This window comes from Moschus berezovskii, chromosome X (genome assembly GCF_049115385.1).
Source record: "Moschus berezovskii isolate FMDL1 chromosome X, NW_MosBer_1.0, whole genome shotgun sequence".
NCBI classification, from domain to species: Eukaryota; Metazoa; Chordata; class Mammalia; order Artiodactyla; family Moschidae; genus Moschus; species Moschus berezovskii.
In genome coordinates, this window is record NC_142488.1 from 2,464,480 (window position 1) to 2,536,568 (window position 72,089).

Here is a 72,089-nt window from a genome sequence, read left to right on the forward strand (position 1 = left end):
TGGTGGGCTGCAGTCCTTGGGGTCGCTAAGGGTCGGATACGACTGAGCGACTTCACTTTCACTTTTCACTTTCATGCATTGGAGAGGGAAATGGCGGCCCACTCCAGTGTTCTTGCCTGGAGAATCCCAGGGACGGGGGAGCCTGGTGGGCTGCCGTCTGTGGGGCCGCACAGAGTCGGACACGACTGAAGCAACTTAGCAGCAGCAGCAGGAAACTAGTAAACACAAGGAAACTGTTAAACACAAAGGCAGAGACTGCTCTTGCCCACCTGATACTCCTTTTCTCTTAATGATTGAACCTCGGTGCTGTGCTGTGCTTAGTAGCTCAGTCGTGTCAGACTCTTTGGGACCCTGTGGACTGTAGCCTGTTAGGCTCCTCTGTCCATGGGGATTCTCCAGGCAAGAATAGTGGAGTGGGTTGCCATGCTCTGCTCCCAACCCAAAGATCGAACCCAGGCCTCTTGCATTGCACATGGATTCTTTACCATCTGAGTCACCAGGGAAGCCAGACTGAACTTTTCCATTGTTGAAATAACAATGTACTCAGCTATAAACAGCATTTAAAAATCTCCCTGTCACAGAAATACCTAATGTGAGTGGAAGTCCTTATATGGGGAACTATGTAAATTCTGTAACCTATTTTCTTAAACTTCTATCTTAAGAGAGTCTAAATTTTAAACCAGGTAGAGCGAAAAGGGTTTCATCTCTCATGCCAAATTTCATCTTGCTGTAAAAAAAAAAATATATATATAATATTAATAATAATCACATTATTATATATAAATATAATAAAATAATAATATAATATTATATTATAATATAATACGATATGTAAAATATATTAATGCAATTCTATATAATGCATTATGCATTCAGTATATGTATAAATATGCACACACATGTATCTACACTGCATGTATATGTATATACACATATTACACATATATGCACTGAGCATGTGTGCATATATTGTATATATACAATATGGTATCTTTGTGATTTCTCAAAATATTAACAGATAGGCTAATAACAGATGGTCCCTCCCTGTTGTGTATGAAGGCTTACACACATTTCACATTTTTTGCACTCCAACTCTGATCGTGACCTCGTTTTAAGAGCAATGCATTTTCCTGTCACCAGTCACAAACAATTTTCCCTTTCCCCCGGTTCATGTCGGTTGCCTGGCTAATCTTCTGTGACTCCCACCCGAGTGACTGCTGCCTGTTTTAAATATGAAGGGAACATAGCCTCTGCACTTTGCAGAAGACACTGGCTGATTTTCTCATTGCGTGCAATCCTTGCTGATAAGACATCGCTGGCTCCCGGGGGCAGTGACTCTTGAAAGAGAAGTGCGTGGGTCTTCCCCGGTAGCTCAGGGGTAAAGAATCTGCCTGCCAACACAGGAGACGCAGCAGACACAGGTTTGATCTCTGATCTGGGAAGATCCCACGTGCCACAGAGCAACTAAGCCCGTGCACCACAATTATTGAGCGTGCGCTCTAGAGACAGGGAGCCATGACTGTAGAGCCCACGTGCCAAACTACTGAAGCCTGTGTGGCTTGAGCTCAGTGCTCTGCGACCAGAGAGTAGAGGCTGCTCGCTGTTACTACAGAAAACCCTGCACAGCAGCAAAGACCCAGCTCAGCCAAAAGTAAATAGATGAGTAAAATTATAAAAAAAAAGAAGTGTGTGGACAAGTAAACATGTATTTTTAATAGGGTACAACTGTTGGACTATTTGTACCTTGAAAATGAGTTTGCTGTGTTGGTTTGCTAGCTAAGACGTATCCTTGTTTATCATTTTCTTTTTCTTAAATAATTATTGGCATTCTAAAATCATTCTCTACATTATGGCCATCATTTTCTAAGGATTCAAGGATCCCTAGTTTACCCTGTCCATCTCATACTCCATGAATATAACAGTGAAGTTTACTTTAGCATAAAGGATACCATTCTTTCGAAAAGAAGTTTGCTTTTGCACAATAATACCGTCAATGTAATATTAATTATAATATTGATGTGAATTATGTTGCATGCTTAGTTGATCAGTTATGTCTGAGTCTTTGCAACCAGATGGACTGCAGCCTGCCAGGCTCCTCTGTCCATGGTATTTTTCAGGCAAGAATACTGGAGTGGGTTGCCAGGCCCTCTTCCAGGGGATCTTCCCGGCCCAGGGATTGAACCCACATCTCCTCTGTCTCTTGTATTGTAGGTGGATTCTTTACCAGCGAAGCCTTCAGGGAAGCCCTACAAATGTTAACATTGCCTATAACTGTCAAAATAAAGAAAAAGATATTCCAGAAGTTTGATAGATGGACTTTCTGAATTTATAAATACACTCGTTCATAGCAAACACTAACTCACATACATAACATTTAAAATGTAAACACTTTAGTGCATGGAGAATTAGCATCTGTGGACCAACAATTCCAGTTTCATGTCTGGGCCTGACAGTAGCTGTTTCAGCCTTAATAAGCCATTTGCTTTTCATGGATTTTAATTATGCAGCTATAAAAAAATAGAATGATAGGAAATTTATTCCCCATACTTAAGGTTATGTGATGAACATATATATTTGTGTTTTTCACATAACGTAACACCTATGGCAATTTTTCCTAATTTAACTTGGCGGTCTGCTGTAAAAACAACTCTATTCCGTTTTATTGATCTCTTCATTTTGGAAGAAGCAGAATATACAATAGGCAACATCATTCAAAAAATGATGAGCTGTTTCGACTGGCTTAAAATTGTGCTGTGTGTGTGGTTATTTTGTGATGACTCTCAGGAGAGAGAGGAGAGGCATATACTTTATGAAGCGGAGATTATGCTGTAGGTAAATTGCAGGAACGCGTCTGCAAAGCAAATTTAATGGTATAATTTTATTGTGACATTCACAATGTCACTTAGGCATCACTTCGATGAAAGTCATTTTGTTCAGAGAGGTTTCCTAAATAGAAAAGCAAACTCACAAACAAAAGAAACCAGAACAGCTTTCCTAAAAACACCTAATCTTTGTGTGTATTCAGTAATTGGGCATTTCAGGGTAGCGTTCACATTTTTTCTTTTCTTTTTTTCTCTCTCCTAGCAGGCAATTAATCTCTAGCTGCTTCATTTCAATCTCTGAGCTCATCTGTTTTCATCATGTAGCCTCTATGACTTAAATCTTTTACTACCAATCGCTTCTTGAAGTGGAGATCTTAACAAGCAAAGCGTGTCTACAGTCGGGACTCACGGAACACCAGTCAGCCACAGACAGGAGTGAAACGGAGTCAAGTGGAGTGAAGTGGATGAACCTAGAGTCTGTTATAGAGAGTGAAGTAAGTCAGAAAGAGAAGAAACAAATATCACAGATTAGTATTCTTGCCTGGAGAATCCCATGGACGGAGAAGCCTGGTAGGCTGCAGTCCACGGGGTCGCAAAGAGTCGGACACGACTGAGGAACTGAACGGAACGGATATGCGTTTGGACCCCTACATGTAGGACACGACTGAGCGACTGAACGGAACGGATATGCGTTTGGACCCCTACATGTAGGTAAAGTGGATGTGTGCTGTTGTGTGCAGATTTAGGACTTTATTGCAAGAGCACCACATTCTATTTTTCCGTGAGGAATATATATATGTATTTTTTAACCAGTACACTTGCTCCCTTATGTGCTTTCACACTCGCAAGCAGGCAAGCAGTTACTATAATTTATGTTCAATGCTCTATAAAATTCCATGGTGTGAGTATAATATAACCTTTGTATTGACTCTTCTTTCAGTGTGTCCTGAGGTTCCTGTGGGTTCTGCACCATTTTTCAAGGCTGCTAAAATCAGTTCTCTGTTACTTTTCTGATACATGTGCCCAGAAGTTTCTCACGCATGTATGGTTGGGTCCTGAGTATGGCATCTTTTCTTGACTGGGAAGGCTACTCCATTGCTTCTAAGGGATTCCTGCCCACAGTAGTAGATAGAACGGTCATCTGAGGTAAATTCGCCCATTCCAGGCCATTTTAGTTCACTGATTCCTAGAATGTCAATGTTCACTCTAGCCATCTCCTGTTTGACCACTTCCAATTTGCCTTGATTCATGGACCTAACATTCCAGGTTGTTATGCAGTCTTGCTCTTTACACCATTGAACCTTGCTTCTATCACCAGTCCCATTCACAACTGGGCATTGTTTTTGCTTTGGCTCCATCTCTTCATTCTTTCTGGAGTTATTTCTCCACTGATCTCCAGTAGCGTATTGGACACTTACCAACCTGGGGAGTTCATCTCTCAGTGTCATATCTTTGTGCCTTTTCATACTGTTCAACTATGACAAACCATGACAAACCTAGACAGCATATTGAATAGCGTTACTTTGCCGACAAAGGTCCATCTAGTCAAAGCTATGCTTTTTCCAGTGGTCATGTATGGATGTGAGAGTTGGACCATAAAGAAAGCTGAGCGCTGAAGAATTGATGCTTTTGAACTGTGGTGTTGGAGAAGGCTCTTGAGAGTCCCTTGGACTGCAAGGAGATCCAACCTGTCCATCCTAAAGGAGATCAGTCTTGAATGTTGATTGGAAGGACTTATGTTGAAGCTGAAATTCCAATACTTTGACCACCTGATGTGAAGAACTGACACATTGAAAAAGACCCTGCTGCTGGGAAAGATTGAAGTCAGGAGGAGAAGGGGATGACAGAGGATGAGATGGTTGGATGGCATCACTGACTCAATGGACATGAGTTTGAGCAAGCTCTGGAAGTTGGTGATGGACAGGGAAGCCTGGCGTGCTGCAGTCCATGGGGTCGCAAAAAGTCTGACATGACTGAGCGACTGAACTGCACTGAAATCCTCTCTCTCTCTGTCTCAAAATGAACTCAAAATATAGGGACATCCTGGTGGTCCAGTGGCTAAGACTCTGCACTCCCAAGGCAGGGCGTCCAGGTTTGACTCCTGGTTGGGGAACTGGATCCCACTTGCTGCAACTAAGAGTTCATGTGTTACAATAAAGATCTCACATACTGCAACTAAGGCCTGGGGCAGCCAAAAAGCAAAATTTTTTTGCAAAGAAATGACTCAAAGTATTTAAGCTGGGTTGATCCCATCTAATGTCTTCCCTGGTGGCTCAGAGGTTAAAGTGTCTGCCTGCAATGCGGGAGACCTGGGTTCGTTCCCTGGGTCCGGAAGATCCCCTGGAGAAGGAAATGGCAACACACTCCAGTATTCTTGCCTGGAGAATGCCATGGATGGAGGAGCCTGGTGGGCTACAGTCCACGGGGTTGCAAAGAGTCAGATGTGACTGAGCGACTTCAGTTTCACACTCTAATGTCTTCCCAGGTCGTACTAGTGGTAAAGAATCTGCCTGCCAACGCAGGAGACGTAAGGATGCATGTTCGATCTCTGGGTCTGGAAGATCCGCAGGAGAAGGGAATGGCATCCGACTCCAGTAACCTTGCCTGGAGAATCCCATGGGCAGAGGAGCCTTGCAGACTACAGTCCATGGCATCGCAAAGAGTTGGACAGGACTGAAGTGACTTAATATGCATGCATGACCCCATTTAAAGGTAATTATTTTCTAGGGCAAACATACGGACACCTTCTAAGATGGCTCACCTTGCCAGATCTCTCTGCTACTACCATTTTATTTTCAAAGACTGGATTCTTTTTAGAGCCATTTCAGGTTCGCACCAAATTTGAGAAAAAGGTACAGAGGCTTTGCAAACATCCACTGTGCCCTACAGATGCAAAGCGTCCCTCATTAACAACAACCCCCATCAGACGGTACATTGTTTATAACTGATGAACCTCCATAGACATGTCATCATCATCCAGGCTCCATGATCTACACCAGTGTTCTGTCTTGGTGTGGTCCATTCTATGGGTTTGGACAAAAGCATGGTGACCTGGACCCATGATTATACTGTTCTGCAGAGTAGTTTCACCGCCCCCCAGAATAACTGCTTCATCCATTCCTCCCATGTCCCAAGATGATGAATGGTTAGTGGGGAAGAGAGGGGCGTGGGATAAATGGATGAAGCCGTTATTTTTGGGGGCGGTAAACATTCATCATCTTACTGTCTCTACAGCTTTGCTTTTTCCAGAATGTCATGTAATCGGATTCATGATTCTTGTTATTAAGTCACTCAGTCGTGTCCAAATCTTTGCGACCCCAAGGACTGCAGCACCCCAGGCTTCCCTGTCCCTCACCATCTCTTAGAGTTTGCTCAAACTCATGTCCATCGAGTCGGTGATGCCGTTCAACCATCTCATCCTCTGTCGTCCCCTTTTCCTCCTGCCTTCAGTCTTTCCCAGCAGCAGGGTCTTTTCCAATGAGTCAGTTCTTTGCATCACGTGGCCAAAGTATTGGCGTTTCAGCTTCAGCATCAATCAGTGCTTCCAATGAACATGCAGGACTGATTTCCTTCAGGATAGACTGATTTGGATCTCCTTGCAGTCCAGGGGACTCTGAAGAGTCTTCTCCAGTACCCTTATTTGAAAGCATCAATTCATATATTCCCTAGTTTTTTCAGGACCTTCCCCCATAACCATTACTTTTTCTACATGAAAAAAAAAAAAAAAGATGTGGCAAACTTTACTTTACTAAGTAGTCTGATAATTTATATATCCTCACCTGATTCAAAATTACTTAATGTCTCATCACCTGGATGTCTGGAATTTGAGATAGCAGGGAATTTACATAACGGAGCTAAATAAATATTCGTCCTTCATTATCAAGCATTAGAGTTTAATGAAATTGAGTTACAGTTTGAGAGAGAGAGAGAAGGCCACTGAGTGTGAAAAATGTGTCCCAACTTTTGCAATGAATACATGAATGAGGTAAAGAAGAATTTTAAAAAATCATGCTTAAGTAACTGTAGGTAATCTTATTTGGTGATTTTATTTAGTCTTGTTTATGATACTCTGATATTTCAAGTAGGGCTCTCTATGATACCTACTTAAGTAATAGTAGGTAATTCCATTTGGTGAATGTATTTAGTTTGCTTTATGATACTTCTATATGACACTGCAATGGTGGTTCTTTATTGCATAGGAGCTTGTTGGAACTCAGAAAATGTTCCCACAGAGTTTAAACCCCATTTTGTCTGGTTTTATGAGAGACGTCCACATGGGGCTTTGTCAGTTAGTCCCTTTAAATTATGTGGAAGATGTCCATATGTTCAAGAGTGTTTTTCTGTAAAGAGATAATCCGGAGTTTTTTTTTTTTTTTTGGTCTCAAAGAGACCCTTTGTCCTCCACCCTAAATATGAATATTTAGTTGTCTTATCAGATAGCTCAGTCGGTAAAGAATCTGCCTGCAGTGCAGGAGACATGGGTTCCATCCCTGGGTCGGGAAGATTCCCTGGAGAAGGAAATGCAAAACCACTCCAGTAACCTTGCCTGAAGAAAATCCCATGGACAGAGGAGCCTGGTGGGCTACAGTCTATGGGGGTCGTCAAGAGTCGGGTCCAACTGAGCGACCCACGCTGGCACTTTTTCACAAATTACAAATTTTCCTTTATGGAAGGCCCTGTCCTGTAGCAAGGAATATTGAATCAGCTTGATTTTAAAGCTGTTTTTATCAGTGAAACATACAGAATAGGACTCTTGAAAACACACATGCACCCAATGTTCATAGCAGCGCTGTTCACAATAGCCAAAGACACGGCGGGAAACTCAATGTCCATTGACAGAGCAATGGATAAAGAAGACGTAGTTCCATATATATATATACACAATGGAATAGCACTCAGCTATAAAAATGAAGGAAACGATGCCATTGACAGCAACATGGATGGACCTAGAGATGATCATTCCCAGTGAAGTAAGCCATACAGAGACAAATATTACGAGATATCACTCACATGTGGAATGTCAAAAAATGATGCAAATGATCTTGTTTACAAAACAAGCAGACTCACAGAGGTATAAACTAAACGCATGGTTAGCAAAGGGGCAGGGGGGTTGAGGGATAAATTAGAACGCTGGAATTAAAATACATACGCTACCCGATAAGACAGCAGACTCTGTATGATTTCCATACCATCAGACTGTGGAATTTCTGCACCTTGTTTTACGTCCCTGGATCTGTTCCAACGTCTCCTAGTTTATAGTCTATGGGGATTTGAATAGCATTTGAATCTTTCTGTTGTGTGAAAATGGTGTAAATCTTAATTATGTTGAATTGGTTCACTGTGCTTTTCAGGTCGCTTATATCCTTTTACCTTTTAGAGTATGCATCCTATTAATTTTTGAGAGTTTGGTGTTGAAGTTCCAACTAAAAGTCTTAATTTACCTACCTAAAAAATGATTGTAACATACAGTGGAACTACATGGAATCTTCTTCTGTGTTTTGCAAGTCTCCTGTAAAGGTTATCATAGTTTCATGATTTAACAAAAAAATTTAAAAAGGCCTTTAATAGGGTGACATAGCCAAAAGTAAGACAAATCTGACAGGAAATGATCACATTGATCTATTTTTATTTAAAAAATAGACACACTGCTGCTGCTACTGCTGCTAAGTCACTTCAGTCGTGTCCGAGTCTGTGTGACCCCATAGACGGAAGCCCACCAGGCTCCCCCTTCCCTGGGATTCTCCAGGCAAGAACACTGGAGTCGGTTGCCATTTCCTTCTCCAATGTGTGAAAGTGAAAAGTGAAAGTAAAGTCGCTCAGTCGTGTCCGACCCTTAGCGACCCCACGGACTGCAGCCTACCAGGCTCCTCCATCCATGGGATTTTCTAGGCAAGCTACTAGATATAAAATTGATAGGCAACATGGACTTAATATGCAGCACAAGGAACTACATATCTTGCAATAACCTACAACAGAAGAGAATAAAAAAAGAAATACATCTTTATGTAATTGAATCACTTTACTGGACACCTCAAATTAACTCAACAGTGCAAATCAACTATATTTCAGTAAAAGAAAGAAATGAAAAGCATAACAGGATGTTGATGCAAGGCCCTCATATTTTTCAGGAAATCTATAGTCTGGCTCATGGAGTCTAAATCAGTCATCTGATGAGTCTTCTCCAAGAGCATGTCAGGATTAGAATGTGCCCCTGTGAAACGCGGTTCTAGTTCACTCTACGTTTATGCTGTAAAGAAGGCACAGGGCAATTCACCCCACTGCACAGCTCCGTGTGGCGTGGAATATCTCCCGGGCCTTCAGTCTGTCCCCGAATCTCATACCCGCTTTCTAGCGCGGTGTTGGAAGTCTGCATCGAACGCACACCAAACCACACTCCTACCCTTCCCTGTGACATGCCACTCCACATGTGAACACACACAGACACACACCCCGTCATCACAGCCAAATCCGTGTGACACAGACAGACTCAGAAGGGCCCGAGAAGCCCGCCTTCCACTCTGCTGCCCACTGCCGGCTTCGCAGCATCGGCCAGAGATGATAAACGGAGATCCAGACACTGCCGCTTGGCCTTCAAAGGCTTCAATGTTGATGCAGAAGTCTACGGCAGAGTGAAGCAAGTCAGAAAGAGAAAAGCAAACCGTGTCTAGCACAGACATACGTGTACGAATCTAGAGAAATGGCACCAATGAACCTATTTGCAGGGCAGGAATAGAGATGCAGGTAGAATAGACTTGTGGACACCGGGGAGGGGATGGGAAGGTGGGATGAATTGAGAGTGTAGCCCTGACGTATACACACCACCATGTGTAAAACAGCTAGCCAGTGGGAAGCTGCCGGAGAGCACAGGGAGCTCAGATCGGTGCTCTGTGATGAACCAGAGGGGTGGGTGGGCGGGTGGGGTGGGTAGAAGGGAGGCTTAAGAGGGAGGGGGTATATGTGTGCCTATAGCTAATTCACTTTGTTGTATAGCAGTATACACGTGTAACTAAGAATACTGGAAAGCATTTATATTCCAATTCAGAACAAGTAAAACAAAGAAAAATAGCAGGCAGTTCTGCTGCTGCTGCTGCTGCTAAGTCGCTTCAGTCGTGTCCGACTCTGTGCGACCCCATAGACGGCCGCTCACCAGGTTCCCCCATCCCTGGGATTCTCCAGGCAAGAACACCGGAGTGGGTTGCCATTTCCTTCTCCAATGCATGAAAGTGAAATTGAAAGTGAAGTTGCTCAGTCGTGTCCAACTTGTAGTGACCCCATGGACTACAGCCCACCAGGCTCTTCCGTCCATGGGATTTTCCAGGCAAGAGTACTGGAGTGGGGTGCCATTGCCTTGTCTGCAGTTATACTACTATCACATACAAATATATAAACACTTTTACAGTATTATTTTTATTATCGTGAACGCAAAGCTTTGATAGTAGGCAGCAGAGACAAGAAGATAGCAATGACCAAACATATAAGAGGAGTAGCTTGCTTAGATGACGAGTTCATTACGAGCTCCATTTTGACATGATTTCAGAATTTTAGGTTCGCCTTACCTACAGTGTGGGGCGTCCCCAGAGGCTCAGAGGGTGAAGAATCTGCTTGCAAGGCAGGAGACCGAGGTTTGATTTCTGGGTCGGGAAGATCCCCTGGAGAAGGGAATGACAACCCACTCCAGTATTCTTGCCTGGAGGATCCCACGGACAGAGGAACCTGGCGCGATACAGTCCATGGGGTTGCAAAGAGTCAGACACGACTGACCGACTAACACTTGCCTACGGTGTGAATGGATAAAAGTAAGTGCTCAACAAAAAAAAAGGTGGATAACAAGATGCATATTTTAGCAGAGAAGAAGACAGTGAAAAACACTGGGGTTCACTCAACCCCTGATTCATCGTTTTCCTTACACGCAATTGTTGCAATTAACAGACGCTTCAAAGACAAAGCTGTATTTGAGCTAGTCCGTCAAGATTTAGAAAGATGATACGTGATTACTAGGTAATAGCTAGCTTGGTACATAGATCGATAGATGGATACATGGACGCGTAATAGATTTTCAGGCAGATAAATAGCCTGATGGATGTACAGATGGATGGATGTATGGATAGATGGAATGGATGGATTGACCAACGGATGGATAGACGTATAGATGGATGGATGTACAGATAGGTAGTTGGAGAGACAGAAAGATAATAATAATAATCAGCTAGCCAGATACATAGATGAGATAGGTAATAGATAAACAGATTGATGACATAGGCAACCTATGCTGCTGCTAAATCACTTCAGTTGTGTCCGACTCTGTGTGACCCCATAGACGGAAGTACACCAGGCTCCCCCGTCCCTGGGATTCTCCAGGCAAGAACACTGGAGTGGGTTGCCATTTCCTTCTCCAATGTGTGAAAGTGAAAAGTGAAAGTGAAGTCACTCAGTCGTGTCCGACCCTTAGCGAACCCACGGACTGCAGCCTACCAGGCTCCTCCATCCATGGGATTTTCTAGGCAAGAGGACTGGAGTGGCTTGCCATTGCCTTCTCCGAGGCAACCTATAAGCGGATAAAATAGAGGACGCTTCGTTTGCAATGTTATCAGTAATTGTGTTTGTCCGTGGACCTATTCATAGAAAAGTAGGAAAGAAAATTCAAACTAATATTTTCTCAAGGTAAATTTTCTCACCGTTCCTTGACACCTGGGATTTCGTTCTGTGAATCTCAAAGGGCTATAGAAGAGTTACTAAAGAATATGAATAAAATCAAATGAGGCAAGATCTACTTTGCATTCTTTTCACATTTTTTTCTCAATATATATTTTGTTCCTTTATATAAAACATAGTTTATATATTTTTATACAGGTTGTATAACTTGCACAGATATATATATATATATACAATTTGTATAGAAAGCATAATTCATATATTCTCATAAAATTTTTTATAATTTCTATGTGTGCTTTCCCCCTCCAGGGGATCTTCCCACCCCAGGGGATCGAACCCAGGTCTCCCACACTGCAGGCATATTCTTTACCGTCTGAGCCACCAGGAAATTTATGCTTAAACAGATTTGGACTTTCCTGGTAGCTCAGTGGTAAAGAATGTGCCTGCAATGTGGGAGACTTGGGTTTGATCCCTGGGTCAGGAACATCCTCTGGAGGAGGAAATGGCAACCCACTCCAGTATTCTTGTTTGGAGACTCCCATGGACAGAGGAGCCTGGTGGGCTACAGTCCATGGTGTCTGCAAAGAGTCTGACATGACTGAGTGACTAAACAGCAATGTACAATTTGTATATGTATACAATGCATACATTTGTACAACTTATATGTATATATACAAATTATATACATTTGTGTTCTGTACTAAGTCACTTCAGTCATATATACGTGTATGTTGTAAAACTGCATAAAAACATATATATATAATTTACATGAACATAAAAAGTATATACTATATATAGTACTTATACAAGTTGCATAGATACATAAATTAAACCTATTTAATGTAAACTATAAATTGGGTATCAAGCACATATCCAGTTATTCATTATTAACAGTTCAAAATATTTTTAATAGGTATTAATCTATAACACCCTTGAGCAGCAAGAATTGCTGCTATCCCCCAAATGTCTCTTTGCTGATGCTGGGAAAGATTCAGAGCAGGAGGAGAAGGGGACGGCAGAGGATGAGATGGTTGGATAGCACCACGGACTCAATGGACGTGAGTTTGAGTAAACTCTGGGACATGGTGATGGACAGGGAGGCCTGGTGTGCTGCAGTCCACAGGGATCAAAAGAGTCAGACACGACTGAGCGCCTGAACTGAACTGATAAGCAAACAAGGGCTTGAGTCAAAGGATATGACTTGAACTTCATCGAAAAAGCCTGCATTTAAACCTATTTGAGATAGGATATATCCTCTGAATTAAATTCTACAGAATTGATACAGTCTGTATAATATATACAGTCTGTATATGTATATTATACTGTTTCTTCTCAGCTCTGTGGCAAGGAGGTGGTGGATGTTGAAACCCAAGAGGCAAACGTAATGCCTGTGTGAGAGAAAATTTTAACAAAACCTGAAGAGCTAAAGATAGCTTGGTGAGTAAGTAATCCAGTAAGTGGGTTCAAGGAAGAAAGTAATAAAGAGGCATGTTGCAATAAAGCATAGCGCTGTACACACATAATTAGGAGGAAAAGACCGTGCCGGTCATTTGTTAAAATAGATGTCACGCCCCAGCGTTCAGTCTGATGCTATAACATTTTAACAATTAACCCACCAGCGAGGGTAAGAAATTGCCGAGCTATTTTCACTTGTATTTGTAAAACGTGCCCATAGAGGGCTTCCCTGGGGGCTCGGTGGTAAAGAATCTGCCTGCCAATGCAGGAGACTCGGGTTCGATCCCTGGTCCGGGAAGATCCCACGTGTCACGAACCAGCTAAGCCTGGGTGTCACAACTACTGAACCTGTGGTCTAGAACCGGGGAGCCTCAACAACTCAAACCCACACACCCTAGAGCCCACGCTATGTAACCAGAGAAGCCTCTCTGATCAGAAGTCCACACACTACAAGGAGAAAAAAAAAAAAAAAAAAGCCCATGGGCAGCATTGAAGACTCAGCACAGTCAAAAATTTAAAAAAAAAAAAAAAATTTTTTTTAAAGACGTGTCCATGGAAGAATGACTTATTCTGAGCTTTCAATCATTCCTATACATTCTTATGATCTTGCGTGTGTGCTAAGTCGCTTCAGTCGGGTTCGACTCTGTGCGACCCCGTGGACTGCAGCCCCACCAGGCTCCTCTGTCCACGGGCTTCTCCAGGCAAGGACACTGGAGTGGGTTGCCATGCCCTCCTCCGGGGGATCTTCCCAACTCAGGGACTGAATTGTATCTTTTATCGTCTCCTGCATTGGCAGCTGGGTTGCTTACCACTAGCACCATCTGGGAATCCCTTTTATGTTCCTATTTATTTAGTAATGTACTTACTGTGTGTCTGTGGAAAAAAAAAACCACAACACCTGAAAGTGTTACTCAGTCTTGTCTCTTTGTGACCGTACGGAACTTAGTCCACCAGGCTCCTCTGTCCACGGGTTTCTCCAGTCAATAATACTTGGGTGGGTTGCCATTTCCTCCTCCAGGGGATCTTCCCAACACACTGAACCTATATCTCCTGCATTGCATGCAAATTCTTTATATAGGGAAGCCCCTGTATCTATAGTACCACTGAAATAAAAATGCATACCCCACCAATGATCTAAAATTACATTGGATACCTTCACACTGATGACAGTCCGATTAAAGCCAACTTCTTCCTCCTTGGGATAAGCTCTAGTTGTCTAACTTTCCCAGAAATACTTCCTAGGAATAAGCTGTCTCTTCTTCTAAATCAGTGCAGGAATTCTTCATTGAGTTTTTTAAAAAATGTATTCCTCACTGCTGTGTTTAACACGGATAACCAACAAGGACCTGCTGGACAGCACAGGGAACTCTGCTCAATCCTCTGTAATAACCTGATGGTTCCCAGGGGGAAGGATGGGGGAAGGGATAGTCAGGGAGTCTGGGATGGACATGGACACACTGCTGTATTTAACATGGAGAACCAGCAAGGACCTGCTGTCCAGCACAGGGAACTCTGCTCAATACTCTGTGATGACCTTATGGTCACCTGGGGAAGGATGGGGGAAGGGATGGTCAGGGAGTCTGGGATGGACATGGACACACTGCTGTATTTAACATGGAGAACCAGCAAGGACCTGCTGGACAGCACAGGGAACTCTGCTCAATGTCATGTTGGACATGACATTGGATGGGAGGGGAGTCTGGGGGAGAATGGATCCATGTCTATGTATGAGTCCCTTTGCTGTCCACCTGAAACTGTCACAACAGTGTTTATTGGCTATGCCTCCAACAGAAACCAAAAAGCTTTTTTTTTAAAGAAAGTATTCATTCATTTCTTTTCGCTTGTTAGGCAAAAAAAGGATTCTATATCATTATAAAGATGAAAGGTTCAATTCTCAAAGCCAATGCAGAAAATAAACCTGAGTTAATCATTCTAAATTAGAGGACTCTTTTTCTTTTCTTTTCAAGATGAAGTCAAAAAAATTGTGTCAACAGAAAAAGAGAGACATGTCACTATGGCAGCCTCTGGCTAAAGTTTTAACAACTGAACATTATAATATCTTTAATCTGGGTAAGACAGTAAAAAGGGAATAATCTAAATATCAAAGGATTCGGACTGACAATAATGAGTTTGAATATTTCTATACTAATCAGCAGACACCAGAAGGCATAATTGGTGCTTACACTGTTGAGTGTTATCAACACTATATATTTTGACAGCAATTAAGAGCCTGCCCTACGCTGTGTGATGAGAAAGTTAGATATTACGCAGATTCACACATACAGTTATCTGTGTGTCTTTGGTTCTTATCTAAAACCACTACTTTAACGCTTGTCCTTCTTCCCTGGAAAACTGATAGCCTTGGAACTGGCAATTTCCTTGTTGATTTGCTGTTATGCATGGTATATTGTTTTTTAAATTGATTTTTAAAAGCGGGATAATTGCTTTACAATATTTTGTTGGCTTCTGCCACACACCAACGTGAATCAGCCATAGGTATGTGTATGTCCCCTCCCGCTTGAACGTCCCTCACACCCCGGCCCACCCCTGAAAGCTGTCACAGAGGAGTGGGTTTGAATTCCCTGCATCATAAAGCTCTGGAAGATCCTGTGGAGAGGGAACAGCAACCCATTCCAGGATTCTTGCCTGGAGAATCCCATAGACAGAGGAGCCTGCCAGGCGACGGTCTATGGGTCGCAAAGGGTTGGACACGACTGAGCGACTAACACACACACACACAGACACACTTGCCTACGGGGAACAATCCTAATAAAAACCAGTATTTGACTTCTGACTCCAAAAAGCAACCAGCGTTATTTACAGATCCTGGGTAATAACAGCATCACTAACGTTTCATAATGCGTTCAATGTGATCCATTTGACTTTGATGGGAAATTAATACAGGCTTTTAAACACAGGCTCAGCTATGATGGTCTCATCTAATTTTTTTTCTGTTTCCATTTAAGGATCGTTTTTAAAATGCGGTAACCATCGTTAGAAATATGTGCAGTCAACAGCGTAAGGTAATGTTGGATTTTCAATTAAGATAATGCCATCACACTTTATCAAAAGTGTGATAAAGCCAGAACACAGAACTGTAAGGTGTTTGTTCTATGAAAAATATGTGAGTAAATTAAAGGGATGTGAACCAGACTGCAGGAGGTTACCAAGTCTTTCATATGCCAGATAATACAACTTTTAAAATCAAACATTTTCCTTAACATATTTACCTGTTGGCGTGTTTTCTGCCTTCTCCCTGTAGCATTCAACCTCCAGGAATGAAGGAAACTCATCCATTAACTTCTCTGATCCCCGTTTGTTCCCAAGACAGTGGGTGGCTTACTCAAGGCTCCATGAGCAATTTTAACCTGAATGACTCGTTAAAATTGCGATCCAATTTACAAAATAGAAATTCAGTCAGGAGTTAACCACCTAGTAAAGGAGGGAGATTATTGTTAAGGCCTGGTACAGGATGCAGGGTTATATATTCAAAAGAAAATAGCCCTAATCTGGGGCTTCCCGGGGGAGTCCAGCGGTTAAGACTTTGCCTTCCAAAGCAGGAGTGCAAGTTCCATCCCTGAAGCTAAGATCCCATGTGCCTCACTGCCAAAAAAAAAAAAAAATCAAAACGTGAAACAAAAGCAATATTGTAACAAATTCAGCAAAGACTTTTAAAATGGTCCACATCAGAAAAAAAAAAAAAAAAACCTTTAAGACTTTCCTGGTGGCACAGTGGATAAAGAATTCACCTTTCCATCGAGTATATGTACCGTGTCTTATTTATCCATTCATCTCTTGACATCCATGTCTTGGGAACTGTAGACAACGCTGTTATGGACACGAGTCCAAACACCTCTTCAACAGAATCACTTTATTTCCTTCCCATAAATACCCAGGAGTGGGATTGCCAGAATGTTTGGTAGCTCTAGTTTTAATCCTTTTCAGAAGCTTGCGTGCTGTTCTCCAGAGTGCCCGAACCAGGCTCCATTCCCAGCAACAGGGTTGCGAGGGTTTCCTTTCCTCCACATCTGTGTCCGCACCCATCCTCAGGCGTCTTTTTGGTGCCGGCCGTTCTGACAGGTGTGAGGTGATACGTCCTGGTGTTTTTGATGTGCCTTTGTCACTGCTTTTCTCTAAGTCAGTCCCTCAGTTGTCTTTTGCTTGTTCCATCCACTCGTAATACCTTCTGCTACTCACAAAGTGAATTTCTAAACAAAAAAACATCGCTGACTGCTTTTTTTTTTTCTCTGAAAGTTCACTTCAGTTCAGTCGCTCAGTTGTGTCCAACTCTTTGTGACCCCATGAGTTGTAGCACGCCAGGTTTCCCTGTCCATCACCAACTCCCAGAGTCTACTCAAACTCATGTCCATTGAGTCGGTGATGCCATCCAACCATCTCATCCTCTATCGTCCCCTTCTCCTCCTGCCTTCAACCTTTCCCAGCATCAGGGTCTTTTCCAATGAGTCAGCTCTTTGCATCAGGTGGCCACAGTATTGGAGTTTCAGCTTCAGCATCAGTCTTTCCAATGAACACCCAGGACCGATCTCCTTTAGGATGGACTGGTTGTATCTCCTTGCAGTCCAAGGGACTCTCAAGAGTCTTCTCCAACATCACACTTCAAAAGCATCAATACTCAGCACTCAGCTTTCTTTATAGTCCAACTCTCACATCCACTGGAAAAACCATAGCCTCGACTAGACAGACCTTTGTTGGCAAAGTAATGTCTCTGGTTTCTAATATGCTGTCTAGGTTGGTCATAACTTTCCTTCCAAGGAGTAAGCAACAGAGTGAAAACAGTAAAACCAAAAAGGGCTCCAGCAGTGGAGTGAAAGGGAAGCAGTGATTGACATGAAGACCTTGGCACTGACTCCTTAGCAGCCAATGTCCCACGGTGAAGTGTCCTGACAGTGAAGTCCTGACTCTGCCGTCAGGACTGTTGGTGGCTGGGTTCTCATTTACTTGATATATTTTTTTTTTCTTTCCTGGCCATGGGGGCATGGGTTGGCCTCAGGATGAGCAGGTAAGAGGTATATGCCAGCCAGTTAGTGCCCAGACATAGGCGTCCACCAATTACGTAACGGAAGTTGGAGTCAGGTACCCTACCACTCTGCTCCGGGGCTGGGGTCACTCTGAGCCTCAACCTGAACTGGAAACCAGCATTCCACAGAGAAAGGAGGCCTCCCTTTACCCCGGGGGGTGAAGGATGGGAAAAACTGCCCGTTACTGGCATGACTGGCCCCTATCTCTCAAAGTACTTGCAACATCGATGTCTTGGTTGGGTACAGGTTTCTGGGACAGCCAGACTAAGACCCTTTCAAAAGACGATTGCTTGTTTGTACCTCCACTGGAAAAAACCAGCATCTTACTTTCATCTAAGCAAGCTTTGTATGAATAATACACTTCAGAACATAGAGAATTTTATTTTATGGAATATATAAAGCCATATATATATATATATGACTGTATGAATAATAATACACTACACATTATGTAGAATTTTGTCTTATGGAATATATAAAACTATATATATATATACATACATATGACTTTTCAAAAGACGGTTGCTTGTTTATAACTCCATTGGCAAAAACAAGCATCTTGCTTTCATTTAAGCATGCTTTGAAGGAATAATAATATACACCAGAATATATAGCATTGTATTTTAGAAATATATAAAACTATATATACATGTATGACTCTGTAGGAATAATAATACACCTCAGCATATATAGAATTTCATTTTATGGAATCTATAAAACTGTACATATATATGGCTGCAGAATATATAGAATTTTATGGAATATATAAAACTATATATATATGTATACATACAACTCATTCATATAAGCAGCAAAAATATTGCTTCACATTCTGTACGATTCATCAACATTTTAGCTAGTAATACAGGAAATGCTGGTTTTTGTGTTTGCGAAGACACATTCAATAAAATAGTCATACTTTTAAAACAGAAATACATCAACAAGTACGTACTTGCAATGTCAGCACATAGATAGTAATGAGGAAATAAGTTACCCAATCATGGGAGGACAGCAGTGTATTCTCAGGGCTGCAAACAACTTCTTACAGAATTTTCCCTAAAATATCTTTAGTTTCCTATTGAGAGAACAGAGTGCTGGAGGAAAAAAAAAACCCACACCTGTGGTCTGGCTGTCTGTATTTGTTAAGTTCTGGTATATATATATATATATATATTCTATTAATAATGCATGCATATATATGATATTAAATAACCAGAATAGTAACAAGTTCTTTGAAACTGTTATTTGCAAATGACAGGTAAGCCCCTTCACAATGACCCAAGATTTCCCAGAATACAGACCAGAAATACAGAAAGCTGGTTTAAGAGAGAAGGACACAAATCACAGACCAGCGCTTGATGTACAGCAAAACTTTAATAGAAGATTAAACAGAAGAAGATATTTTTGAACGGGGAAGGTCTGTTGTGCATATATCCGCAACTCAGAAAACTAGTTTATCTGCATTTAAAGAAAAACACAATGCAATGATTAGATAACTTTTAAAGTCAGATGTGATTGTTGCACGCCAGGCCTCCCTGTCCCTCACCATCTCCTGGAACTAGCTCAAACTCATGTCCATCGAGTCAGTGATGACATCCAACCATCTCATCCTCTGTCGTCCCCTTCTCCTTCTGCTCTCAATCTTTCCCAGCATCAGGGTCTTCTCCAGTGAGTCTGCTCTTCACATCAGGTGGCCAAAGGATTGGAGTTTCAGCTTCAACTTCAGTCCTTCCAATGAACACCCAGGACTGATCTCCTTTAGAATGGACTGGTTGGATCTCCTTGCAGTCCAAGGGACTCTCAAGAGTCTTCTCCAGCACCACAGTTCAAAAGCATCAGTTCTTCAACACTCAGCTTTCTTTATGGTCCAACTCTCACATCCATACATGACTACTGGAAAAACCATAGCTTTGACTAGACAGAGCTTTGTCAGCAAAGTCATGTCTCTGCTTTTTAATATGCTGTGTTTGTCATAGCTTTTCTTCCAAGGAGCAAACCCCTTTTAATTTCATGGCTGCAGATGTGATAGAGGGATTAATTATGTCATGGAATCATCTTCGGGAAATGTATTTAGCAAAGGACGCTTCCCCAGGACATTCAGCATAAGATGAGCATGTTCAGAAATACATGTTGGAGTTTCCCTGGTGGTCCAGTGGCTAAGACCCGGCGGTATAGCCAAATAAATAAATATTTAAAAAATCAGAGGGAGACGGAAAGAGAGAGAAATATATCATATGTGATTGTCCTTGCACTCACGTACAAGTTCTGTGTCACTCATGCCAGTTTTGCTCCTGGCCCAATTTTGCTATTTTTAAAAAAATTACCCGTGAAGTACTTTGTTTCAAATTTAACTATATAGTTGCACAATCACTTCTTCCCAACCTAGGGGTCGAACCCAGGTCTCCTGCATTGCAGGCAGATTCTCAACCTTCTGAGCCACCAGGGAAGCCCAAGAATACTGGAGTGGGTTGCCATGCCCTCCTCCAAGGGATCTTTCCAACTCAGGGACTGAACCCAGCTCTCCTGCATTGCAGGCAGATTCTTAACCTTCTGAGCCACCAGGGAAGCCCAAGAATACTGGAGTGGGTTGCCATGCCCTCCTCCAGGGGATGTTCCAAACTCAGGGACTGAATTCAGGTCTCTTGCATTGCAGGAGGATTCATTACCAGCTGAGCCCCCAGGGAAGCATTATATAAGTTACTAGTGTGCAATATAGTAACTCACAACTTGTAAAGGTTGTATTCCATTTATAGGCATTATACAATATTGGCTACATTTCCTGTGTACAATATGTCCTTGTAGCTTTTCTTATTGAGAATAGTTCGCCGCTCTTAATGCCTTACCCCTGTATTACCCCTCCCTGCTTCCTTCTCCCCACTGGTCACTACTAGCTTCTTCTGTGCATCTCTGAGTCTGCTTATTTTTGCTACGTATCTTTTAAAATTTTTAGATTCCACATATAAGTGAGATCATTAAGTATTTGTCTGACTTATTTCACTTAGCCCAACGCCCCGCCCCCCCAAGTCTATCTGTGTTGCTTCAAATGGCAAAACGTCATTCTTTTTTATGGCTGAGTAATATTCCTTGTATATGTATCATGTAGCCTTGAAGCAATCACCTGCTGGTGAGCACTCAGGCTTCTTCCATGTCTTGGCTATTGTAAATAGGCCTGCCACGAACACTGGGGTGTATGTATCTTTCTTAATTAGAGGCAAAAGCTGGTTTAATTGTTCTATCAGCAGATACAGGGCCATTTGCTTACTTAGCTAAGATGCTTTGATTAGTTTGCTTTCCAAAAACTTCCCTTTGTAGTGATGCTAAATATGCTTGTCACAATTTGTTTAGCTTTAGAATTTCACTGCTTCTTGACACCGTAAGAAAAGATACAGCACGGAGTGTAGTTCTCAGCAGTTTCCTTTAAGTACGGCATAATGTACATTAATATATCAGCTTAAGATTTGTTATCACTCCACTGATATTATTTAGCATGTTGATGTGTTTAGTTTGATCTGTTTTGATTTGTCTTGTTGATCTGTTTCCTGAGGCAAAACAATTTCAAAGTGAGGATGATGTTTTCATTTCGTAGTCATTAAGAAGCTACTCAGCTTAAAAAATAAATAAGCAGAATAAAATGAATAGAAAAAAAAAGTAACCACTTAGGCAGCAAGTTATTATCTAATAATCACTGGGATAAATGAATACATTCACGGGACCCAAGGCCATTGTGGGAGGGGGTTCAGGATGGGGAATGCATGTACACCTGTGGCGGATTCATATCAATGTATGGCAAAACCAATACAATATTGTAAAGTAATTAGCCTCCACTTAAATAAATTTATATTAAAAAATAAAAAATAATAATTGCCTTTAACATAAAAAGAAATAAAAAATAAATCAGTTTGTGTCTTCAAAAAAAATAAAAAGAAAAATTATTTGACATTTAGATTTTTCCCATTTATTCAACCAGGGATTCTCAAAATACAGTGTCTGGGTCAATGAAGTCAACATCACCAGGATGCTTGTTCCAAATGCAAATTCTTGGGCATGGGGCTAGATCCGCTGGCATAGTTAACCTAATTAGGTAGGGGAGGGGTCCCCCACCTCCAGGTCTAAAACGCCTGATGATCTGCAGTGGAGCTGATGTAATAATAACAGAAATAAAGTTCACAGTAAATGCAATGTCCTTGGATCACCGTGAAACCACCATCCATCCCATTCTGTGGAAAAAAACTATCTTCCGGTAACTGGTGACCGGTGCCAAAGAGAATCGGGGAATGCTGGTTTCGACCATTCAACGGGTCCACTGACTTGACATCCATAAATGACTTCAGGAATTCAGGAGTTCAGAAATTCCGAAGTGAGTTCAGAAATTTGCAAGTGAGTTCAAGAAATCCAGAAGTGAGTTCAGCAATTCAGAGATGCCAGCAAGGTTTTAGACAATACCTTGCATCTCTGATGTTATCTGACAAATGTATTTCAAGCGGTAACATGCACGGGCTTGGAGTTTGCCTTTCTCTATTAGATGTGTGTGTGTGCGTGTGTGCTCAGTCACTTTAGTCGTGTCCGATGCTTTGGGACATCCCCTGGACTGTAGCCCACCAGGCACCTCCATCCATGGGGATTCTCCAGGCAAGAAAACTGGAGTGGGTTGCCATGCCCTCTTTCTGGGGATCTTCCTGATCCAGGAATTGAACCTACGTCTCTTCCATCTTCCACACTGGCAGGCCAACTCTTTACCACTAACACTACTTGTATGGTGTCAGGGAGTGTTCTGATTCCAGTCTTTTATACATAGCTGTCCAGTTTTCCCAGCACCACTTTAAATGGGAAGGAAATCCAAGAAAGACTGGATATATGTATATGTATACCTGATTGACTTTGCCCTACAGTGCAAACTGACACAACTTTGTAAAGCTATTTAAGAAAGAAAGAAATCCAACCCCAAGGGGATTATTCGTGTTGTTGTTCAGTGGCCAAGTCGTGTCTGACTCTTTGCGACCCCATGGACTGCAGCACGCCAGGCCTCCCTGTCCATCACCAACTCCCGGAGTTTGCTCAAACTCATGTCCATCGAGTCAGTGATGCCATCCAACCATCTCATCCTCTGTCATCCCCTTCTCCTCCCGCCCTCAATCTTTCCCAGCATCAGGGTCTTTTCCAATGAGTCAGCTCTTTGCATGAGGTGGCCAAAGTATTGCAGTTTCAGCTTCAGCATCAGTCCCTCCAGTGAATATTCAGGACTGATCTCCTTTAGGATGGACTGGTTGGATCTCCTTGCAGTCCAAGGGTCTCTCAAGTCTTCTCCAACACCACAGTTGGAAAGCATCAGTTCTTTGGTGCTTCTTTATGTTGCAACTCTCACGTCCGTACATGACCACTGGAAAAATTGTAGCTTCGACTATGACTGTAGCAGGAAGTGACAGCTCCCTTGCCCCTTCCACCACTTGAGAACACAGGGAAGTCAGCCCTCAGCAGTCACCACATCTGATGGTGCCCTTTTCCCCCTGATTTCTTTATGGAAATAATTCCCCAAGAAGCTGGAGTTCAGACACATATTGCAGACCACCCTGCACTCACCCTGATTTCCAAGCATAGTTCTGTACACGCTTCCATCCATGACGTTATTATTTTAAACATGTTCTCTGTTCTCTCTGCATCTGCGTTTGAGACCCAGAACAGTGTGTGCATTATTTGTCCTTTTCCTGTGCTGTGCTCAGGCACTTCAGCCCTGTCCGACTCTTTGCGACCCTGTGGACTTTAGCCCGGCAGGCTCCTCTGTCCATGGGGATTCTCCAGGCAAGAATGCTGGAGTGGGTAGCCATGCCCTCTTCCAGGGATAGAACCCAAGTCTCCCCCACTGCAGGCAGATTCTTTACTAACTGGGGATTTGGAGATTTGAAAATGTTTACATCAGAACCAAGGATACACAGAGGGAAAATTACCTAAATCACTACCCATCAAAATACAATAATTGAGACAAGACATCCGTGGCCTAGGGCTGTTTCCATTCCTTTAGAATTGTTAGCACGTACTGCTGCTTGGATGTGCTTAGAATTGTGGACATGTTTTTCTTCGAATGTGACTCCAGGTGCAATGTAAACCTTTTAAACGGGCTATACTCTCATGTTACCTCGATATTCATCTTACACCATTAATTTTGTCTCATATACTATGCTACTCCTATTCCTTACCTGGGCTTCCTAGGTGGCGTTAGGGGTAAAGACCCCACCTGCCAATGTCGGAGATGTAAGAGCCACGGGTTCAATCCCTGGGTGGGGAAGATCCCCTGGAGGAGGAAATGGTAACCTACACCAGTATTCTTGTCTGGAAAATCCCATGGACAGAGGAGCTTGGCTAACTACAGTCCCTGGGGTCTTGCCTACCATGGGATAAACTTTTTTTTTTTTTTTAGAGTGATCGCTTTTTAAAAAAGTCTTTACTGAATCTGTTACAATGTTGCTTCCATTTTATATATTGTATTTTTTTCTTTGCATCATGAAGCATGTGGATTCTTTGCTCCCTGACCAGGGATCCAACCTGTATCCCTGCATAGGAAGGCAAAGTCTTAACCACTGGGCCACCAGGGGGAGATTCCTGGGATAAACTTCTTAACGAGCAGCCTCCAAATGATGCCGCCTACCCCAACCATTGGTTTCTGTTTCTTGTCAGAGCTAGCAGTTTCTCCTCCAGCTGTAAATATTCTCCTCACCCATGGAGACCTGAGTTTTCTCAATGCTCATATAATAACACCAACACCTGCTGCTGTTACTGCTGCTAAGTCACTTCAGTCGTGTCCAACTCTGTGTGACCCCATAGACGGCAGCCCACCAGGCTCCCCCGACCCTGGGATTCTCCAGGCAAGAACACTGGAGTGGGTTGCCATCACCTACACGATAGTATAATCTCCTTTCGGTTAGGGAAGTGCTGATGGAGTGTGGTGTCAGATCCCCTGTAGGAGGGCAGGGCAACCCACTGAAGTATTCTTGCCTGGAGAACCGCATGGACTAGAGGAGCCTGGCAGGGCTACAGTACATGGGGTCGCAAAGAGTCGGACATGACTGAGCGATCACAGTATTTCTAGGAACTGAGTCCACGCTGATGGCAAACATGGATGCAGTACTGACACGTGGACACTCGCGGTGTGGCTGTTCCCTGCCAGAATGGTCCTGTTCTGTTCATCTTTTTAAGACCTAGTTGGGACTTCCTTGGTGATACAGTGGTTAAGTATCCACCTGCCAGTGCAGGGGACATGGGTTTGATCACTGATCGGGGAAGACTCCACTTGACAGGGGGCAACTAAGGAGACTTTGCTCCACAGCCAGAGAAGCCACCGCAGTGAGAAGCCCGAGAACTGAAATTAGAGAGTAACCCCCGCTCGCCACAGCTTGACAACGCCCGTGTGCAGCAGGGAAGACCCAGTGCGGCCAGAAATTAACAAATACGTCAATAAATAAAATGTTAGCATAGACCTCATTCACACGGCTCCTAGACAGCTGGAGAATTGTCTGTGGAATGTGTTAAACAGGATTAGCTATAAATCACTTACTCTGCTCCAGTTTTGGAACCTTAGATGTACGCATATGGCACTCTGCTCGTAAAAGCGGTATATTAAGTCCTTTTCTCTGACTGCCAGCTTATATTAAACGGGATATTGCATGTAACCATTATTGGATTAAATGTGCTATGTTGAAATCAATCCTGTTATTGTGGTAAATTTCTGTTACTTCTAACTGATAATGAGTGGTTCAACGTTTCATACCGATGAGACGGTTTAAAATAATTAACAATGGATATTCAGAGCATTATAGAGCTTATTAGCATTATGGAAAGCAAATGCATCGTCTATGCTGATATATTTTACCGGCCTCCCTGGTAACTCAGTTGGTAAAGAATCCGCCTGCGATTCAGGAGATGCTGCTTCATTCCTGGGTCTGGAAGATCCGCTGGAGAAGGGATAGGTTAACCCACTCCAATATTCTTGGGCTTCCCTTGTGGCTCAGCTGGTAAAGAATCCACCTGCAATGTGGAAGACCTGGGTTCGATCCCTGGGTTGGGAAGATCCTCAGGAGAATGGAAAGGCTACCCACTCCAGTATTCTGGCCTGGAGAATTCCCTGGACTGCATGCATAGTCCACGGGGTCACAAAGAATCGGACACGACTGAGCAACTTTCACGTCACTTCACTTCATGAAAAAAGCTTTAGAGAAAAATTATAAAGAAATCTTAGAGGATTTTTTTTTCTTGCCTATTCAGAAGGGTTCATGTGTTACTTCAGATAAAGGAAGTACTGAACAAGGATGTAAAACACACTAGCTTTCTAAATGGAGCTTCACGAGGAGCAGAAAGGTGTTTAAGTGGATTTAAACAATGTGTAAACACAGTCAGACACTGTCACGGCCTCTTAACAGGGATGGCTAATGTCTCCTGGATTTGTTACAGAACGCAAACTTTGGAAACCATGTGCTCCCTCCCTTTTCCTATGCCTGCTGCATGCAAGTGATCTTAAATTCACAGCAGCTTAATCACACACATAAAACCCAAAGGGTATATAGATGATCATAACGGGGGCATTTTGAAGGGGGGAGGTCCCTTCAATATAAGACATGATATCCAGTCCCTTCTAAGGCAGTGACACAATGCTGTTACAGTTTATGAAGCTTGCCAAAGCAATAGTTAGAACATCAGAGAACACAGTGTTTGGTAACGTCGCTTTCTTTATGAACAGGCTGTATTGGGCTTCGTCGCTCAGTCGTGTCCGACTCTTTGCGACCCCCTGGACTGTAGCCCGCCAGGCTCCTCTGTCCATGGGCTTCTCCAGGCAAGAATACCGGAGTGGGTTGCCATGACCTCCTCCAGGGAATCTTCCCGACCCAGGGATTGAACCCAAGTCTCCCCGTGTTGCAGGCAGATTCTTTACCATCTTTACCCCACAGGGAAGCCCATGAATAGAACAGCCCAGCCTTTTAGAGAAAGACAAGAAGAGAAGGGTGGCTTATGAGCCAGTAAAAACAGGTGCATTGTTCTAGTCAAGAGCCATCGTTTGATAATAAATTGCCTATTAACGGATATTAACTTGTGCTTTTAGGTTACTCGTGGAGGAGATCATTTCTTTCTTCATCAAGATAGTTCACTCTCAGAGAGAAGATTAATTCACGTACATATTTCATTGCCCCAATGGATTAAAAGTTGAAACATTAGGTGATTTACAGTGTGGTGGTTTCAGCTGTGCAGCAATATGATTCAGCTATACTTTGAGATTCGTTTCCATTACACGTTATTGTAAGATACTGAATATAGCAACCCTTTGCTATGCGATAGGTCCTTGGTGGTTATCTCTTTTATATACAGTAGTGGGCACACGTTAGTCCTAATCTCCCAATTTATCCCACCCATCAAACACACAGACACATACCTATGTAAATATATATGTATATAAAGAACATTCTATATATATATAATTTTTCTAAATATATAGAATATATATTAGATATGTATATTATATATGTATAAATATATCAGTTCAGTTCAGTCGCTCAGTCATGTCCGACTCTCTGCGACCCCATGAATCACAGCACGCCAGGCCTCCCTGTCCATATAAAGAACAAGTTGGGGAACTTTCCTGGTGGTCCAGTGGCTAAGACTCTGTGCTCCCAATGCAGGGGGCCCAGGTTTGATCCCTGGTCAGGGAACTAGACCCCACATACCCCATCTAAGACCTGAGTAGCCAAATAAATAAATAAATATTAAAAAAAATATATTGCAGGTGGATTCTTTACCAGCTGAGCCACCAGGGAAGCCCAAGATTACTGGAGAGGATAGCGTATCAGTTCTCCAGGGGATCTTCCCAACCCAGGGATCGAACTGGCATCTGCTGCATTGCAGGCAGATTCTTTATCAACTGAGCTATTGGGGAAGCCCCCAAAATAGAATAGAGTAGCAATAAGCGTAATCAACCGTGAAGGGGATCCACCTACAGACCTTGAAATGTCAATATAAAGATCGTAGGTGAAAGATAAGATGTCACAGTTTTCTTTAACACCTTCCAATTTTGGATGAATGATGAGTTGTGAGGCCCCCTGATCACACCTTTAAATTCACATTTGTCATGCCTGTAGGAAGACACGGCTAAATAGGGTTTCAGAAGCTAATTTCCAAACAGCGTCTGCGGTGAATGTGTCACGTTCCAGCCACAAGATGGCCTTCAGTCAAGGATGAGGGCTGTGGGTCAGCAACAGCATCAACTTGCATATTAATTAAGTCGATATTAATCAACTTGCATAAACTTGCAATTTCCCTTTCTCAGGACACACAGACTCATCCTATCATTAATTCCTATAGAATGCAATGGAATGTTAGTCACCAAGTCTTGTCCAAATCTTTCCAACCCGATGGACTGTAACACACCAGGCTCCTCTGTCGATGGGATTCTCTAGGCAAGAATACTGGAGTGGGTTGCCATGCCCTGCTTTAGGGGATCTTCCCAATCCAGGGACTGAACCCTGGTCCCCTACATTGCAGTCAGATTCTTTACCATCTGAGCCACCTGGGAAGCCCTTAATTCCTATAGAAACATGTAGTAAAATGAGAGCCATATGGATTAAAGACATACTTTACCACCCAAATTCTCTTCAGTTATCCTCCTGGAATAGAAAGGAATTTTGATATTCAAGTTGATTCGGATCACGGCTGAATATGAAAACTCACTGCCGACATTCCTTCGGAATCTCCCTTGACTGACTTCATATGCTGTGGCAGACTCTTGACTGAATATTCTACACAATTGATGTAAATTGATTTCCACAGCCAGTTTTGGAGCAAGTTTATTAAAACTCTGGGCTTCCCCAGTGGCCCAGCAGTAAAGAATCTGCCTGCAATGCAGAAGCCGCAGAAGCCTTGGATTTGATGCGTGGGTTGGGAAGGCCTCCTGGAGAAGGGCATGGCAACCCACTCCAGCATTCTTGCCTAGAGAATCCCATGGACAGAGGAACTTGGTGGGCTACAGTCCATGGGGTCGCAAATAGTGGGACACGACTGAAGCGACTTAGCAGGCATGCACCCACTGCTGCTGCTGCTGCTAAATCACTTCAGTCGTGTCCAACTCTGTGTGACCCTACAGACGGCACCCCACCAGCCTCCCCCGTCACTGGGATTCTCAAGGCAAGAACACTGGAGTGGGTTGCCATTTCCTTCTCCAATGCATGAAAGTGAAAAGTGAAAGTGAAGTCGCTCCGTTGTGTCCGACCCTCAGCGACCCCATGGACTGCAGCCTTCCAGGCTCCTCCATCCATGGGATTTTCCAGGCAAGAGTACTGGAGTGGCTTCCCATTGCGTAGTCTCTAAAATGCTGATGGGAAGACTAAAAGACTCCAGAACGCATCACACCCTACACATCTAGAAAGCGTTAAGGCTGGCTTTGAACACAGGTTTAAAGAATTTCGTGATACAGTGTTCTGTTTCGACCAGGGTGTATTCAAACCAGCTTTTAGCTCTAAACCTGTGAGCAGGGTAAGTCCCTTAATCATTTCCAAATTCCCACCCAGTCTTTCCGTGATTGTTGCTGTTTCTGCGATTGTTTTGTTGTGTTTGGTTTCTCTCTTCAGATAAAGAGCCTGTCAGAAGCCATGATGCACTGATGTTTCAGACTTTGTCGACATGAACTGTTATTTTCACGATCACGTGGAAGACTGTATGGCGTGCTTACCAGCACTCGGCAAAGAATGCATCCTTTCCTATTTTGCAGACGGTTTTAGTGGTGGTTTCTCTGAGAGAAATAGAGAATTTTATCTTTTCCCATCAAAGACACCAAAGAGTGTGTTAAACATATTCACCTATTTTGTAGAAACACGCTGGAAGAGCTAAACGATAGTCTTGGAAATAATCGAACTGCCGTAGACTTCCCTGGTAAAGGCTCAGATGGTAAAGGATTTGCCTGCAATGCAGGATATTTGAATTTGATCCCTGGTTTGGGAGGATCCTGGAGAAGGAAATGGCAACCCACTCCAGTATTCTTCTTGCTGGAGAATTCCATGGACAGAGGAGCCTGGTGGGCTACCGTCCATGGGGTCGCAGAGTCAGACACGACTGATTGATTAACACTTCACTTCACTTTGGCAAGTTAGATGTTGCAAGGTTATTTGTTCCTCTTTCAAAGAAACAACAAACAGAACCACAAAAGCTTCTTATCAGTCAGCTGTCTCAGAGGAAGATGTCTCTAGGTGGACTCCGAAATTCTGGAATGAGAAAAGCAAAGCATTTTGGAGTGTTTGTGTCCACTGTCTGGTCTGAGGCCTTACTGTCGAACTATGCCTTGCTTCTCGGATCTGTACATAAACACCCTCAGCCTCTGCACTGTTGAAAGCAACTGTTTTTATCTTCACTCATTTACTGCTCAGGTGGGAATTATGCAGAACCTCTGGCGTGTTCTTTGTCAGCAGTAAATCTGATATTCTGAATTGGGTGGATTCAACTGATTCATTTGTATTTCACACACACTGGGGACACTTCTTAGTTCATAGTGAAAAATGCCCAAAGGTGAGCTTTTCGGTCAGGAATCACAGTTCTCCAAGATAAAAGACAATCACTAAAAAAAAAAAAGCTGTGAATCGCACATATTAATAAATGGAGTCTGGGAACTGTCCTGGGGGTCCAGGGGTTAAGACTTTACCTTCTAATGCAGAGGACTCAGTTTCCATCCCAGGTCAGGGGATCAAGATCCCACTTATGGTGGGGCAACTAAGTCCGTGCCCCACGACTGGGGGATCCATGTGCCACCAGGCAAGAGCTGGCATGCCACAAGGAAGATTACACATCCCACCAGCAACGTCTGACTCAGCCAGACTGATACAGACATAGAAAAGAACCATGGACTCTGAACGTGAATTAATGTGTCTGGTGAGAAGAGATGACTTTCCTATTGACTCTGTAAACACCAGTGTGCATGCATGCTCAGTCACGTCCGACTCTTTTCGACCCCATAGACTGTAGCCCACCAGGCTCCTCTGTCCATGGGATTCTCCAGAAGGGATAGGCTACCCACTCCAGTATTCTTGGGCTTACCTGGTGGCTCAGCTGGCAAAGAATCCAAAGCTGGTAAAGATTTAGGAGAAGAATATGTTCCTTTTCTCTTTTTCATGCTTCAAGATATAAACTCCTCTGTATGGATTTAGGCGGGAAAGCTGCAAATCTCAAATATTTCCGTTTACCTTTACAAACAGCAATCTGTGTCTCTGAATTTCTTATTCAGCTGCTTCCTCTAAGGATATGTGAGTTACAATGAGACAGTGTTCAGCATGGTTCATGCACATTGCAATCCCAGCCTAGCCAACGATGGATCAATGTGAAATGGATTTTACATATAAAAATATGCATTTGCAGAAAATAAAGATATAACCAAAATTCCTATCTTTCTCCAAATTCACTCTGAAGACAGCAGACAGCTTCTGAGAGAACACCACAAAGACACAAAGAATTTGCACAAACAATGTACTGAATCCAGTCTGTACCCTGTGGCTTAATGACCCAAGAGAGTGAAAGTCACTCATTCATGTCTTTGCGACCCCATGCACTGTAGCCCACCAGGCTCCTCTGTCCATGGGATTCTCCAGGCAAGAACATTGGAGTGGGTTGCCATTTCCTTCTCCAGGGGATGTTTCAAGCCCAGGGATCGAACCCGTGTCTCTTATGCCTCCTACATTGGCAGGCGGGTTCTTTACTACTAGCACCACCTGGGAAACCCAAAAATGAACATATCTCAGTGAAGAGACAATGAGCAAGTGGAGAGTGATAACATCTCAATGGATACGGTTACAATCTTTGAATGACTTCTGCAACTACTGAGAAAGTTCTTTTTTTAAAAAAAAAATTGTTGAAATTAAATTTTTTTTTTGTTGAAGAAGAGTTGATTTACAGGGTTGTGCCGATTTTTGCTGAACAGCAAAATGACTCAGTTATACATATACAGACATTATTTTTAACATACTCCTTTCCATTATAGTTTATCACAAGATATTGAATACAGTTCCCTCAGATCAACAGTGCATGCATGCAAAGTTGCTTCAGGCTGACTCTGTGACCCCATGGACTAGAGCCTGCCAGGATCCTCTGTCCATGGGATTCTCCAGGCAAGAATACTGGAGCAGGTTGTCACTTCCTCCTCCAGGAGATCTTCCCAACCCATGGATCGAACCTGCACATCCTTCACTGGCAGGCAGATTCTTTACCATCTGATCTTTGACTGAAAGGCCCAATGAAATAACACTTTCTGCAGTGACTGGCTTTTTTTCTGTGGTCATTTCTTGCACAAAGATTAGCTAAACTGCTAATTATCATATTAGTAATTATTATTAATATAGTACAAAGACACGATTCAAGTGCTTCATTTTTAGATATTTTTTTTTGAGGTGGACCATTTTTAAAGTCTTTAAATTTGTTACAATGTTGCTTCTGGTTTATATTTCATTTTTTTTTGCCACACCATGCAGCATGTGGCAGCTTCATTCCCTGGACCACCATGGATGTCCTGTCAATGGCTTTGTAGATTTGATGCTTCTGTGATTCATGGGGTTGCAAAGAGTCGGACACGACTGAGCGACTGAACTGAACTGCATCTTTACTATGAGTTTCTCATCCAGAGACTATGATTTGAATTGACTTAAATGTGGAAATTGCTTCTATAATATATCTCTGCCTGCAATGCAGAAGACCCAGCTTCTATCCCTGAGTCAGGAAGATCCCTGGAGGAGGAAATGGCAACCCGCTCCAGTATTCTTGCCTGGAGAATTCCAAGGACGGGCTACAGACCACATACAGTCCATGAGGTCGCAAAGAGTTGGACATGACTGAGCGACAAACACGCAAAACCAAAACTGCCATCTATAAAGAACGTCTGACAGAGAAGCAAATGGTCATGGCCACTCCTGGTAATCATATTTTGTATGTGTGTACAAAACAGGTGGAAGAATGTGTTTATAACCCAATTCACTGTAGAGTTCCAGTTTATAAATTCATATGCTCTCTGCATATTTGGGTTGAACAAAGAAGCACAAATCTTTGTTGTATCATCATGCTCAATTAAATGCAGGTTACATTTTGCTTGCCATTATGAAGAAGTCAAAAATACTACCTCCGATCAAAGCTGAAGCAACATAAAGCAAAATCGTTAACATGCCTCAGTTGGAGGTTTCCTAAAAAGAAAGATGACCATCTCAAAGTCCACTCAGAACACTGGTGTCTCCACTTCTAGGTAACTTATGCAAAGTCTTTTCTATTTTCTTGGCCCCAAGGAAGCAGCATGTTTTAGCTTTTTCTAAGATATATTAATAGTTGTTGGGCTTCCCAGATGGTGCCAGAGGTAAGGAAACTGATTGCCAATACAGGAGACATGAGTTCCATCCCTGGGTTGGAGGAAGAAGTGCCAACCCACTCCAGTATTCTTGCCTTGAGAATCCCATGGACAGAGGAGCCCAGTGGGCTATGGTCCCTGGGGTCACAAAGATGCAGACACGATGGAACACACACACAATATAAAGTGATTACAGGCTTTTTCCAAAGTGGAACACTAAAATTTTCAAACACAAGAAAGTTGGAAGTGAATGCACATGTTGCACCCATAGACGTGGACATTTTACTTTAGCAGATTTATGATAGAGCTATTGATCTGTTCAGAGTTCTTTCCATTCCCCAAGTCATCATATATATATATATATATATATGTTTATATTTAGAAATACATTAAAAATAAATTATTATGTTGTCCATATCTGTTTCAGTTCAGTTCAGTTGCTCAGTCGTGTCCGATTCTTTGCGACCCCATGAACCGCAGCACGCCAGGCCTCCCTGTCCATCACCAACTCCCGGAGTCCACCCAAACCCATGTCCATTGAGTCAGTGATGCCAACCAACCATCTCATCCTCTGTTGTCCCCTTCTCCTCCCGCCTTCAATCTTTCCCAGAATCAGGGTCTTTTCCCATGAGTCAGCTCTTCGCATCAGGTGGGCAAAGGATTGGGGCTTCAGCTTCAGCATCAGCCCTTCCACTGAATATTCAGGACTGATCTCCTTTAGGATGGACTGGATGGATCTCCTTGCAGTCCAAGGGACTCTCAAGAGTCTTCTCCAACACCACAGTTCAAAAGCATCAATTCTTCAGCAATCAGCTTTCTTCACAGTCCAACTCTCACATCCATACATGACCACGGGAAAAACCATAGCCTTGACTAGACGGACCTTGGTTGGCAAAGTAATGTCTCTGCTTTTTAATATGCTGTCTAGGTTGGCTATAACTTTCCATCCAAGGAGAAAGCGTCTTTTAATTTCCTGGCTGCAATCACCATCTGCAGTGATTTTGGAGCTCAGAAAAACAAAGTCAGCCACTGCTTCCCCATCTATTTGTTTATGGGAAAGGTTGGGGGTGGGAGGAGACGGGGACGACAGAGAATGAGATGGCTGGATGGCATCACCGACTCTGTGGACATGAGTTTGAGTGAATTCCGGGAGTTGGTGATGGACAGGGAGGCCTGGCGTGCTGTGATTCATGGGGTCGCAGGGAGTCGGACATGACTGAGTGACTGAACTGAACACAATTCTGACAAAGGTGTGCACGCGTGCATGTTAAGTCGCTTCAGTTGTGTCTGACTCTTTGCGACCCCAAAGAGTTGCTTCTCTATGGGGAGCGACTGTTGCTTCTCTACGTTTGTTTTGTGGTGTCTTGCTACTTTCCTTATCTTTTTTTTTTTTTTATTCGTCCATGTTATTTTGTGTCTCAGTAATCCGCCTTGTCTTTTACTAGGAAATTCATTGTGACAGCTTGCTGGTCACTTCACAAACTGGATATATATTTAATTAAACTTCTGATTTGTTTACATGCTTTAATCCAGTGTTTACTTCATGTGACATGATTTTTATAACAAGACAGTTAATGCTGTATACATCAGGGCAGATATCAGGTTTATTTTGTTATTGAAAAAGGATATTAAGCTTTCTAATCTACTACAGACAGCCTCATTGAATCCTGTTCTGTGATATACTTTTGGGGATTAGCTAAGTTTCGACAGGGGCTTCCCAGTTGGCACTGGTGGTAAAGAATCTGCTGCCAATGCAGAAGATGCAGAGACCTGGGTTTGATCCTTTGGTCGGGAAGATTCCCTGGAAGAGGGCATGGCAACCCACTCCAGTATTCTTGCCTGGAGAATCCCATGGACTGAGGAGGCTGGTGGGCTACAGTCTACAGGGTCGCAAAGAGTCGGACACGATGGAAGGGACTTAGCACACATGCATGCACTAGGTTTGTCATAGCTTTCCTTCAAGGAGCAAGCGTCTTTTAATTTCATGGCTGCAGTCACTGTCTGCAGTGATTCTGGAGCCCAAGAAATTATATATATATATATATATATCTGAAAGTGAAAGTTACTCAGTTGTGTTCGACTCTGCGATCCCATGGACTATACAGTCCATGGAATTCTCCAGGCCAGATTACTGGAGTGGGTAGCCTTTCCTTTCTTCAGGGGATCTTCCTAACCCAGGGATCGAGCCCAGGTCTCCCACACTGCAGGCAGGTTCTTTACCAACTGAGCCACTAGGGAAGCCCCAAAATACTGGAGTGGGTAGCCTATTCCTTCTCCAGGGGATGGTCCAACCCAGAAATCAAAACCAGGGTCTCCTGCACTGCAGGTGGATTCTTTACCAGCTGAGCTATCAGGGAAGCCATATATACTTATATGTATATAATAAATGAATATGTACAATAAAAAAACATTCTCAAGTAAAAAAAAAAAAAAAGCTCTTGGAACATCGTGATCCTAGAACATTACAGCTCAGGATGCTGACTCTCTGGGTGTGACTGGACCACCTGCACGGAAGGACCAGTTTCCTTAATAAGAGCCCAGACAGTGTGACTTAGAGAAGTTCTGCTTTGCTGATTTTAATAGATTCTAACATCAAAAGGCACCTGGAGCGAAGCTCTGATAAGACGGGAGCCTGAACATAAAACTGTCTGTGAGTTGCACAAAGTCCCAGTGTTTGATCACTGCTGACGGCACATTTGGCGGGAGTTCTGAGAGAGAGGTTGGTGATAAAAGGACTCATAAAAAATATATTTTTTTAATCAGCCTGTGCCACAGAGAGGAGCAATTAGTAACTTGGGACTGACAGCTCAGGAGCAGATCTGTGTAAAGAGAGGCTGGTTGGAGAGAATTCCCAACCCCACTGACTCACCTTCAGGAGGCTTCTGTGAGTGATATGTTGGACAGAAAGGTTTTTATATAATCTACATTTGTATATTAGTCTACTACTGTTGTTAGTCCCTCAGTCATGTTTGAGTCTTTGGCACCCCGTGGATGGTAGCCTGCCAGGCTCCTCTGTCCCTGGGATCCTCCAGGCAAGAATAATGGAGTGGGCTGCCATTTCCTCCTCCAGGGATCTAACTCACGTCTCTAATAGTACAGTTCACTTTAGTCCCTCAGTCATGTCCGACTCTTTGCGACCCCATGAATCACAGCACGCCAGGCCTCCCTGTCCATCACCAACTCCCGGAGTTCACTCAAACTCATGTCCATCGAGTTGGTGATGCCATCCCATCACCTCATCCTCTGTCGTCCCCTTCTCATCCCGCCTTCTATCTTTCCCAGCATCAGGGTCTTTTCCAGTGAGTCAACTCTTTGCATCAGGTAGCCAAAATATTGGCATTTCAGCTTAAACATCAGTCCTTCCAATGAACATTCAGGACTGATTTCCTTTAAGATGGACTGGTTGCATCTCCTGTCAGTCCAAGGGACTCTCAAGAGTCTTCTCCAGCACCACAGTGCAAAAGCATCAACTCTTCAGCGGTCAGCTTTCCTCATAGTCCAACTCTCACATCCATACATGACCACGTCTCTTATCTTCCTGCAATTGCAGACAGATTCTTTACCACTAGCACCACCTTAGAAGCCTACTGTAGGTGACTGTAACTGAAATGTAAATCGTGGAATACGGTTTGGTAGACAAAGCAACAGAAATACATCCAAAGATATGAGATTAGGCACCACATTTCCCCCTTTCTATCTAGAGGATATGCACGACTCATGTAACTTCTCTATGAATTTAGTTTCCTTTAAGTATTGAATGGGAAAAAAAAACTGGACTAATTTTTAAGGTGGCTCACAACAGTTCTGCAGTTTTACGAGTTTCCTACTGGTCCGTCTCAATAGAAAGAGGTACATGTTTCACAGGTGAAAAATATGAAGTGAAGTGAAGTCGCTCAGTTGTGTCCAACTCCTTACGACTCTTTTCACAGGTGAAAAATAGCATTAAATGGACATTTCAAAATATCAGGCCAGTAACAGCCATCTAAATGACCATCACTGGAGGAATGGGTAAAAAAGCTGATGCTATATATATATATATCCACAAGGGAATATTACTCAGCCATGAAAAGAATGAAGTAATGCCATTTGCAGCCACATGGATGGACCTAGAGATGATCATGCTAAGTGAAGTAAGTCAGAGAGAGAAAGACAAATACCATATGATATCACGTACATGTGGAATCTTAAAATGATACAAATGAACTTATCTGCAAAACAGACTCACAGACATACAGAACAGACTTGTGATTGATAAGGGGGTGGGGGTTAGGGGAGGGATAGACTGAGAATTTGGGATTCAGTTCAGTTCAGTTCAGTTCAGTCACTCAGTCGTGTCCGACTCTCTGCGACCCCATGAATCACAGCATGCCAGGCCTCCCTGTCCATCACCAACTCAGAATTTGGGATTAGAATTTGCATTAGAATTTGCAAACTATTGTATATAGGATAGATAAACAACAAGGTCCTCCTCTACAGCACAGGAAACTATGTTCAATATCCTGTGATGAACCATAATGGAAAAGAATATGAAAAAGAATGTATGTACCTGTATAACTGAGTCGCTTGGCTTTACAGGAGACATTGACCCCACATTGTAAATCACGTATACTTCTATACAATTACTTTAAAATATCAAGTTGCATGGCAGAAGGGTGAAGCTCGTTAAACTTCCCCACTTCTTTCGTAAGTGAACTGTTTGATTCAGTCCTCATTTGGGTGATAAAGTGTGACATCCCAGGATGTGCTGATAAGGGTGCTGGCGGTAGGTGAGGTGGTGGTGAAGCTGGCTTAAAGACTACACGACTCTCAGGGATTTCATCAGGTCCGTAGTTTTCAAACTTGGGAACTTGCAAGAACTGCTCAAGCTTTTAAAGAAGCAGATCGTAGGCTTTCCTTCTGTAGATTATGAATCCGCAGGTCGGTGAGACCAAGGAAACTCTTGGTCATTATGGCAGTCATAGACCTTGCACAGAGAAACACTTCAGAGAAACAGCCCTGATAATCCTTTAACGATTCCTATTTAACAGAAAACATCCACAGCAGCATCTCTAAGGATGTCGAAACACTTTTTCACAAAGGAAAATGTGGTCACTTTTGATGTGAAGGGAAGCCACTGGTTTTCAACTGATGGGAACGTAATTCACCTCTCCTGTCTCTGCTATGAAAAGACCTGCTTCCTTACCTGCTTGCTAAATATCAAATCTCAGCACACAGGACTCAGCTCTAAATGCTCTTTCTCCAACATTTGTCCACATTGAACTAGAGGGACCATTCTGAGTTATGATGTTAGTTTCTCAGTAGTGTCTGACTCTTTGCGACCCCATGAACTGTAATCCACCAGGCTCCTCTGTCCAGGGGAGAAGGCAATGGCAACCCACTCCAGTACTCTTGCCTGGGAAATCCCATGGATGGAGGAGCCTGGTGGGCTGCAGTCCATGGGGTCTCTAAGAGTTGGACACGACTGAGCGACTTCACTTTCACTTTTCACTTTCATGCACTGGAGGGGGAAATGGCAACCCACTCCAGTGTTATTGCCTGGAGAATCCCAGGGATGGCGGAGCCTGGTGGGCTGCCATCTATGGGGTCGCACAGCGTCGGACACGACTGAAGCGACTTAGCAGCAGCAGCAGCCTCAGTCCAGGCAAGAATACTGGAGTGGGTTGCCATGCCTTCCTCCAGGGGAATCTTCCAGACCCAGGGACTGAACCTCTGTCTCTTATGTCTCCTGCATTGCAGGAGGGTTCTTTATCACTAGCACCACTTGGGTCTTTGGGAAATCCAATCGCAAACATAAAGTACACTTTTTTTTTTTTCAGACTCTTATGTTCCAACCTCCAGATTTCAGAGCTGAATGATTAGGGTTCCAACTTGTAGGTCAGGAAAGAGAAAGAAAGTACAAGATGATATCAGAGTTGTTGACTGTTTACTTTTGAGAGGAGCGTCGATCCAGGGGCACTGGATAGAACCCAATCACTTGCCATGTTAAATGTCACAGATGTGATGACAGATGTGATGTATTTGTGAGCCCAGAAGGTAGAAAGAACGGATTTAGTGCTTTTCTAGCAAAGATGGACAGGAAGGTTAAGTGGAACGTGTTAGTTGCTCAGTGGTGTCTGATTCTCTGGGACCCCATGGACTGTCACCCACGAGGCTCCTCTGTCCATGGGATTCTCCAGGCAAGAATACTGGAGTGGCTTGCCATTTCCTTCTTCTGGGGATCTTCCCAATCCAGGGATTGAAACTGGGTCTCTTACGCTGCAGGCAGATTCTTTACCATCTGAGCCACCAGGGAAGCCCTAAAATGGACCAAGACTGATATAAACAGTGCATCAGAAGCATTCTGAGTAGCCCACCGTGGCTCGAGCCCAGTATGCAAGTGGACACAGGGGATGACAAGGCTGAGAGGTATGTGGAAGAACTTCCTTGGTGGTCCAGCGGTTAAGAATTCACCCCTGCCCATGCAGGGGACACAGGTTTGATCCCTGGTCCGGGAAGATGCCATGTGCCCTGGTGCAACTAACTCTGTATGCCGTAACTACTAAGCCTGCACTCTCGAGCTCGGGAGTCATAACAAGAGAGTAGCCCCTGCTCATCACAGCTAGAGGAAACTCGAGAAACGAGGAACACCCAGTGCAGCCAAAAAACAAAACAAACCCTGGACCTGGGAGCCGGACCTGGAAACCCTCCAGGGTAGGATTCTTGGCAGGATCTAAACTGGCCCTAGGTCAGTATTTATCTTGGCTCCTGGTAGAAGCCACAGCAAATATCTCTGGGGGAAACCACTTCACTGTGAGAGCATAAGTGGTACATTGGAAAGAGCTGACTCACTGGAAGACACCCTGATGCTGGGAAAGACTGAAGGCAGGAGGAGAAGGGGACGACAGAGGATGAGATGGTTGGATGGCATCACCGACTCAATGGATATGAGTTTGAGCAAATTTTGGGAGGTAGTGAAGGACAGGGAAGCTTGGTGTGCTTCAGTTCATGGGTTACAAGGACTCGACTGAGCATGAACAGCCAGAAATGTGTATTAATTAGGCTGATGGCAAATTCCAAAAGGTGACAACTCCTCCCGATTCTGTCTTTGTCTTTGGGCCACTCAGAGCTATTTCCCTGAAATACAGGGAAATAAAAATACCAGGTCTGAAATGCTTAAAAGCATTCTGATGATGATAAACGTCTCCTAAAGGGCATGAGTATGGCTATAATCAGAAAGTAATTAGTCTGACACTAAAAAGAACAACACTGACATTTTAGAAACTCTTCAAATCTAAAAATCCAGTTAGAACCTATGAAAGAGGGACTTCCCTGGTGGTCCAATGGCTAAGACTCTTAAAATGCAGGAGGCCCAGGTTGAATTGCTGGTTGGGGGAACCTAAATCCCACATGCTGCAACAAAGAGTTCTCATGTTGCAGCTAAGGCCCAGGGCAGCCAAATAAATAAATGTGCTAAGTCATGTCAGTGGTGTCTGACTCTTTTTCACCCCATGGACTGTAGTCCACTAGACTCCTCTGTCCATCGGATTCTCCAGGCAAGAATACTGGAGTGGGTTGCCATTTTCTCCCCCAGAGTAAATAATTAAAAACAAATATTTAATTGAAAAAAATGTATGAAAGAATACAAAGCAGATTAAATTTAAAAAACGAAAATAAACAATCACTGAATACAAAAATGGAAAAGTGGCAGAGCCGGGGCCGCTGTGAGCTGAGACCGTGGGTCGCAGCGCCCGCACGGCAGGCACGGAGAATTTGTTCCAGTCGAAGAGTGACTCCTTGATTCCCAGGACCTTTGAGGTCTGAGGAGTCCAGTAGGAGAAAAGTATTAAAAAAAAAAAATGGAAAAGTTACAGAAAAGAGCAGGTCAGGGATATAACGGGAGAAAAATTTGTAAGGAATACAGAACATGAAGGTCTAACATCTCATCAGTCACAAAAAAAGAGGAACATGCAAATTAGGGAAACAGGTAAGACTCAAAAGATGTAATAGGTAAGACTTTTCTAGAATTGGGAGAAAAGCATGAACCCAGGAAAAAGGAAAAAAAAAAAAAAGAAACAAAACAAGGAATATATAGAGTCATCAAAGTGAGACAAAACAGCAAAAGGGAAGATCTGAAAAGACAGAGACCACCTTCTTTGATGGCTCAGTGGGTAAATGATCCGTCTGGAAATGCAGGAGATACAGGAGAAGTAGGTTCTATGCCTGGGTCAGCAACATTTCCCTAGAGGAGGAAACGGCAAGCCACTCCAGTGTGTTCTTGCCTGGAGAATCCCATGGACAGAGGAGCCTGGCGGGCTGCGGTCCATGGGGCCACAAAGAATCAGACAAACTGAGCAACACTTTTGGGGTAGGGGGAGAGGCCTATTAGAGCTATTTTCCTGTGTCTCACAGAACTTTCAGAAGGTTCATAATCATGCATGCTGAGAGAGCAATCCGTCTTTGACTCAGACATTTGACTTGGATTCGTTTGCCAGGGTGAGTTCCACTTATGAGACAGTCTTGATTTCTTCCAACAATGAGCTTCCAAGTTGTGCTAACCCTCCCCAGCTGTGTCTGTCTCCTCTAGTGGCAAGTCCTTCCCGTGCCAAATCCTCTTTCTACTAAATCAAACTCAATATCTTTAATTCCTTGCATGTTGATGGACGCATGCAACTGAAGGGAAAAAAAAAAAGATGTCTCTGGCATCAGAGACCAACAACAAAAGAAATATAAAATCTGTTGAATATCTGTATGAGAATTGATGTTGGGCTTCCCTGGTAGCTCAGACGGTAAAGAATCTGCCTGCCACACAGGAGACCTGAGTTCCATCCCTGGGTTGGGAAGATCCCCTGGAGGAGGAGATGGCATCCCACTCCAGTATTCTTGCCTGGAGCATCTCATGGACAGAGGAGCCTGGTGGGCTACAGTCCGTGGGGTTGCAAGAATCAATACACATTCAGTTCAGTTCAGTCGCTCAGTCGTGTCCGACTCTCCGCGACCCCATGTATCACAGCACGCCAGGCCTCCCTGTCCATCACCAACTCCCGGAGTTCACTCAAACTCATGTCCACAGAGTCGGTGATGCCATCCAGCCATCTCATTCTCCGTCGTCCCCTTCTCCTCCCGCCCCCAACCTTTCCCAGCATCAGAGTCTTTTCCAGTGAGTCAACTCGTCGCATGAGGTGGCCAAAGTATTGCAGTTTCAGCTTTAGCACCAGTCCCTCCAACGAACATCCAGGATTGATCTCCTTTAGAATGGACTGGTTGGATCTCCTTGCAGTATAAGGGACTCCCAAGAGTCTTCTCCAACACCACAGTTCAAAAGCATCGATTCTTCGGCGGTCAGCCTTCTTCACAGTCCAACTCTCACATCCATACATGACCACTGGAAAAACCATTGCCTTGACTAGACGGACCTTGGTTGGCAAAGTAATCTCTCTGCTTTTTAATGTATTATCAAGGTTGGTCATAACTTTCCTTCCAAGGAGCAAGCGTCTTTTAATTTCATGGCTGCAATCAGCATCTGCAGTGATTTTGGAGCCCAAAAAACAAAGTCTGACACTGTTTCCACTGTTTTTCCATCTATTTCTCATGAAGTGATGGGACCAGATGCCATGATCTTTGTTTTCTGAATGTTGAGCTTCAAGCCAACCTTTTCACTCTCCTCTTTCACTTTCATCAAGAGGCTTTTGAGTTCCTCTTCACTTTCTGCCATAAGGGTAGTGTCATCTGCATATCTGAGGTTATTGATATTTCTCCCGGCAATCTTGATTCCAGCTTGTGCTTCTTCCAGCCCAGCGTTCCTCATGATGTACTCTGCATATAAGTTAAATAAGCAAGGTGACAATATACAACCTTGACGTGCTCCTTTTCCTATTTGGAACCAGTCTGTTGTTCCATGTCTAGTTCTAACAGTTGCTTCCTGACCTGCATACAGGTTTCTCAAGAGGCAGGTCAGGTGGTCTGGGATTCCCATCTCTTTCAGAATGTTCCACAGTTTATTGTGATCGACACAGTCAAAGGCTTTGGCATAGTCAATAAAGCAGAAATAGATGTTTTTCTGAAACTCTCTTGCTTTCTCCATGATCCAGCGGATGTTGGCAATTTGATCTCTGGTGCCTCTGCCTTTTCTAAAACCTGCTTGAACATCTGGGAGTTCACGGTTTACATACTGCTGAAGCCTGGCTTGGAGAATTTTGAGCATGACTTTACTAGCGTGTGAGATGAGTGCAATTGTGCGGTAGTTTGAGCATTCTTTGGCATTGCCTTTCTTTGGGATTGGAATGAAGACTGACTTCTTCCAGTCCTGTGGCCACTGCTGAGTTTTCCAAATCTGCTGGCATATTGAGTGCAGCACTTTCACAGCATCATCTTTCAAGACTTGAAATAGCTCAACTGGAATTCCATCACCTCCACTAGCTTTGTTCGTAGTGATGCTTTCTAAGGCCCACTTGACTTCACATTCCAAGATGTCTGGCTCTAGGTCAGTGATCACGTTATCATGACTATCTTGGTCGTGAAGATCTTTTTTGTACAGTTCTTCTGTGTATTCCTGCCACCTCTTCTTAATATCTTTTGCTTCTGTTCAGTGTAAAGGGATGACAGATGTGGTCTCTATGTGGGTGTAGGAGGTAGAAAGGATGGTTTTGGTAGTTCTCTAGCAAAGATGGACAGAGGCTGACGTGAAATGTGTGTCTGTCACAGGCAAGCATTCTAAGCTTCCCATCGTGACTGGAGTCCAGTCGGCGCAGAAAACAACCAGACTAAGAAGGATATGGAAGGACTTCCCTGGTGGCCCAGTGGTCAAGAATCCTCCTGCCACTGCAGGCCACGTGGCTTTGATCTTTGGTCTGGGAAGATCCCACATTCTGAAAGGCACCAAAGCCCGTGTATCACAGTGAACTGAGCCTGTGATCTAGAGCCTGGGGGGGCCACAAGTAGGTAGCTCCTGCTTGTCACAACCAGAGAAAACCCACACAACAGTGAAGTCCCACTGCAGCCAAAAAAATAAACCAAGGTGTGACAGCAGGGCCTCGAAATTCTCCAAGGGCAGGGTTCTTGGCAGGAGCTAAACTGTCCCTGGGTCAGTATTTATTTTGGCTTCCGGTGGCTCAGTGGTAAAGAACCCTCCTGCCAATGCAGGAGACCTGGATTCGAAGATCCCCTGGAGGAGGAAACGGCAACCCACCTCAGTTTTCTTGCCTGGAGAATCTCATCTGGTGGACCATAGTCCATGGGGTCGCAAAGAGTCGGACAGAAGTGAGCAACTGAGAAAAACACATCATAAGGCAGCTGTACTCCAATTTTGTAAGTGAAAAGAGTGCAAAAAAATCCAAGGTGATTCCCTCTTCCAAGGGTCCTACTAATGCCCCTCTTCAGGAAAGTAGCAACTTGGAATAAAATCTGGCACGCCTCAGGTTTCTGAGGAAAGGGGTATTTATTTCCTTTGCCTTCCTTTGGCTGCCTATATGTATGCTTAGTTCTGGATAGACTTGTGCTTTCTCATTCACACACTGAAACTGCCTTTCTTTACATAGGCCAGAGGCATTGATGTACAGCAAGTTTCCTTAGTCATCAACTATGACCTCCTCACCAATAGGGAAAACTATATCCACAGAATCGGTCGTGGTGGACGTTTCGGCCGTAAGGGTGTGGCTATTAACATGGTGACAGAAGAAGACAAGAGAACTCTTCGAGACATTGAGACATTCTACAACACCTCCATTGAGGAAATGCCCCTCAATGTTGCTGACCTCATCTGAGGGGGGCTGTTGTGCTACCTAGCACCAGCCAGGGATGAAACCGTGGAGGGGTCTGAGGAGCAGCAGGAGCGGGGAGGGAAGGGAGCCCAAGGATGGACATCTTGTCATTTTTTTTTCTTTTTTTTCTTTGACTCTTTGAATAAATGACACTTTTTGAGGCAAAAAAAAAAAAAAAGAGTGCAAAAAAAAAAAGGATGTTTTTTTTTTTTTTCCTGTTCATCTGTCTTGGGTTAATTTTATTATTAGTCCAGCCACAAGAACTCAAGAGGGATTGGAGGAGTGGGGTGGAGGGATTTCTCCCTCCCCTGTAGTATCTCTATGGAGGTTGTTTGTCTTTATTTTATTGAAGTACAGGTGATTTACAATGTTGTGTTAATTTCTGCTATATAGCAAAGGGATTCGTTTACACATCAGTTCAGTTCAGTCACTCAGCTGTGTCCAACTCTTTGCGACCCCATGGACTGCAGCACACCAGGCCTCTCTGTCCGTCACCAACTCCTGAAGTTTACTCAAACTCATGTCCATCGAGTCAGGGATGACATCCAACCACCTCATCCTCTGTCGTCCCCTTCTCCTCCTGCCCTCAATCTTTCCCAGCATCAGGGTCTTCTCAAATGAGTCAGCTCTTCACATCAGGTGGCTAAAGTATTGGAGTTTCAGCTTTAGCATCAGTCCTTCCAGTGAACACTCAGGACTGATCTCCTTTAGGATGGACTAGTTGGATCTCCTCGCAGTCCAAGGGACTCTCAAGAGTCTTCTCCAACACCACAGTTCAAAAGCATCAAGTCTTCTGCACTCAGCTTTCTTTACAGTCCAACTCTCACATCCATACATGACCACTGGAAAAATCAATCTTGACGAGGTGGGCCTTTGTTGGCAAAGTAACGTCTCTGCTTTTTCATATGCTCTCTAGGTTGGTCGTCACTTTCACATACAAGTCTTCTCTTTCATATTTTTTCCATGACTGTTTATACCCAGGATATTGAATACGATTCTGTATACTCTACAGTAGGCCCTTGGTGTTTCTCCCTCCTTTGATGTAGGTTCTTGATTTCCAAAGAGCGAATCGGTAGGTTATGACTGAAAAGGCCACATTTCCTGTTGTTGCTCTGACCAATCTTGCATTGAAACTAGCTTGCCGTGCAGTATTATTTTCCTCTCATTCCTTTTAAAAGGAAATTGATTGTGAAAATAATCAAAAGTCTTAGGTTTTTGCTTTTTACCTCCATGCTATAATGACGGTAACACTGACAAACCCCCAGTGGACCTAGCTTTCTGTCATACTAAATTCTGTAGTTATTTTCCCAGAAAATACATTATACTTAAGGAGAATAGTATTTTGAGGGAAGAGAATCATTAGAATATCTGTGAATTTCTATATAAGAATTAACATCAAAACCACTATGAAATAAAAGATTTGTGACCTTATTTTTGGCAACTGACATATGATTACTTACAAGTTTGGCTCTTCTTGACTGTTTGTAGAATGAGATGAGGGTATTTGAGTTCTGCATCTGTGTCTGTAAGCAAACAATATATAAAACACCGCTTGATGATGTGTTTTCTTGATGGTTGTTAACATGGAAAACCTTTCCCTATATCCACTGGCCGTTTGTGGCTTCTGTGGAGAAATGTCTGTTAAAGCCCTTTGCTCATGTTTTTAATCAAGTTACTTGGTTTTATGCTATTGAGTTGTGGAAATTTTTTATATTCTTATGCCTTTGTATTGCCTGTTGGCATTGCTAATCGTTCCAGCCTCAGCAATGTCAATAACAGGAGTGGTGATAAACAGTTTTTGTGTTTTTCCTCATTTGAATGGATATGTCCCTATGGGGCTGAACATTTAATTTGGTATCATTACTTATTTTTTGTTGCTGTCTAGTTGGTTTTGGTTTAGGCTAGACGTTTATACATTCTCCCTGTCCAAACACCACGATTTTATTGGGAATGCACGGAAGATTTGATTGTGAGCTTCCCTGGTGGCTCAGCTGGTAAAGAATTTGCCCGCAATGTGGGAGACCTGGGTTCACTCCCTGGGTTGAGACGATCCCCTGGAGAAGGGAAAGGCTACCCACTCCAGTATTCTGGCCTGGAAAATTCCATGGACTGTATAGAAGAACATGGGGTTGCAAAGAGTCAGACATGACTGAACGACTTTCACTTGTATGGTCAGTTTTTAATCATATTGAATACTACTACAGGTAAATGGAGGCCCGTGTAAATTTTAATCCTTCAGATTCAGTTTAATCTTTTTGCGAGGATACCTGTGGTGTCTCAGACGATGAAGAATCTGCCTGCAACGTGGGAGACCAAGTTCAATCCCTGGGTCAGGAAAATCCCCTGGAGGAGGGCATGGCAACCCACTCTAGTATTCTTGCCTGTAGAATCCCATGGACAGAGGAGCCTGGTGGGCTACAGCTCGTGGGGTCACAGAGTCCGACATGACCAAGGCATGAACAAGGCATGAACACTTGCACTGCCTACCATGGCAATAGTTTGTCTATCTTGCGACTGATACATCTTCCTGAAATGAAAAATGTTTAATATAAGCACTCAACCATGTAGATTCTTGATGGTGGATGATGCCGGAAAACCTTCTCATATGTCTGTTGACTGTTTGCATCTTCTTTGGAGAAATGTCTGTTTGAGGGCTTCCCAGTGAGTGATTTCACATGTGATGTTATAGCTAACACTTTCTTTTTTTTTGGAATTAATCTGCAATAACAGATACAGAGCAAAAGCTTGCTTTTTTGGGCTACAGTGATGCTCATGTTGGTCTTTTTGATACATCCCTCAAAGCCTGTTTGATGCTGCTCTATGTCTGTATCATTGTGTTGATTTTTTTTCTTCCATCTCGTCTCTCTGACTCTTCATGCTGTCTCTTACAGGTTATATTCTTTGGTTCTTTAGAATTATCTACTTTTTTTTTTTATTCCCGTAAGTATGTATGCATTATGCCTGTGCTGGGTTTGCCTTGTAGCAAGTGGACTTTCTCCAGTTGCAGTGAGTGTGGGCTACTCTTGAATCGTGGTGCACGGTTATCTCATTGCAGCAGCTTCTCTTGTTGCAGAGCACAGGTCCTAGAGCACAGGCTCAGCCGTTGTGTTTCACGGGCTGAGTTTATCCATGACATGTGGGATCTTCCCAGATCAGAGGTGAAACCCGTATCCCCCTGCAGTGGCAGGCGCGTTCTTAACCACTGGGCCACCAGGGGAGTCCCCTTCTCTATTTTTGTTTCACTGTGTGTACTGCCCCTTTGTCAGATGCTGGCCATGACGTTCTTGTGGATATACGGCCCTTAGCGCTGCTGTCAACACAACATGTACTGTCGGAGAACGGTACACGATTTCTTCCCCACCCCGTCCTGCTCCCCAAACTGCGGTTCGACATGAACTAGTCCCACATCTGAAGAAAAACCCGCTGTTGCATCTCCCACTACTGTTATCATTCTAAAATATGTAGAGATAATATTTAAAGTGGAGAACCAACAAGGACCTGCTATCTAGGACAGGGAACTCTGTTCAATACTCTGTAATAACCTTATGGTCACCAGGAGGGAAGGGTGGGGGAAGGGATAGTCAGGGAGTCTGGGATGGACATGGACACACTACTGTATTTCACATGGAGAACAAGCAGGGACCTGCTGGACAGCACAGGGAACTCTGCTCAGCCCTCTGTAATAACCTCATGGTTCCCAGGGGGAAGGGTGGGGGAAGGGATAGTCAGGGAGTCTTGGATGGACATGGACACACTGCTGTATTTAACATGGAGAACCAGCAAGGACCTGCTGGACAGCACAGGGAGCTCTGCTCCATGTCACGTGGCAGCCTGGATGGGAGGGGAGTTTGGGGGAGAATGGATCCATGTCTATGTATGGTTGAGTCCCTTCGCTGCCCACAAATGGTCACAACATTGTTAATGGGCTATATCCCAATACAAAACCAAAAGTATAAATTAAAAGAAAGGTCAGTGGTTGTCAGGGGTTGGGAGGCGGGGTGAGTAGGCAGAGCACAGAGGATTTTTAGGACAGTGGAATCACCCTGTATACTATGATAATGGCAGACACTGGTCAATACACACTCATCCAAATGGAAGGGGAGAAGCGGAAGACAGAGGACGAGATGGTCAGATAGCATCCCCGACTCGATGGACATGAGTTTGAGCAGGCCCCGGGAGGTGGTGATGGACAGGGAGGCCTGGTGTGCTGCAGTCCACGAGGTCGCAAAGAGTCAGACACGACTGAGCGACTGAACAACAAGGAAACCCACAGAATCTACAACATGGACAGTGAACCCGAGTTCAAAGTACAGATCTGAGGGTATCTTGGTAATTCAGTGTAGCTCATCAGTTGTAACTACTTGTAGGGCTGGGTGTTGCTAACAGGGGAGGAGGTTGTGTCCCTGTGGGCGTGGGAGGTGGGAGAATAGTCTGTCCCTTCTTTCCAGTATTGCTGAGATCATAAATCTCTGGGATCGTAAATCAGTTCTAAGAGAGAAAGCCTATTTAAAAAGTCATCTTACCATACAACCCAGGAATTCCTCTTGTATGTACCTACTGAAAGAAATGAAAACCCCAAACACACATGTATTTGTTCAGGTAAAGAGGGTGGACATTCCGCAAAATTTGATTATCATACAAAATGCAGCATTCCATTGGTCACTAAAAGAAAAGAAAGAAAACAGAAAAGTGGAGCAAGCCTGCGTACATACAGTTAGAATAGGACTTAGTTTTAGAACTATGGGGTGCAGTGGTAAAGAACATGCCTGCCAATGCAGGAGACTCTAGAGACGTGGGTTCGATCCTTGGTTTGGGAAGGTCCCCTGGAGGAGGGCATGGCAACCCACTCCAGTATTCTTGCCTGGACAATCTCATGGACAGAGGAGCCTGGCAGGCTACGGTCTAACTGTTAGTTGCTCAGTCATATCCAACTCTTTGTGACCCCATGGACTGCAGCCCACCAGGCTCCTGTGTCCATGAGTTTCTCCAGGCAAGGATACTGGAGTGGGTTGCCATTTCCTTCTCCAGGGGCTCTTCCCAACCGAGGGATCGAACCCTGGGTCTCCCACACTGCAGGCAGATTCTTTATAGACTGAGCTACAAAGCAGCGGGAGCTACAGTCAATGGGGTCACAAAGAGTCGGACAAGAGTGAGGTGACTTAGCACATGTGCGCACGTAGCTTCAGGGTGGTTGGACACATTGATATTTGCAGCTCTGTAAGCTACCCGGTGAGCCAGAAAGACAAACACAGAAAAGTACATGCTGTCTTATTTCCTGTATTTGGCGTTCTGTAATGTCCCGTCTACTGTGTCTGGTGATGGAAAACACATCATTGCTTGCCTGAGGGCTACAAACAGTAGCAGGAGGTGTCTGAAAAAAGGGCTTGTGGGGACAGTCTGGGGTGCTGCGTTGTTCTGTGCAACATTGGTGGCGGGGAGCGTGTGGTTACAACGATTATACAATACTCTTCAAGCTCCCTGAAGTGTTCCTTCTCAATGGAGGCGGTCCATGCTATCTATATGATACCTCACCAAGTTAGAGAAAAAGTAAAAATGACATCAAGACATTCAAACAGCTACGTAATGCATAGACTCAACCAAGGTTTAAAACCCAGCACCGTGAGACTTACAAGAGGTGCGTGTGAATTACAAGACTCCTGAAAGTTTAAAATAAGTGCATGGGAAGACTTCCTGGGCCATCCAGTGATTAAGAATCTGCTTCCCACTGCAGGGGACGTGGGTTTGAGCTCTGGTCAGGGGAGTGAGATCCCACACGCCACAGAGCAAGGAAGCCTGGGAGTCTCAACGACTGATCCCGGTCAGGGGACTCAACTACTATGAGGTCAGGCTCATATGAGGCTCAGCTATGATCCTGCACACCATAACTACATCTTGCCTGGTACAACTAAGATCCAATGTGGTCAGCTTAATTAATTAAGTGGATAGGAAAGTCTACTGTGGAAACAGGAGGCATAGGAAAGCTGTTTTTATTTGTTGTTTGGTCACAAAGTCTTGTCTCTCTGTGACCCCCATGGACTGCAGCATGCCAGGCTTCCTTGTCCTTCACCATCTCCTGGAGCTTGCTCAAACTCATGTCCACTGAGTTGGTGATGCCATCCGACCATCTCATCCTCTGTCTCCATCTTCTACTCTCCCGTCTCTTCTTTTTTTTAATTTTTTTGTGACCCCATGGACTGGAGTACATGAGGCCTCTCTGTCCAGGGGATATCCCAGGCAAGAATACTGGAGTGGGTTGCCTTGCCCTTCTTGAGGGGATCTTTCTGTCTCAAGGATTGAACTCAGGTCTCCTGCATTTCAGATGGATTCTTTACTGTTTGAACCAGGGACTTTCAGTCAACTATAGAAAAAAAGCTGAAGTAGCTGTATTAACAGTAGACAAAGGAGATCTCAGGCTTCCCTGGTGGCTCAGCTGGTAAAGAATCTGCCTGCAATGCAGGAGATCTGGCTTTGATCCCTGGGTTGGGAAGATCCCCTGGAGAAGGGAAAGGCTACCCACTCCAGTATTCTTGGGCTTCCCTGGTGGCTCAGATGGTAAAGAATCCACCTGCAATGCAGGAGACCTGGCTTCGATCCCTGGGTTGGGAAGATCCCCTAGAGAAGGGAAAGGCTACCCACTCCAGTATTCTTGCCTGGGAAATCCCCTGGACAGAGGAGCCTGTCCAGTATTCTGGCCTGGAGAGCTCCACAGACTGTGTAGTCCATAGGGTTGCAAAGAGTCAGACACAACTGAGCAACTGTCAATTCACTAAGCACAAGAACGGACATTTCCTAATGATAAGGCGCTTAAATCAACCGGCAAGTTATAAAGAGATTGCAAATATCTGTACGCAAATAACAGATTCAAAATAGACAAGCCCTGTTCAGAGAGATGTAACGTGGAAAATACACACATCTGTTGTTACTGATTCAGAGTCCAGCCCTCCTCTTTCACTCACTGTAGTAACAAAAAGAACCTTGTCAAGAGCACAGGTGACGTGTGGTGCCCTGTGAAACCGCATGGAATAACTGACCTTCATAGAACATTCACCCAAGGGTAGAACACACTGTATCTTCAACTGCCCGTGAAACACCCACAAGGATATGCCAGACTCTGGATCATAGAGTAGATGATAGCATACTTTCAAAGGCTGGAGTTCTATCAGTTATATATTCTACAGTCAAAAACAGAATTGAGCTCAAAACCAAGCAGTTACCTGGGAAATCTTCGAATGCTCGGCGATCGAAGAGAAGTATTTCTTCATGGCACGTGGGTGACAGAGAGAGTGCAAGAAGTATTAACAACCCAACCTGTTGGAAGTGTGAGGTGTCCTCCTGGGCATATATTTAAGGACAATTCTGATCCAAAAATAAACACACACACACCACTGTGTTCACTGCGGCGCTGTTTACAATAGCCCATGGACAGATGAGCAGATAAAGACAAAGAAAGCGTGGTAGGTACATGCAATGGAATAGCTACTCAGTCGTCTTGAACCTGTGCTCTGGAGCCCGGGGGCAACAACTGCTGAATCCCGGGGGGTATTCAGCCCGTGCGCTCTGCGACGAGAGGCCACTTCAGTGAGAAGCCCATGCACCACAGCTAGAGAGGAGCCCCCACTCCATGAAAGCAGAGGAAGCCCACGTGTAGCAATAACGACCCAGCACAGCCATCAGTTCAGTTCAGTTCAGTCGCTCAGTCATGTCCGACTCTCTGTGACCCCGAAGACCGCAACACGTCAGGCCTCCCTGTCCATCACCAGCTCCCGGAGCTCGCTCAAACTCATGTCCATCCAGTCGCCGATGCCATCCAACCACCTCATCCTCTGTCGTCTCTGTCTCCTTCTGCCTTCAATCTTTCCCAGCATCAGGGTCTTTTCTAGTGAGCCATAAAATAAATAAATAAATGCTTTAAAAAAAAAAACAACTTTAAGAAATACTTTACAGAGAAGACAGTACAAATAAAAATGTTTTAGCCTATTTTACAGAAATTACTGAAACCCCTGAAATATTTATTTTAAAAATAGCAATTGATTTGTTGTTTGCTTGTTTCTGTCTCCCTTGCAGAAAAATCAGCCAACCGTATTCAACTAAACGCTGCCTGCCTGGATAAAAACTGTCTTGGCCATTTACCAGGTCTCATTGAACGTATGTTATAAATAGGAAGCCTACATAATGCTTCAACTGTTAAGGCACTGGAACTCATTTAACTTTTACACAGAGATCCCTAGCTCATAAGTGATAAGAGCTTCTAGTCTACAAAGGATACTGAACACATTGCCCGCTTCCTGGAATTCAGTATTTAAAATATTCATGATTTGGATACATCTGTGGGAATTCATATATAACACCCTTCTCTTTACGAGCAGCGCGTGGAAATATGTTTAAAGAGGGACCTTTTAAATCTGTCCCATTTTATAACCAGAACCACACCTGTTAAGTGAAGACAAAAATAAAGCCTTTTGTTGAACAACATTTTACAGGGAATGGCTTAGAGGAAATTTTCTTACCTACACGGAGCTTCGTGTTTTAAAAAACCATAGATGTAGCACATTCAAGGATATTTTATGCGATGAAGACAGTTCTCAAAAATGCACCTTCAGGTACAATGAAAGCAAAAAATAGAAGAAAATTGTGCAGTTTTGACTTCTAAAGGAAAGATGACTTGAGAGGCTATTTGAATTACAATAAAAAGAGGGTTTTATATATAAATATGTTTTCTTAAGGAATCAATGGTAAACCCAAACAAGCATTTGGAGTGTTTATAAAGAAGTCTTAAAAGGTACAGGAAGATATATTGAATGAAGTTTGGAAAGCCACATTTCTTTTCCCCCAAAGAGTCAAGAGAAAAAAAAAAAAAATTGCCATCCTCTGTTCATTTCCAAGGCAAACCATTCAATATTACAGTAATCCAAGCCTATGCCCCAACCAGTAATGCTGAAGAGGCCGAAGTTGAACAGTTCTATGAAGACCTACAAAACCTTTTAGAACTAACACCCAAAAAAGATGTCCTTTTCATTCTAGGGGACTGGAATGCAAAGTAGGAAGTCAAGAAACACCTGGAGTAACAGGCAAATTTGGCCTTGGAGCACAGAAAGAAGCACGGCAAAGGCTAATAGAGTTTTGCCAAGAGAACGCACTGGTCATAGCAAACACCCTCTTCCAACAACACAAGAGAAGACTCTACACATGGACATCACCAGATGGTCAACACCAAAATCAGATTGATTATATTCTTCGCAGCCAAAGATGGAGAAGCTGTATACAGTTAGCGAAAACAAGACCGGGAGCTGACTGTGGCTCAGATCATGAACTCCTTATTGCCAAATTCAGACTGAAATTGAAGAAAGTAGGGAAAACCACTAGACCATTCAGATATGACCTAAATCAAATCCCTTATGATTATACAGTGGAAGTGAGAAATAGATTTAAGGGACTAGATCTGATAGATAGAGTGCCTGATGAACTATGGACGGAGGTTCGTGACATTGTACAGGAGACAGGGACCAAGAGCATCCCCATGGAAAAGAAATGCAAAAAAGCAAAATGGCTGTCTGAGGAGGCCTTACAAATAGCTGTGAAAAGCAGAGAGGCGAAAAGCAAAGGAGAAAAGGAAAGATATAAGCATTTGAATGCAGAGTTCCAAAGAATAGCAAGGAGAGATAAGAAAGCCTTCCTCAGCGATCAATGCAAAGAAATAGAGGAAAACTACAGAATAGGAAAGACAAGAGATCTCTTCAAGAAAATTAGACATATCAAGGGAACATTTCATGCAAAGATGGGCTCGATAAAGGACAGAAATGGTATGGACCTAACAGAAGCAGAAGATATTAAGAAGAGGTGGCAAGAATACACAGAAGAACTGTACATAAAAGATCTTCATGACCAAGATAATCATGATGGTGTGATCACTCACCTAGATCCAGACATCTTGGAATGTGAAGTCAAGTGGGCCTTAGAAAGCATCACTATGAACAAAGCTAGGGGAGGTGATGGAATTCCAATTGAGCTATTTCAAATCCTGAAAGATAATGCTGTGAAAGTGCTACACTCAATATGCCAGCAAATTTGGAAAATTCAGCAGTGGCCACAGGACTGGAAAAGGTCAGTCTTCATTCCAATCCCAAAGAAAAGCAATGCCAAAGAATGCTCAAACTACCGCACAATTGCACTCATCTCACACGCTAGGAAAGTCATGCTCAAAATTCTCCAAGCCAGGCTTCAGCAATATGTGAACCATGAACTCCCAGATGTTCAAGCAGGTTTTAGAAAAGGCAGAGGCACCAGAGATCAAATTGCCAACATCCGCTGGATCATGGAGAAAGCAAGAGAGTTCCAGAAAAACATCTATTTCTGCTTCATTAACTATGCCAAAGCCTTTGAATGTGTGGATCACAAAAAACTGTGGAAAATTCTGAAAGAGATGGGAATACCAGACCACCTGACCTGCCTCTTGAGAAACCTGTATGCAGGTCAGGAAGCAACAGTCAGAACTGTACATGGAACAACAGACTGGTTCCAAATAGGAAAAGGTGTACGTCAAGGTTGTATATTGTCACCCTGCTTATTTAATTTCTATGCAGAGTACATCATGAGGAACGCTGGGCTGGAAGAAGCACAGGCTGGAATCAAGATTGCCGGGAGAAATATCAATAACCTCAGATATGCAGATGACACCACCCTTTATGGTAGAAAGTGAAGAGGAACTAAAAGCCTCTTGATGAAAGTGAAAGAGGAGAGTGAAAATGTTGGCTTGAAGCTCAACATTCAGAAAACAAAGATCATGGAATCTGGTCCCATCACTTCATGGGAAATAGATGGGGAAACAGTGGAAACAGTGTCAGGCTTTATTATTTGGGCTCCAAAATCACTGCAGATGCTGATTGCAGCCATGAAATTAAAAGACACTTACTCCTCGGAAGGAAAGTTATGACCAACCTAGATAGCATATTCAAAAGCAGAGACATTACTTTGCCAACAAAAGTCAAGGCTATGGCTTTTCCCGTGGTCATGTATGGATGTGAGAGTTGGACAGTGAAGAAAGCGGATCACCAAAGAATTGATGCTTTTGAACTGTGGTGCTGGATGACTCTTGAGAATCACTTGGACTGCAAGGAGATCCAATCAGTCCATTCTAAAGGAGATCAATCCTGGGTGTTCATTGGAAGGACTCATGCTAAAGCTGAAACTCCAATACTTTGGCCACCTCATGCGACGAGTTGACTCACTGGAAAAGACTCTCATGCTGGAAGGGATTGGGGGTGGGAGGCGAAGGGCACGACAGAGAATGAGATGGCTGGATGGCATCACTGACTCGATGGACATGAGTTTGAGTGAACTCCGGGAGTTGGTGATGGACAGGGAGGCCTGGCGTGCTGGGATTCCTGGGGTCGCAAAGAATCAGACACAACTGAGCGCCTGAACTGAACTGACTGAACAGAACTGAAGATTCACTGAAGGGTTGTAATTTTAAAAGCAATTTTTGGTGCATTTCCTTCGAACGCCACATTCTAAGAGGAAAAGCATTAAAAGCCATAAAACTGTCTTTTAATCTCAGAGTTAAAGACATCTTTGTGGGCTAAGTCACTTCCGTCTTTTCGACTATGTACGACCCTATGGACTGTATCCCTCCAGGCTCCTCTGTCCTTCGGATTCTCCAGGCAAGAATACTGCAGTGGGTTGCCATGCCCTTCTCCAGGGGATCTTCCCAACCCAGGGAACAGACATCTTTAACTCAAGCTAAAAGGTTAACAAAACAAAACAGTACAAAAACCCATTCTAACAGAAGACAAAACCAAACAGAGATTCTTGACGTCCGTATCCAATTTTAATATACCAGGAGTTTTCTATAAGCTGATGCTAAATGCAACATGGGAAGCTGTTTGGATGAACACAGGCATGCAAGCACGCACACACATGTGTGTGTTTGGCACACATTTACAAGGACAAATACATCAAATATACACAGCGCAGATACTCGCAATGAGATGTGCTAACTCTGAGGAAGGTCTGCATACCAAAAGTAGTCTACTGAATTGGGGAAAAAAGCCTTGAATTAATTTGTGCATTGTTCATGCTTCTCTATTAAACCAGCTTTTGCTGATCAACAACTTTGCATGAACTTCTTTTTCTTTTTTTTTAAATTTTTATTCCATGTGGCAATCTACACGGTGAATTGTGCAAACAGCAAGTTCTCAACCACCATGGTCAGCACTGTATCTCAAGTGCTGCCCAGAAATGTGAGATTTGGATGAGATTTTTCTACCCCTGAAAGTGACGGTCCAAGAAACACCCCACCTAGCGTATCAGGCCTTTTGCACACTCTCATCAAACAGATCCACCCATACAGGAAAATCAGAGTCTTGCAATGCAGTCTGTGTGGAACTGGTGAATATTAGATGTGTTTCCTTTGAAATTCTGAAAAAGCTGTGCTTCCCCACATTTACAGAAGGACATGCCATGTGTAGTCTCTTTGGCCCTTTGCTTTTATTTGCTCAATCATAAAATGTAAATAGGGATGATCTTCCAAGGATGGATTAATGTCATGTTTCATGCCAACAAGGATATATTTAAAATTTTCAGTAAGTTGCTTAATATGTGTGCAAAAATACTCTGCTTTGTTCAAGTTAAATTTTATATATGACACAATAAACCTGTTTGTGTTTACTATAAAAGTATATTTTATATATAATACACATCTCTAACATTTGTTATATATAATATATTAATTATGCATCATACAAATTACATTACACTATATGTGTGTGCTTGCTAAGTGGCTTCAGTTTTGTTCAACTCTTTTTTCCTGAGCAAGTATTAAATTGTAAGGGTTTTTTGTTTTTTTTCAGATTTGTTGACAACACTACATGGTCTGAGAAATATATATTTGTTAGATGTGATTATTCCCCTCTTTCCTGAATTATTTATTTCTGTTATGTTACTTATTTCTTTTGGTTTTTCCACCTAAATGAAAAGAGTTTCTTTAGCACCTGTGTGTCTCCAAGTCCGCCACACTTTTTTTTTTCTCTTGTAAAATCCTTCAGGAAAGTTGTCTAGACAAGTGTCCATCTGTCTCTCTTTTCCAAGTAACTCTTGAATGCACTTCAGGGCCCAGGGCACAGCAGGGCTCATGGACGTCACATGGGTATGAGCTAAAGCGATGACTGACCAGGAAGGCACTTACATTTCAATGACCCCCACCCCGAGACGTACAAGAGATCACAACACGTCCTTACCTCATGACGTCTTCTCTGGCATGCCACCTCTGAGAAGATATTTTCAGTGTCCTTGCAGGGTTCAGTGCCAACTCCTGTTTTAATTTTTTTTCCTTTGTGGCAATTTCCCATGGAAAGAGTTATTTCTCCTCTTGTGTCCTGGAATGAGAAAAGATAGAAGGCAGAGGCTTACACCAGCTGCTGGGTGCATGGATGGGAGGTGGAAATAAAGATTGAGTCGTGTCAACCAGCACTGACCGTGGGTGTCTGGGACGTCAGCCAAGCTTGCTCATAGAGGTCCCCAGTGTGAATCACTCACCCCTGTGGCCAGACACAGACTTCCTGTGTGTCCCCAAACGACCCAGGTTCAACCTCTGGAGTCTGAGAAGCCTGCAGACAGATGTCTGCACTTCTGGCTGTGCCTTCTCTCTGTCTATAGTCAATCTGCAAGCACACGATGAAGGTTCTGTTGCAAAATGTTTGCAGAAACCACACTTCAGTTGCCAACAAGACCAGTAGCACTAAGAACAGCGTTCTCAGCTGGCGCTAGTGGTAAAGAACCCACGAAAGATAAGAGACGTGGGTTTGATCCCTGGGTTGGGAAGATTCCCCTGGAGGAAGAAATGGCAACCCACTCCAGTATTCTTACCTGGGAAATCCCACGGACAGAGGAGCCTGGTGGGCTACAGTCCATGGGGTTGCAAAAGAGTCAGACAGGACGGAAGGAACTTAGCCCACACGCAGGCATGTTGGATCTCAGCTCCCTGACCTGGGATCGAACCTGTATTGCATCCACTGGAAGGCAAAGTCTTAACCACTGGACTACCAGGGAAGTCCCCTGGGGCGGGTTGGTGGCGGGGGTGGGGGGAGGGGTGGTATTGATTTAAAATCCACATTTCAAAAATGCTTCATGTCACCACAATTCTCCTCTCTGTCTGTGACTTCCAAGGTATCAAGGGAAGCCCCAAGAATTTACAAGCAATTGTTATTTAAACAGATTGCAGAAGATCTCCATTTTAATGGTAATTTTATTGATGCCTTACCACAAAGTCACAGCTGTGTTTGGTCAAGTTCATTTGTAAGGGCCCTTGTTTCAGAGGGCCCCTAAAAGGAAAATTCTTTCTAAATTGAAACAATAGAATAACTTTCTAGTTCTCTTTTTGCTTGTGCTTGCCTGCTAACTTGCTTCAGTCATGTCTGACTTTTTGTGACCCCAGGGAGTGTAGCCCACCAGGTCCCTCTGTCCATGGCATTCTCGAGGCAAGAATACTGGAGTGGGTTGCCATTTCCTCCTCTGGGGCATCTTCCCAAACAGGAATCGAACCTGTGTCTCTTAGGTCTGCTGCACTGGCAAGCGTGTTCTTTACCTCTTATGCTATACTAATTTAAATGGTAAATGTATAATAATCCATGTGATTTTTACTGCTGTGTCATTTCTGAGACTTCCTTGAAGTTTCAGAAGATAGAAAATCTTGGTTTGCTATAAAGTACAAGCATTCTTCCACTGTTCTTTGAAATATTTTAGACACTCAGAGTGTTGTAGCCATGTGTTTCAGGAAACAAGCTCACTCAGAAGGACAATGCAGATAGTGGAGTGCAGTTGATGACACCGGTGGGCCCAGGGCAGAGTCTCCTCTTAGCCAAGGACCCCGACCAGCATTTGTGAAAATCTTTTATACTCCATGTGTACGTGTCCGAACCCACCACCCCAAATTACTGGAGACTCACATAAACAAGGGAAGGGTAAATACAATCACAGTAGACCCCATCATTCATTTGTTAGGTGTTTAAACAGTTAATAATCAAGAAGCCTGCGGTTACACTCTGATAGATACGGAAAGAATTTATGACCTGTCTGGAGGCAGGGATGATTAGAGTATGTTTTCTCTTAGGCAATGAGTATCCTGGATGTGGTCTTCAAGATTCTTCTGTCCAGAGGGGGTCTTATCCTTCTATTGTAGTTTCCATAGGCACTAAGCACAGAGTTCAGAGTCCGTTGGAGAGGTGGCCGAGCATGATCAGCATGAACAGGCCTGAGATGGAGTCCAGGCCCTATGAATTCCTTCTTCAAGAGTAGTTCTGAACATAACTTCTTTTCCAAATTTTTTATATCTTTTGCGACATTTAACTGTGATTCATGGGGTTGCAAACAGTTGGGCATAACTGAGTGACTGAACTGACTGAAACCTTAAATCTTTCAATGAATGATAGCAGATTCCAACACAGTGCTACCTTATATTTGCAGAAGAATACCTTTTGTATACCAGGACTTCCTTGGTATCAGTCAGTAAAAAATCTGCCTGTGGTGCAGGAGACCTGGATTTCATCCCTGGTTTGGGAAGATCTCCTGGAGAAGGGAATGGCAAGCCACGCCAGTATTGTTGCCTGCAAAATCCCATGGACAGAGGAGCCTAGCGGGTTACAGTCCATTGGATCGCAAGTGTAGGACATGACTTAGCAACTAAAACCACCACCTTTTGTCGAACTAAGGTCTTATCCAATACAAAGAAAGACAAAAGGGCATTAAAAACAAATGACTAAATCAAAATCTTTCTGTAGCAGCACCGGTCACAAAATAAAGGAACCTAGTTCCACAGAATTGTATGCATATGGCCATTTTATTCCCAAAGTGCCAGAGTCTTGTACTATCAATATAAAAATGTCTCTGTCTTGGAAAAAGTCTAATAGACACCAAAATCCTATTATCCATGTTCCCTCAATGATACTTAGAATGCTCTTATCATCCTTTCAAAGTAACTTCGACTTCCTAGGGGTTAACATTTTAAATTTCTTATGATTATATAGTGGAAGGGCTTCCCTGGTGGCTGAGATGGTAATGCCTGCAATGCGGGAGACTTCTGTTTGATCCCTGGATCAGGAAGATCCCCCGGAGGAGGAAATGGCAACCCACTCCAGTATCCTTGCCTGAAAAATCCCATAGATGGAGGAGCCTGGTGGGCTATAGTTCATGGGGTCGCAAAGAGTCGACACAACTGAGTGACTTCACTTTAGCCCTTTCACCTTTTAGCTTTATATAGTGGAAGTTACAGATAGATTCAAGGGATTCAGTCTGATAGAGTGCCTGAACTATTCACAGAGGTTTGTAACATTGTGCAGGAAGTAGTGATCAAAATCATCCCCAAGGAAAAAGAAATGCAAAAAGGCAAAATGGTTGTCTGAGGAGGCCTTAGAAATAGCTGAGAAGAAAAGAGAAGCTAAAGGCAAAGGAAAAAAGGAAATGTATACCCCTTTGAATGCAGAGTTCCAAAGAATAGCAAGGAGAGATAAGAAAGCCTTCCTAAATGATCTATGCAAAGAAATAGAGGAAAACAATAGAATGGGAAAGACTAGAGATCTCTTCAAGAAAATTAGAGATAACAAGGGAACACTTCATGCAAAGATGGGCTCGATAAAGGACAGAAATGGTATGGGCCTAACAGAAGCAGAAGATGTTCAGAAGAAGTGGCAAGAATACACAGAAGAACTGTACAAAAAAATCTTCACAACCCAGATAATCACGATGGTGTGATCACTCACCTAGAGCCAGACATCCTGGAATGTGAAGTCAAATGGACCTTAGAAAGCATCACTACGAACAAAGCTAGTGGAGGTGATGGAATTCCAGTTGAGCTATTTCAAATCCTGAAACTTGATGCTGTTAAAGTGCTGCACTCAATATGCCAGCAAATTTGGAAAACTCAGCAATGGCCACAGGACTGGAAAAGGTCATTCTTCATTCCAATCGCAAAGAAAGGCAATGCCAAAGAATGCTCAGACTACCGCACAATTGCACTCATCTCACGCTAGTGAAGTCATGCTCAAAATTCTTCAAGCCAGGCTTCAACAATAAGTGAACCGTGAACTTCCATATGTTCAAGCAGGTTTTAGAAAACGTAGAGGAACCAGAGATCTAATTGCCAACATCCACTGGATCATGGAGAAAGCAAGAGAGTTCCAGAGAAACATCCACTTCTGCCTTACTGACTATGCCAAAGTCTTTGACTGTGTGGATCACAATAAACTGTGGAAAATTCTGAAAGATGGGAATCCCAGACCACCTGACCTGCCTCCTGAGAAACCTGTATACAGGTCAAGAAGCAACTGTTAGAACCGGACATGGAACGATGGACTGGTTCCAAATTGGGAAAGCAATATGTCAAGGTTGTATAATGTCACCCTGTTTATTTAATTTATTTCTATGCAGAGTACATCATGTGAAACGCTGGGCTGGATGAAGCACAAGTTGACATTAAGATTGCTGGGAGAAACATCAATAAGCTCAGATATGCAGATGGCACCACCCTTATGGCAGAAAGCGAAAAACTAAAGAGCCTCTTGATGAAAGAGAAAGAGGAGAGTGGAAAAAGCTGGCTTAAAACTCAATATTTAAAAAACTAGGATCATGGCATCCAGTCCCATCACTTCATGGCAAATAGATGGGGAAACAATGGAAACAGTGACAGACTTTATTTTCTTGGGCTCCATAATCACTGCAGATAGTGACCGAATCTACGAAATTAAAAGTGCTTGCTCCCTTGAAGAAAGGCTATGAGAAACCTAGACAGCATATTAAAAAGCAGAGAGATTACTTTGCCAACAAAAATCTGTCTAGACAAAGCTATGGTTTTTCCAACAGTCATGTATGGATGTGAGAGCTGGACCATAAAGTAGGCTGAGTGCTGGAGAATTGATGCTTTTGAACTGTAGTGGTGGAAAAGGCTCTTGAGAGTCCCTTGGACAACAAGGAGATCCAACCGGTCAATCTTAGGATTTTGTTTTAGAAGAAATCAACTCTGAATATTCATTAGAAGCACTGATGCTCCAATATTTTGGCAGTCGAATGGGAAGAGTTGACTCACTGGAAAAGACCCTGGTGCTGTGAAAGAGAAGGGGTTGATAGAGGATGGGATGGTTGGATGGCAACACGGACTCAGTGGGCATGAGTTTGAGCAAACTCTGGGATAAGGTGGAGGACAGAGGAGCCTGGCATGCTGCAGTCCATGGGGTTGCAAAAATCAGACAGTAGTTAGTGTGGATCAACAACAATATTCCACTGTATAAGGGTATGTAGCACTAGTTCTTTATCCATTCATCTGTCAATGAAAATCTAGGTTGCTTTCATGTCCTGGTTATTGTAAATAGTGCTCCTGTGAACGTTGGGGTACATGTGTCTTTTGATGGGTTTAATTCTTAAGACAGAGAGCAAACACCTATCTTTGTCATAGGAGATGGTAACTCTAAGAGACTCACTTGTACCAGTTGAAGATGATTTCCACATTTATTATGATTATTTTTGGTCATTTTGTACTCAGAAATGTTTAGGGGGTCCTCATGGTTAAATTTCTGCATGGTAATTTTTCAGGCAAAGGGAATCATATTGAAGAGGGAGTCTTGGAGAAATTCAAGGAGGAGACTAGAGAAAGGGGAATTCCAGAAGAAAGTGTCATGAATATCCTGGAAAATGGCAGTGGGATTAAACTTTTTTCTGAATTTATCAATCAGGTGGTGTGTATGTGTGCTATCAGGAAACAAACAAATTCATGTAAACTTTCTTCCTTCATAAATAATCTTTTACATAATCCTTTACTTGAAGAGAAACGAACAAAAAAAAAAAAAAAAACAAAAACAAACCCAAAACCTTGGAAATACTGGCAAATGGGAGTAAGCTGTGGGTCTTTTACTCTTACCCTTTTGTTCTTCCGCCAGATGACTGTCCTAACCAGTGGACAGAGAGAAAAAGCATTTCAGAAATACCAGTGAAAATGGTTTGTTATCAAGGGTGTTCCATCAAATCAGTTAATAAAGGTGTACTGTGATTGCATTCTTGTCAAATTTTGCAGATAACAATTTATTTTTTTCCCCAATAACTTATATCTTATTGATAGAGAACTTTGTCTATTACATTTGCTTACTTAGCTTCTCTTGAGTCCTAATAAATTCCAAATTGTTGCTTGATTAATCCTAAGCAGCTTTGGTGAGAGAGCCTTATCCTGCAAGAATCTTGCAGACCAGAGTCATCGGAGAGAAGCAGGAATGGCCACAAGTTGGCGGAAACTAATTAGTGTTCCCGTCAGTCCTGACTTCGTGTGTGTCCACACACATCCCAACACTAGGAGAACTGGATTAAAAAACAACTCACATTTTCTGCAAGATCAGTGTTTAATCTCACATAATTGTGATGGCCCCGTTCAATGCCTTCTGATAACACTGTCTGAAACATGCGTTTGTTTTATATTCCCTTTCAAAAGGGAATTTTCTTAAAGTGAGATCTTTAAAAGCAAAAAAGAACAACAGCTTTCAGGTGGATATAACTCATAAAGCCCACAGAGAGACCACTCTCCTGGAATTAGGTGAAGGGCATAATTCAATCACAGGTCCTGTAAGCCATCTTGAACATCCAGCCTGAGATGATTCCTCCTAGAGTGCGTTCTGTAGATAAAGGTTCCCACCATATGCATATCCTGGGGGAAGTTACACAGGGAGCCCCACCTACAGCACGCAGATGTGGAGTGTTGAAGTCCACCAGGATTTGGACATTGGACCACCTGCCAGATTCTGTACCATGGACATCCTACTTCCTGATACTCACCCCTGTCAGCTGCCAACAGTCGACTCCACTAAATCTTTGGTTCTGTTTTATTCACCCACAGAAAGCGTCCCTGAGACCAGACACATCCTTGTTTGCATGGAATCAAGGTCACCATCAGAAAGTCGACCTTCCTGGTTCCTGATTAACATGATCCTTCCCTCTTCACCCTCACACTCCTTCTTCCATCTCATCTCTCCTGATCACTAATCACGTCCTGCTTGGAGCTGTTTCATTTCTGAGGGTCTAAATAAATTGATTAAACATCTTCCCTGCACACGTGTGTCTGTGCGAAAGTCATCTGATTTAAAACACTCAAATATCCACAGTGAGTATCCAGGAAGCTGTGCCTTTTAATAGGATAGGTGCTCATCAGAGATATTTGTGAGAAGGATTAAGTGGAGATGCCCTAGAGGTGTCCAGGGGAAGAAGGAAACAAAGGATTAAACCATCCTGTGACAGGGTTTTGGACCTTCTTACTGTAGTGGAAGGGGACTCTGTGGTCAGGAAAGATGTCCCCAGAAAACATGTTATTCATTCCAGGGAAAGGAGCTTGTGTTCCACTCACTGAGCTTCATAGAGAGAAAGTGTCAGATGACAAGCCATGTCGTTGAGGGGAAATACGTGTTCTGACAGCAGCAACACTTCTGCAATTGAGCTGAAGCCCTCACATGTCTCAACGACTGGAACAGAAGCTATCAAAGATGGAACAGCAACTGTGTCTTGATCAATGGGACGATGAAGACAGTGCAGGTTTTGCAAGAGCAAGATGACTGACAGCTCACTGTCATATTTAAGGATGCTTGTCCAGTCTGACATGCTTCAAAAGCAGGTGGACACTAATATTTCCAAGGACTGGCCACTCCCACGGTCGTGAGCAAAGCACATTGCTCAGTTCCGCATGGTGTTTGATCTATTCACCATCTATGAGATCTAGTAAATGCTCAAGATATAGAACTTATTCCAAGGGCTGGGCCACAGCTCAGACATCTGGTCCACGTCCTAGGTAAAGAAAACCAGACATAAGCAATATTTATCAGACTAAATGCTTTAGGTCCTTCATAGAGATGGCCTCCAAATGGGCTACAGCTGGTCAATGTCAAAGGCATCGGTAGTGAAGGCTTTGGAGACTTTATTTGGAAGTAGTAGAGCTGTCAAGGGCAATATTTGAGTTATTGCTCCTGAATAATAGAAGGTATGCATTTCCAGTTCTGGCACTGGTCCTCGCAGTATGTCTGAAAGGTTGGCTTGGTTGGGTGGATAAATTCAGAGACAGTGGAATAGGCGGGGGTGGGATGACCCTCTAAAGGGAAAGACAGGACCTTAATAAACAAGGTAGACAACTGTGGAATGGTCCGTGCACTTGCGATGTGACCATTATTAACAAGGAAAACAGGGTTGTTTCCACAAATGCTACAGAAATGCAGGGAAACATAGAAGAAAACTAGAAACCAAGCTCTTCCACCTGAATCTACACTTTCGATGAAATGGACCCATTTCTTGAAAGATTCGTGACTGACGTTGACGCAAGATAAAACAGAAAAATTTGCTTAGTCCTTTCTCTTATGAAAGGAATTGGACCTGTCAAAATACAATGTTTCATTGAGAACTTGGAGGGTCAGAACATTTCACTGTTGACTCCTCTCAGAGATGCAAATAAGAGAAAGTGCTAAACTTGGTTAAAGTTTTCAGAAGGAGAGGATGAGGGACACAGTCCTACTCCTTTTACGAGGTGAGCGGAGAATAAACCCACAAATTAAAAAACAAAACAAAACTCTATTTTATGTATACACCTACGAGTTCATATTAAGATGTCTCATATCTGAAACTGCTCTTTCATTCCCAAGACATTAAATTTTTTGAGGTTCTCTCAACAAGTCGGTATCATTTACACAGTGATGATATATATTTTATTTAAAGCAGCACAAAGAGGCTGTTATATGGGAGGGCAGACCTTTTTTTGCACACGACTGTGAAGAAAGCTGATCGCCGAAGAATTGATGCTTTTGAACTGTGGAGTTGGAGAAGATTCTTGAGAGTCCCTTGGACTGCAAAGAGATCCAACCAGTCCATTCCAAAGGAGGTCAGTCCTGGGTGTTCATTGGAAGGACTGATGCTAAAGTTGAAACTCCAATACTTTGGCCACCTGATGCAAAGTGTTGACTCACTGAAAAAGACTCTGATGCTAGGAGGGATTGGGGGCAGGAGGAGAAGGGGACGACAGAATGAGATGGCTGGATGGCATCACCAACTCGATGGACTTGAGTTTGAGTGAACTCCGGGAGTTGGTGATGGACAGGGAGGCCTGGCGTGCTGCGATTCATGGGGTCGCAAAGAGTCGGACATGACTGAGTGACTGAACTGAACCGAACTGAACTGAAACATAAATATTAAAATGAACGTTGTTGCTGATCAGTCACTAAGTCGTGTCCAACTCTTTGTGACCTCATGGACTGTAGCATGCTAGGCTTCCTATTAAAATATAGAGAGATTCTTATTTCTGCTCTTGTTCAGATGCTAATATTTTTAGAGGATAATTCATATCTTGATTCATACAGATCTAATGTATTAATTTAACTTTTTACATCTTGCACTATGATATGGCATCACTTGTTATTGTTCCATTGATAAGTTGCATCCGACTCTTTGCAACTCCATGCACTGTAGCCCACCAGGCTCCTCTGTCCATGGGATTCTCCAGGCAAGACTACAGGAGTGGGGTACCATTTCCTTCTCCAGGGGATCTTCCCGGACCATAGACTGAACCCATGTCTCCTGCATTGGCAAGCGATACTTTACCACTGAGCCAGCAGGGAAGCTCTCTCTCAGAGCTAGCAGATTGTCAGTTTACTTTAAATATATCGATTTTACAAACAAGAAGCCAGTGAGTCATATTTATATGTGTCAGTCATTTTAAAATTTCTACTAATGGAAATGCCCCATCAAAGAGAATACATCTTTAGAATATGGACAGTTACACCTAAAAGGACCTTTCAAAACCCCCTTGTATTTTCTATTCCCTTTCTCAGATGGTCCTGCTGCTAAGTCATGTCAGTCGTGTCCGACTCAGCGACCCCATGGACTGCAGCCTACCAGGCTCCTCCATCCATGGGAGTTTCCAGGCAAGAGTACTGGAGTGGGTCCTACCCACAGACAAACACGTTATTCACTCTTGCAACTAATATCAGAGCTTTACTCAAAACCTTACCTTTCTGAAACTGTGTCTTCCACCAAAATGGATTGAAAACACACTCCTGGATTGTACCTTGCCATCAATGGACATGAGTTTGAGCAAGCTCTGGAAGTTGGTGATGGACAGGGAAGCCTGGCATGCTGCAGACCATAGAGATGGAAAGAGTTGGACATGACTGAGTGACTGAACTGAACTGAAAGCTTCATTGTAGAACTTAGAGACATGGGATATATTTGTCAATGACTGGTTATCTGCCTTGCATTCTATCTCCTCTGTCTGGAGGACCATTCAATGGATCGTGAGTTCAGTCTGGTTCACAAGGCCTCAGCTGTTATGTGCTGCGTGCTCTTGCTAAGTCACTTCAATCATGTCTGACTCTTCACGACCCCAGGGACAGTAGCCCGCCAGGCTCCTCTGTCCATGGGATTCTTCAGGCAAGAATACTGGAGTGTGTTGCCATGCCCTTCTCCAGGGGGTCTTCCCATTGGACCCAGGGATTGGACCCAGGTCTCCTGTGTCTTCTGCAGTAGCAGGTGGATTCTTTTCCACGGAGCCACCTGGGAAGCCCATATGAACACTCGAGGAACACAGAGCAGACACTGGGCGTTAGGAACCTTACAGAAGACACTCTCTTTTCTATAATGCATATATGGATAAAGGTTTACTGTATCTTGAACTATGGGCTTCCCTGGTGACTCAGATGGTAAAGAATTCACCTGCAATGCAGGAGACCCGGGTTCGATCCCTGAGTTGGGAAGACCCCCTGGAAGAGGGAATGGTAACCCACTCCTGTATTCTTGCCTGGAGAATTCCATGGTGGGCTTCAGTTCAAGGGGTCACAAACAGTCAGACATGTCTGAGCAAGTAACACACACACACACACAGATTCACACACATACACAGTGGACTATAGTATCTATTGGGTTGGCCAGTAAGTTTGCTCAGACTTTTCCATAAGATGCTATATAAAAACCCAAATGAATTTTTTGGGTATCCCAATACACTCTACTATGCTTCAGCAAAGTAAAGGAGATTTCCAGTCCTTCTGAAAACTGAGACTTGTCCCTCACTGAGTGCACACACCTGGATAAGGGTTGGCCTGCAATTCACTGCGCTTCACAATGGATTCCAGATTGATGTTAGCAGACACTCCCTAAATACTAGGCCATGGTCGGGGGGTGTGGATAAAAAAAACCAATGCCTATGTAATTGACAATAAGCATTTTGGCCAAGGACTATGTCCAGAGGCTGATGGACAGAAATATCCACAGGGGAAATTAATTGTCCATCATTTAGAAAAGCAAACACACATCCTAAAATGAAAACAAAGAACAAACAGGTCAAGTGATAACTAGAAAGAGTAAAGTCTAAGCTAAACAGTGGTGAGACCCAATGGGACCTTTTTCTCTAGAAGATGCCCGGTGTCTGATATCTGAAGGCAACTTCATCCCGCCCACATCTACCCGCAAGCCTAAAATCGTCCAAGAGTATTAGGGAGGTCATGGAATATGTTGCCTTTTTTCCTTTTCACATGTCTCTTTTCTTCTCCACCTGGACAGATTTGAGAGGTTCTCAGTGACAAGCGTGGACTCAAATAAAGCTTCAAAGTGTGAGCATTTCCACTAGGAAAATTTGAAATAAAGTATACATGGTACCTACTCTACTCAAGGGCTACCCAGCTGACGCTAGTGGTTAAGAACCCACCTGCCAATGCAGGAAATATAAGAGATGAGGATTCGATCCCTGGGTCAGGAAGATCCCCTGAAGGAGGCATGGCAAGGCAGGAGATCTTCCCAACGCAGGGATTTAGTTCTGGTCTGCTGCATTGGTGGCAGATTTTTTTTTTTTTTTACTACTAAATCACCCGGGAGTGCATATATGGATAAAAAGGTTAATGTATATTGGACTACCCTATATATTGAATTGACAAAAAATTCGTTCAGACTTTTTCATAAGATGTTGTGTAAAAATTCAAAAGCACTTTTTGGGTATCCCACTACATACGAGAAGAAATGGCAACCCAGTCCAGTGTTCTTCCCTGGAGAATCCCATGGACAGAGGAGCCTGGTGGGCTACAGTCCCTGGGGTCGCAGAGAGTCAGCCATAGTGGAGCACCTAACGCCTTACCTCTGTATTCTCTATCGGTTTCCTGTGGGGACTTCCTTCTTTAAACAGTCCCGCTTGTGTTAGGGAACCACCTGCCATGACTATCTTTCCCTTTATCTTCAGGTATTTCAAGGACAACTAGTCCCTGAGTGTGTTTCCTCCTAAACACATTCGAGGTGGCGCACCCTGATCATTGAGAATGACGGGTACACTGCCCCATTCATTCACCAGCTCTAGCACTGGGGGTACAGCCAAGACCAAAATCCAGGACCATGACGACCGACAAGGAGGTCACTCACTGGAGCATGAAGGTTGCTTATCAACAGAACAAAAGATGATAAAGTGGGAGGGAAAAGGAGTTAGGGAGAGTGGGGCTGAGACGCTGGTGGAAAGACCACGTCCAGTAGAAATCTACAGGTTCCAAGGACTGCCACTTCATTCTGGGTCAGAGCAGCAGGTTAACCCAGGTGATTCAGGACTTCTCAGCCTCCCCGTGATGCACACGACTAGATAATTCTCTCTGAGGTGCTATCCTGTGCACTGCAGGCTGTTAGGCAGCCTGCTTCATCTTTGTTTCTGCCCAAATCAAAGGTGTCACCTCCCACCTCTTGCATTGTGATACCCAGAAACATCATCACCATGCATGACAAGGGTTTCTCCTGGGAGGCAGAGACGTCTCTCTCTGTATGTGTTAGCTGCTTGCTGCTGCTGCTAAGTCACTTCAGTCGTGTCCGACTCTGTGTGTCCCCATAGACAGAAGCCCACCAGGCTCTCCCGTCCCTGGGATTCTCCAGGCAAGAACACTGGAGTGGGTTGCCATTTCCTTCTCCAATATGTGAAAGTGAAGTCGCTCAGTCGTGTCTGACCCAGAGCGACCCCATGGACTGCAGCCTACCAGGCTCCTCCATCCATGGGATTTTCCAGGCAAGAGTTCTGGAGTGGCTTGCCATTGCCTTCTCTGGTTAGCTGCTTAGTCGTGTCCAACTCTTTGCAACTCCATAAACTATAGCCCAACAGGCCCCTCCATCCATGGGATTCTCCAGGCAAGAACACTGGAGTGGGTTGCCGTTTCTTTCTCCAAAAGGAAGTATAGAAAGAAAGAAAGAATGTGAAGTTGCTCAGTCATGTCTGACTCTTTGCAATCCCATGGACTGTAGCCTACCAGGCTCCTCCATCCATGGAATTTTCCAGGCAAGTGTACTGGAGTGGGTTGCCTTTTCCTTCTCCAGAGATGTCGCTAGTTGAGAACAAATACTCTACACACAGTTTAGAGAAAATTTACCGGATTTGGTGAAAATCCAAAGCTGCTGGTGAAGGGCAGAGAAATCTCCATGGGGAACCAGGAGAAGCTTTGGGAAATCTCTTGAGAAGACTCTGATGCTTAAAAGTGTGGTTTGGGCCAGAAGCACTGATATCTCCAGGGGTGTGTGTTAGAAATGCAGATTCCAGGTTCAACACTAAACGTGCTCCATCAGAACCAGCATCACCAATAATCTTCTCTGTGGGTCAATGATCATGTTTCTATTGGAGAGGTGTTATGTAGAGAATGTCATCCACGGTGAGAGCTCAAAAATGAGCCTGTGATTCATTCTCTCATCTGAGAGTTTATGTACACTGGAACCTTGGTCAGGGGTCGCTGGACAAGGCAATCTGCAGGTTCATGGCCATCCCTATCAAACTACCAATGACATTTTTTTTTTTCAGAACAGGAATATATAATTTTAAAATTTGTTTGCAATCACCAAGACCCCCCAAACAGCCAAAAGTTTCTTCAGGAAGAAGAATACAGCTTGAGGAAACATGCTTCTAGACTTCAGACTATGTTATCAAACTACAGTTATCAAGACAGAATGGTAGTGACAACACACACACACACACAATCACACACATAAGACAAAGGAACAGGACACAAAGCCCAGAAATAAAGCCACACACTTACAGTCAAAAAAT

At 43.5% G+C, this 72,089-nt stretch overlaps 1 long non-coding RNA gene and 1 other non-coding gene across 2 annotated transcripts; one reads left to right on the forward strand and one right to left on the reverse strand.

Annotated features, from left to right (window-relative positions):
* Positions 1 to 6,025: 6,025 nt before the first annotated feature.
* Positions 6,026 to 58,686, reverse strand: LOC129564128 (uncharacterized). The gene is made up of 5 exons (XR_016036786.1): positions 58,513 to 58,686; positions 58,276 to 58,413; positions 52,258 to 52,919; positions 16,160 to 16,361; positions 6,026 to 9,441 (listed from the first exon to the last, which is right to left on the reverse strand). It is a non-coding gene; the product is annotated as an uncharacterized LOC129564128 (long non-coding RNA).
* Positions 44,615 to 44,756, forward strand: LOC129535328 (small nucleolar RNA SNORA67). Its single transcript, XR_008681603.1, has one exon. It is a non-coding gene; the product is annotated as a small nucleolar RNA SNORA67 (small nucleolar RNA).
* Positions 58,687 to 72,089: the final 13,403 nt, after the last annotated feature.